This window comes from Oenanthe melanoleuca, chromosome Z (genome assembly GCF_029582105.1).
Source record: "Oenanthe melanoleuca isolate GR-GAL-2019-014 chromosome Z, OMel1.0, whole genome shotgun sequence".
Classification (NCBI taxonomy): domain Eukaryota; kingdom Metazoa; phylum Chordata; class Aves; order Passeriformes; family Muscicapidae; genus Oenanthe; species Oenanthe melanoleuca.
Genome location: NC_079362.1, coordinates 63,541,069 through 63,613,157, shown reverse-complemented (window position 1 = coordinate 63,613,157; position 72,089 = coordinate 63,541,069).

Below are 72,089 nucleotides of genomic sequence, written 5' to 3'. Positions count from 1 at the left end.
TGTAAGTACCACATCTTCCTTCTTAACCCTCTTGAAAGTAGGGACAACATTTGACAGTTTTCAGTCAACTGTGTGCTGTCTATATTCCAAAGGCCATTGCAAGGCAATGCAGGGAGGTGCCACAATGAAGTTGTCCTCACCTTTCAGTACCCTAGGATGAACACCTTCAGAGCCCAAAGATCAGTGTGCTCCAGCTGGAGCAGGTGACAGCATCTGCCTTGCACAGGAGCAGTGACAAATTGTCACTCCTGTCTAACAGCTGTGGCTATTCAGAATTTGCTTCTATTGCAGAGGTGGGACATTCCTGTCACAGTGGCAGCTGAAGACCTCACACAGGCAAATATTGAGGCTGCAGGTAGCAGCAGAGAAGAGCCCAGGGTGAGAAGGATGTATCTCTGCTGGCTCTCCATCAGCTCTGAAGGAGATCACAGATTGTGCACAGAGTGGGTCTCTAAATGTGTAAGCAAAATTAAATGGTTAAGCCTACTTAAACTCCTTTAACAGAAAATGAACTCACTTATTCCCAGTTCTGGCAATTTAACAAAAACTTGAAAGCCTCCATTTCCATTTGAGAAGGATTAGGGAGAGGCATTCATTCTTAGTTCTCTTAGGTTATTGGGACGACACAGTTTTCTTGCATTATTAATTAACAAATATCAATTTTAGAATGTGTCTTTATATCTCCCTTAACCTATTTCTTACTAATTGATGGCAAAAGTTGCTAAGAATACCTTGAATGTTTATGAATAAAGATTTTAAGGTCCATACTGGTGACTGGAATTGTAATTAACTGTAGCTTCAGGGCATATTCTGTTTGGTTTCACTTTGTTTTCTGTGTATTTTAATTTTATTGGATGAGTGTAATAAAAATGCCTCTAGGATACCTCTTCCATTTCACTTACACAGATTTTTCTCTGTTATTGGGACATCTGGGGTAAAATGGATAATTCTTTTTCATTCGTTTACAATAGTCAATCCTTAATAGTCTGTGTGCCAAAAATAGGCATCATTGATTTTATGATTTTTTTCTTCAAAGGTAAGTTTACTGTGAATTAAAGTAAAACGTGTGCCCTTCCTCACAGACATCTGAGCAGCTAGTCCTTTTCTATTAGCCTGTTTTGATTATGAGACACATTTAAAGTGAATTGTTTGGATTGCTTTTCTGATGTTGGTACCAGTTCAGATGCACATGTAGCCAAAATAGTAGTGATATAACTCTGAAAATAATCACTATTATTTCTGCATCATCAGAGCCAAGAACAGTCCCCACCTCATTTTAGCTGATTCCAGTTAATTTTAATTTTCCTGCAAGTATATCTACATGAGGAAAACCTATAATGAACAAACAGCCTTCAAACACAGAAAAGATTAGGCAAATAACTGGATTTATCAAAAGGCGGAGACAATCACAATGTTTTATTTAGTTTTCGTATTGATTTTTTTCCACTTGAATTAACATAGTTGATATTGTCTCATAATCCATAATATGGTTTATTTAATGCAAGTGCTCTCTAAGAGATAGAGTGTCAGGAAGAGACTGCAAATGTAATCTCATAGATTGGGGCTAAGAAGGATCTTAATCTAATTGGGTCCTAAGACTCTTCTCCTGTAGCTAAAGAAAAGGCACCATAATATTGCTTTATTTGATTGCAAGGTCTTTGGAATCTTCCTCTATGTTTGTATGCTGTCTAGTGCCATGGAGACTTCCCCTCAGTTAAGGCCTGTGGGTGCTGTTGCAATATAGAAAAATGAGAAGAAGGGGGGTAAAATTACATAGGAAGGTTCTACAGACATCATATATACAATAATAATGTTCCCTGTTTCTAGCAGAAAATAAGCCAGGTAGGAATATAGACATTTCCTCAGAAAATTTTAGTGCCAAGGAGTAATCATCCTTATGGCTGGTCTTGCTTTAGGAGGGATCTAAAACATAATTAGGTTGAAAAACTAGCTTTTAGCTGAGGAGACTCCAGGAACACGTTTGTGGTGTGAGCTTGCCCTTTAGTCCAAAAAGCAATAAACAAGCACCATGAGAAACGGCAGAGTCAAGAAGGGTGTAAGGGCTGGAATTTATTAGAACAATGTTTCCTCATACCTAGTACTAGATTTTTGTCCTCTGAATGTTCATTTAATTTCCTTGTTGGACACAATGAGAATTGCTCTCAAAAAAAACCACCTGTCTCACCCTCTTGTCCTGCTTGGCAGTCCCCTGCAGAGCCAAACCTCCTTCCTTTGTCTGGAGCAGTGGACACAGGGAAAGATTCATCTGCAAGGGATAAAACAAACAGGAGCACAGTGCATTTATTCAGCTACTTTAAAAAACTGAGTGGGTGAACCAGAGTTCTGTGAACAAGGTTCAGGACTTCGATGTATTTGGAAATATACTTGTCAGCACCACTCTCTTGCTCCTGGGTTTCCTGGGTAGCTCTGGCCTGTGCCCAGCTTTTAGAGTCCCCTGGCCAGAGACCTGAGCTGGGCATGGTGAGACAGGACAGCCAGGCAGCAAGGCTTCCACTTCCAGGGTCCCCTTGACCCCAGCCAGGGCACCTCTCCTAATGGAGATCCCATGGAAAAAGAAACATTTGAATTCTCTTTGCTCTAAGCAGTCTCAAATAATCTTTGCAGGCAAACCACAACACCAAATTTATTGAAACATCCCTTGCATTTCACTCCCTCCAGGAGGCCTGAAGGAGCTCTCTAAAATCCACAGTGGGTGTGTGGCAGACTTTGCTTTAAAATTGGATTTGTTTTCACCCACAGACTTGCACTTCAGCCCACACAGTAGGATCCCCTCCACATTATTTCGTGTTCTCTGTGGGTTGGACTTAAAACAACTGGAAAGAAGTGCCCAAGCCTCTTCTCAGGTTGCAAATCACCTTTTGCCCAAACAAATAAATAGTTCAATCATATTTATCACAGGGCCTTGTACAGAGCAAGAAAGGGATTAGTGATTTTCCTCACACAGAGCCCCTCCAAATGCAAAGGCAATCTCACAGCATAGTCCTCTGGCACCTAGTTTACATTTTCATACCATGGAGTAAACATTTTCCTCCTCCCCATGTGCCTGTTGGGTAGGGAGTTGATGCTTGATTTCCTCTTCACAGCCAAGAAAGCTGGCACAGCCAGTGTGAGACAGCAGGCACAGCTCTCCGTGGTTTTGGGAGAGCAAAAAACTGCAGTTGTAGAAACGCTTTTTGGCAGGGAGCTCTGCAGAACATCTAGTCCAACCTCCTGTTTTAAGTAGGACTGTTTCCAGCCCAGGATCTGCTGCAAAGACTAAATAACCACTGAGATTAGGATAGATTCTTCAAAATGTTACAAGACATCAACAATTTATCATTTTGGACTACTGGGTTTTTTTCCTCTAAATCAGAGATATTTGTTTTAAAAATGCAGTGGAAACAAACAATATTTATTTTGCTACCGTGCCTCAGAGAATTTATCACAGTTGTTATATGGTTTTTCTTCATGAACAAACATAGAAGCCTGTGGAATCAACTTTAGCAATCTCCTATAACCTCAGCACATAATCTCTTCTTACCCCAAACTTCATGCCAGGTTTAGAGACGTGAACAGTGAGAATCACTGTAAACATGTGTCTTATCAGCCTAATGGAACATGACAGCTAATAATTTTCACTATTCACTTTTTTTTCTTCCAATAATGCTTTGGTCAGTTATAAGCAACTTGTGTACTTTCAGACCAAAAGACTCACAGCAGGTTCCACACTGGCTATGAAATATTTATTTTCTTGGGGTATTTCCTGAGCATTTAATGAAAATAAATCATTGAGGAACATAGAGTGGCTGTAAAACAATTATAACCTAGTGCTGGGAATAGGTATCAGGAAAAAGGGTTGATATATTATCTAAGACGGGCTTATTGTCCACAAATACACTTTTTGCTGCCAGTGAGATGTCTGGAATTGTTTGTCAGTCCTCTGCAGCCTTGCTGAGCATGCCCTTTCACCCTTTCCCACCCCAAGAAGATTGAAGCCAACAGACTGTTTTACAAGTCTCCCATTGCTCCTCTGAGAAATCAGGAATAATGATAGTGGAGGAGCAGTCAGAGTCATAGCAGAGCTGGCAGGGTCAAGAAGACTGCTCCCTCTCACTGGACAGCTGACCTTCTGAAACCTATCAGAGAAGGTATTTCCATTAACCACAGGGAAGATGAAGTAGATTTGACTTTTTGGCAGCCATGCAGCAGTGTGTAACTTCAACAGGAGTGAAGGAGGCCAGAAACTGCCTGCATGGATGGATGGATGCAGCACAGACACTTAAGTCTTCAGATATATAAAATGTGCAAAGAGGATTTTTGCTGTTGTTAATTTGCAGTGAAGAGTGGGAGGACACTGACTCAGTTACTCTTGTCTAGCTGTGTCTACATCACACCACCTTCTCCTGCAGAAACTTTATTATCACCTATGAGACAAAATCTCTCTATTCACCTAAGAGGCTTTGTCTCAGTGTTATCTCATGTACCTTTGGAAAGCCAAACATATTCAACTGACAACATGGGCAGAATTAGCTCCATTTAAATCCAAGGCATCCTTTATAATTGCTATATTTTTTTTAAAGATAACCTGTTGCTCTACATGTGGTAATACCTTTAGTTATTGACAAATCCTTATTCAAACCTCTTTTACACTGTTTTTGCACTGTTAACACTGGGTAAGTCAGTGAAGGTTACTCCATTTGGGTGTTTAATTCCACTGTCACTGAATTCAGCGTAGGATGTCCTGCTCTATCAATAATAATTGTAAAATAGTACATTTTTGGTTTCTTGGCTAATTTACATATGGTCATTTTCAACTTCTAGAAAGTGAAAGAGACAACACAAAATAATTTATGAAAGTGCATAGAGGTGAAAACCATGACACATGATAATTTCTGAGTCTGCAGTCTGCTTACCTGCAGCTTTCTGTACAGTCTATCTAATCAAGGGATGTTTCTGCACTTAGAAGGAGATAGAACTTCCTTTCATAAACAAGCATGAGAAAGTGTACAGGAAATAGCACCCAATTAAACTTTATGGCACTTACATAATGCTGAGGCCTGCAGTAAGCTGACTAATAAATTACCAAGCCAAATAATACAGAGCACCATACAAATAAATGACGTCTCTTGCTGGATTCAGAAATGGTAGAATATTAACCATCAATAGTCCCAAAATAATGTTGTGCCAAAAAGAGCCCTCAAATATAAAGAATAAGAACGAGGAAATTCATAGTCTGGTGTCTGGCATGATGTAGCCTAGCTTTTGAGAGATGCTACAAAACAAAAGCTTGCATGAGTTTGACTTCTCTGCACTTTTGAAAATTGGAATTTCTCCCATGGAAAACAGAGGAAAAAAAAAAGAGGAGTGGACATTGCAAGGGGAAACTGTCACACTTGCCGTGATATGATTTTCCTGAGGTGAACACACAAAGACTGCACATCCTATGGGCAGGAACATGCAGTTGAATTTTTCATTACGTAATTAACCATAAATGCATTGATCCACTGAAAATATTCACTCAACAGTTTGTTCCAGATAGACATTTTTAATCTTTCTGCCAATTCTATATGGCTTCCTTTCTCCAACCCTTCTACTTTTTCATTACGTAAGAGGACAAAGAAGAAGGAAAGGGAAAGGAGATACAGCAAATGAGAGGAAAGAAAAGTTTAAAACTGAATGTCAAAACAAAATATGGCATTTTCATTTACAAGTTTCCTGAAAAAAGTGCATCTGTTCTGTCATTCTACCCCACTTCCAAAATTAATTTCCTTTCAAAACCTTTAGAAAGTGCTTTGACACATTCATCATAGTTTTTAGTGCATGTGTTTGGAACAACTTTTGCTTCCATCTGTACCTGCACCAAGGAGTGGAATAACAAAAATAAAATTAAAAGTTAAATCCTATGGGTATGAATCATGAGATATCCTGACCACAGGAAATGATGGGCCTTTGTCACTTAAGTGTGGGATTGAATTATAATACATTTTCAATAGGGAATATGAAGCTGAAGAAAAAGGCAAGAACAGACTTTCAGCATTTATACAGAGCCAAAATTTAATTCTCACTTTCTTCTTTTTCCGGACAAGAAGAAAATCAAAGCACATAGCTGCTATAATCTTCACCATTTTACACAGAGCTTGTGAAAATATCTTTGCATTTTTCTTCTCTCAGCCATTTCTGCAACAATGTTCCACAGAGGGAAAGTTCTTATAATGCTAAGGGAGAAGTGCTTGTTGTAACACAAAGAAGTAAATTATCTTAAAATTACATTTCTATGTCGCTGGAAATAAGGCACTATAGACTAAGTCTCTCCCTGGAATTTGTGGAATGCAAAATGAATGTTGCAATTTGAATTCTTTAAAAATTGAGTAACATACAAACCCAGTTTCCGTCTGAGGGCATTTTCATTGCATTTAGCTGAAATTTTTGATTCACTGATTTTTTATTTTGCCTCTAACTTTAATTATGCTTCAACTAAGAAATGGTAAAAACTGTTGTGGGCATTTCCTTCACAATTGTGAAATGTTCTGATTTGGCTTGGTATCATCCACAGGACATACTAAGGTATTTATAATAATTATTAAAGAGGTCCAGAAAATGACCTGAACACTAGCCTATGTTTCTTGTGCTATTTAATCACCCCCACGACTTTTGAGGTGCCCTTGTCCTGGACCACTTTGTCTCCAAGGAGATCCTGGGTAAAATCCCAGGAGCCAGAGAAGGTGGACACCTCTGTGGAAATGCACTTTGGACATGATGCTATTGTGCAGAGAGTAAAGGCCAGAAAATGATTCTTTGGTAGGAGAAGAAAAAGAAACCTCAGAGGAGAAAGGACTCTATGGGTAAGACTTTCTGGAGACCTTCCTGCACTTTTCTTTATGGTCACCCATGTCTTCTATAGGGGTTGTGTGATTTATGCCTAAAACAAGTGTCATTCCTTCTCCTTCTCCTCTTAGTCAGCAACAAATTTTGGAAAGCTGACCGCTCTGTGATGATGGGTTCTGGGACAGGTCAAACTCAAGGTGCACTTCTGACTATAGCTTCTTTTAATCCTCATTCTTCCTAATTAAACACAGAGGGAAAAGCATGTCGATAATTTCAGACTAATGCCTTCAATTCAAGAACTTCATTACTAGAGTTGTCTTTGAACCGTGGTGTTCAAATGGCTGCTCAAAACTATCAGACTTTCAGTAGTTGAACCCTATTTGTTGACTGATTTGTTGTTCTTGTGGGTGTTTTCCAATTTACACCTAAGCCAGTAAGGTAATATCTTAAGAGCAGAAAGACTTGTAAAAAAAGAGAGGAAAGAAAAAAGTCATGGAGTATGTACTTATGAGGAAAACAGCTTTCAATTCAATTTTAAAGGATAATGTTACAAGGTAAAATAAAACAAGTATTTTCACTGTGACAGAAGGATTTTTGTGCTCCTAAAACATCTGCACAAGTAAACTTTTCAGATTTTGTTGACCTCTTCCCTCTTTCCATCAATATAAGAGATGCTGTCTCTTTGTCAGAACCAGAAATGTGCTGGGTGGAAATGTGAAACTGATTGAAAAAAGTCCAAGTTTCAGTTCAAAAATCAGACAAAAATTCCAAGTCTTTTTTGGTTTCAGATTAACCTGTGTAAAAAAAAAGCTGTGAATTAGTTTATGCATCTTAGAAACACTGTTCCCTTTGAAGCTTTCCAAGAAGTGCTTATTCATTGTAAACAAATAAGAACTGCACATCTGAGAGAGTCTCAACCAAATTTCAGTTTTTATGAAACTTGAGAGAAGGCAAGACTCATTTTTAAAGTGAAAACTTCATGATTTTTTGAATGTGTGATACCTTGAATTCCTTGAATGCACAGCATTTCAGTTCATATTAATATTGCATATGTTAATGTTTATATAAATTGGGAAGTAAATTGATTAAGAAAAATTTCACAAAGATAAAAGATTAGCTGCTACGATGTTTAGAATATGGTACTTGAAGTTTACAGAGTGCTAAAGGGAGACAGCAGGCAATGAAAAATACCAAATCTTAATATTAGAGAAAAGGACAGAGAGACATGAACGGTGCTGGATCTTCAGCTAAGCCAACCATCTACATACACAGAGTGAGTCACCAGAGCTGTCCAGACTCCTGATAGTCTCTTGGGCATGGTAGTCAGCTGTGTTCAGTATTTCATTGACTCAAACATATCAGCTCACTGCTTTACATGCTTTCATATTTTGTCAAGTTTCCCTTTTCCAATATCCTTTTTTTCCCTAAGTGTGGTGTTCACACACTTAGTCATCTCTGTCGTGGCATTCTTATAAGTATGTGAACCTAGTTTCTGGGAATACAATAATCTTGCTTAGCTGTTCAGATACTGTGGAAAGCATACTAACTGGTTAAAATCTGAGTTTATTTGATTTCTTTTTCTAGTTTATTTTTTTTACTTAATCTTTATTTTCACAAGGTAATATATTTGCTCCTACTCGTTCACACAGACAAGTTCAGATGTCAGTGGAATTGTGTCCTGGATTGGGAAGTATTTTATGTAAATCAGCCAAGTGCAGAAAGCTTAGAATTTACTTATTTCTAATATTTAGGATGCAATGTGCACTTTAAAAAACTACTACCACCAATGCCACCACCAAAAAACTAATTTGAGCTAATCACAAGGATGGAGGATGGAGGAGTGGAGAATATCTGTTGTGTCCACAACTGCCCAAACAGTCACACACCAGCCAGAGCCACATGCCAGGAACCATATCCTCCACTGCTAATGACATTTAAGTCCCACAAGCTATTAGATATAGGTATAGAGTTGGGCAGATTGAGAATTTTGTTAATTTCTTAAGTTCTGGTTAGAGAAAGAAATTAATTACATGAAAATGCTCTGGTTGGAACAAGCAAATAGAAGTTGGCTTTGAAGAATGAGGTGGCAACACACTACTATCCCAGAAATTCAGCAGATAGTCCCACTGGTGAGTCTGTCATGCATACATAAATTTGGGTTTTTGCTGGGATCAATGCTGCCTTGGACATCCAGACAAATTCAGTGGCCCAAGAGCAACATGTGTAAGAGGAATAATCCTCATAAGGGAAAGAGTTGTTTGGAAGGAGTACAATAAAATTGTGTTTTATCATCAGAAGGTAGAACAGTCAGCCAAAAAATAAACTGAAAGAAAATTGTTTTCTGTGTTCAAGGGAACTAACTAATTAAAGCAGAACAGCTGGCTGACCTGAGACTGCACAGTGGAGTTTAATAACCTCTTAACATCCCAGAAGGGGAGAGTGTGATTGACAGAGGAGTTGAGTTCCTGAGGCACGCAGAGTAGGAAACTGATGCTCAGTATATTACAAACAAGATCAGTGATCTTAGCCAGGATTAAGAGTCTTGTAGCTTGTTCTGATAGTGACATTTATTTACACAATTCTCTCTTACTCCCTTCTGGACTTGGAATTTCCAGCTTAAAATTCGCAATAGAAGGAGATATTTTGGCATCTCTTCAAACAAAACAGACATTTACAAATGTGTGTGAAGCATTCTGTGACATACGAAGCCAACATCTGTGAACATAACTGCATTGAGCATGGTGGGAATTCAATCTGCTTACTCAGAGGTCAGAAAAGCTCAGAAAAGCTGGGACTCACCCAGAATCGTGGTGAGGAGTCAGTGTCAGAGTTCCCAGCACCTGAGTCATGGACTTAGCTGAGTCATCAGCACTGCTGTCAGTGCACAGCCTCATCCACGATGCATCATGCCCTCTTCCTTTCACTCTCTCTTGGTTTGCTTCTAATTTAAACCCAGCAATTCTAACGTTTATCCTGGTTTCATATTTATGTGCACACCTCTCTCAGCCAAGCTGGTTGTCCTCTTTTTTCTTCTTCTTTCCCACCATTTTGTCCCATCCAAGATTTGTGTCAGTGACTCAGACCCTTCCCCCAGGTTCTATAAGAAGCATGGACTTGGAGCACATCTCCCTTTTATCCATTACCAGCCCTTCCCTCACTCTGCCTAGGAGGTTGAGGACAGCAGGACAAGTTCAGGCCCCTGTCCATGGAGGAAACATGCTTTTCACTGATCAAAACAAATAAAAACTTTCCCAAATCATAAGCATTACATTGTTTTGTGTGGTCAGGACAATAATCACTATGTTTTCAGACAATATTATTTTCATTAGTAAATTAGCACAAGGTATAGCTTAATTGTTGTTCCACCTAGCCCATGTCTCCACACAAAACTCTGTTACTGTCACAGGGTTTACATATAAAAAGAAAAATGTGTCTCTGCAGCTACAGTCAATCTTGCAATGCCATGGGTAAGAAAGAAAAAATTAATGGTAGAAAAATTCTATCTTTCAAAAATAAGCTTGTGATCTGTGAGCCATCTCATGACTTAGGAGATGTGTTGCTGTAACTGTGTTATGGTAAACACAATTCAATGCCAACTCAGCTACTTTAGTTAGGGTCATATTCAGTGGTTCATAGGCAGCCACTTACTCTGTATTTTAGTTCATTGATACCTGACAGCTTCTCTTCTCTCTCTCTTTTTTTTTTTTTTTTTTTTTTTTGGTGTAATTTGAAATTTTTTGAGTGTCATAGCCTGTCTTGGGGTAACATCTGTTCAAAGTTGCCATGACTAACTAACTTTTTTAATAACACACCACCATTGTCTGTTTGGAAAAATGATAAGCATATTTCAAAAACAGTCTTTTACTTATTTTGTTCCAAAGAATTACAAGTGATAATTTAGCAGAGATATAAAGTACTTAATATCCTCCAATTTTAATTTCATTTACCTGCAGTAATTGTTACTCATGGCTTGTACCCATGGTCACAATATTAAAAAACTATCAACAGGTCAGACAATACTGTAATGTAACTGCAGTTACTGGTCCTTCATGAGAAAATTCTCAAGCTTTTACCCGGTTTTTACTGACTAACACTTAAATCAAGGATGTTTGTATCTCTGTGTGGACATGCCCCAAACAAATGGGCATGTCTCTTAATGGGCAAAGAGTAAATACAGCTTTAGAGAAGGAGAAAGAAAAACAAGCAACCTCTCATGATAATCTTTGGGAAAATTACAAGAAAGGATATTTAACATATTGAAGTTCTTGTAAATGAGTCTTTGACACCACTACCTGCTGAATCAGGATTATCCCTGCATATGAAGCAAGCACAAGAATCGTCAAAGCTTCCTCATCTCTGCCTGTGGTACCATTAACCTGTGGCATTTTTTATTTATAATTAAAAGTCCTAACATTCTCACATGAACAGCAATTTACTAGATGGAGCAATTTACATTCTCAGAGGTCATAAAGGCTTTGTCCAGTTAAGCAAAAAAATAAATAGGTGGGGTAGCTTTTAAGTGCCATGACCAGCAGGTCTGTGAGGTGCCCAGCTGCTGCTGCTCACAGGCAAAGCTGGAGGACTTGGAAACATGATCTCTGCAGACTGAGCCAGGCTCTGCCAGGACTGGCACCAGGAGCCACTGAGTGTAGGAGTCTGTCCAGTGTCACTCCTGCCTTAGCCTGAGACACTTGGCAGAGGCTGCATGTTCAGCCACTCAGGGGTTGTGGCCCCAAATCCTCTTGCTCAGGCTTGTACTATTTTTCTTCCACATGGCTTAATGGAATGTGCTATTGTGTTGGTGGATAGTCAGAACTAGCCCTTGCTTCATATCATAGCAGGGTCCTTACAGTTTCTGAAGAGCTGGGAAGTCTGATCCAATTGCATTTCCAGCCCAGGGAGATGTAAGACCAGTTTTATCACCTCTACCTGACCAGGGCGGACATTGCTGTAATCTCTGTTGAATTCAGTAGCCATGGGATATCACAGAAGCCAGCCTTGGAAACAGCAAAACTCATTTTCTCACCTTTTCTTCATGTTAAAACTACCAGCCTAAAGGCCCATGGATTTTGCCCCTCACTCTTCACAAGAGCACACGTTGGGCAATTGCCTTCACACTGTCCTTTGAATCCCCCTTGGGCTTGGGCACCTGCCTGTCCAGTGTGGGAGAGACACTCACAGGCTCAGGAACAGCATTGGTGACACTTTGGGAAGGGTCAAGTTGCAAAAGGAAGCACTGTGTGAACTTGGGTCCTGGTACCATTGGGTATCCACTGAACAGAGGGGCACTGGGTGGAATTTCATAAAATGATTTGGGTCTACCAAAGCCCTATCTTGGATTGGTAAATATTTAGTTTGATCCAGTACTGAATTGCCAGATTTTCCAGCAATAAAAAACATGGCTAAACCGTAGCTGGTATACTGATTTGGCTGTATAAACAACTTTGATAAATCCAGACCCTCTTAACTGACCTTGTTAGCCAATACCATCAAATCAAGTTTCATAATGATATGTAAAGACAATCACATTGAATTAAAACATCCTGTTCATCTATAACACAGAGCTTTCACATCTCCTGTCACACAGACCTCTTCCCTAATATTACAAAACAATAAGAGGAATTGTTTTCATATCTTCCTTGGCAGTATTTTCCAGCTCTGTGCAGCTTTTGTCAGACTGCAGCTTTGTTTTTTTCGGACAAGCCTAGTACTCTTCTCTTTTGCTAAGGGGCAAAATACAATCACACAGCAAAATGGTAAAACATTTTCTAACTCTTTTCATCTTCAGAAGGGACATCAAATTAGAAGAAGGATGAAAGTTGTGAAGTTGCAGAAAGTTAACACTTAGATCTTTGCTATTTTGTTCAGCTGTTAACTTGATCAAACCTTGTAAGCTTTACATATGTAATGCATTTATATTTTGTCATCTGTTTCATACTAGAAAATGGCATATTGTAGATGAGAGGTTCAAATAGATTGAGACCATGAAAATATCGTAAATATAGGATGTACTACTCTTAATGGAAGGCTTAATTTATAAGGGAGAGAAAAAAAATTATCAACGACTACAAATTACCTTCATAAAAAAATAAAAATCATTAGGAAAAAAATCTGTTTTCTTTATGACAAAAGGCAAGAAAGATGCCTAAAGTTGTGTGTCAGGCAGGTCTGGGCATGGTTTCAGTGCTGATTAGGGAAGGACTTGCAGAGCTCCTCTACTTTGTGATGACAGATTATACCGTGCAGTTGTACTAAGGGGGATTTAGTCCTATTAGCCTTCTTCCCTCTGCCTCATAAATCATTTTCTGCTAGAAACAGATTTACTTAGCACATATCTCAGTGATTTAGTAAAGGTAATGAGCCACCAAATGGTTTGATTTGCAGCCAATCTACGCTGCTGATATCTTTAAAGTGTTTCCAGCCCGGCCAGTTGGAAGAGTACTTTTCACAGCAGTTATCAGAACAAAGCTGAGCTTCCTCAGCCTGCTCAGTTCCTATTGCTCACGATATACCTTCAGAAAAGTCTTCAAGCTTTGCTTTGCAGGTTTCAAATTTGCATATTAGTGGATCTGAATAGGTAATTATATTGGTCCTGGCAAGCTTCTTCATCCTTTTTTGATTTTGAACATTAAGTCAAGTAGCAAATGGCTTTATGGGTCATATTTTCAAATGTCCCTTACCTTACATATTTATTTACATCATAGGCAAAATGAATCCATTCTGGTCAGATAATATCTACTAGTCTTATGTAACTCATACCTTCCCCTAGTAAAGCAGCTTGTGCTGTTTTGTCCTATGAATTTTCTCACACAGAAGTCCTGACTCCCATTTAGATTAGCTCAAGACAGAGAAATTAGCTAATTAGAGGGGAAACTTTACCTGAAGTCTTCAAGTGACAGACCAAATTCTAGACATTCAGTTACTACAAAGTTAGCTTTCACTGGATTGAGAGTAAGAGGGTGGTGAACAAGAACAGCCAGCAAGAACTTTCCAAGCAAAAATAGAGCAGTGGACATCAGCTGCAGATCAGGAAGATTTTAACTTGCTTTTCAGTAATATCCTTATAGCAAAACTGGGGACATATGAACCAGATGGGTAGACTACCCAGGTGGGTAGAAAATTATCTCAGCAATGAGACTCAAAGTGCAGTGATCAGTGATTTGATGTCCAGGTGGTGACTCACCACTTGTGAGTGGTCTTGCTTAGGTGTCAATAAGGAGCACAAGGTTTTTGAGGTTTTCAGAACCACTTGGACCCGAGAACAGAACACCACCTAGGCAAGGTGGAGAGGGCACCAAAAAGCATACCATGGTCAGTGCAGGGCAGAACTATCTTTCAGAGGGATCTTGACAGGCTGGAAAAATGGACAAACCAAAAACAAATGCCAATCCTATCCTTATCATGGATCAGCCCTGTGCTGCTGTGCACTCTGGAGTTTACCTGGCTGGAAGGGGGCTTTGAAGAAAAGAATCTGAGCAGCCCTGATGGATAACAGGTTTAGGATGGGACAGCAGTGTGCCACTGGAGGATGGAAGAGCTGCACACAGAGCTGCACACAGAGCTGCATGAGGAACCAGTAGGGAGATCACCTTCATGTAACACTTCTCATTCCACACCTGGAATACCCTGTCCAGCTTTGATTTTCCCAGTAGATACTGATAGGCCAGGACAAAACAGAGAAAGTTCAGCAAAGGGCTACTAAGTTGTTCAGAGGTGGAGATCCTTTGAGGGGCAGGAGGTGGGATAGTCTGGTCTGACTTCAATGACTTTAGAAAGGAGATTGCACCAGAAAACCTCCAGAGGTCCCTTCCAACCTAAAATATTTTATGATTCTAAGACTGCAAGTAAAAGGAAGCTCAGGGTCTTGTCTCACTACAAGTGATGTAAAAATTAAATTAAAGAAAAAAAATCTAAAAGTACACCAACCAATAAACCAAAAAACCCCAAGTTTTCTAAAGAGAAATTCTTCATGAAACGCAGAACTGCTTGCATTGTTACATGACATCCAAGAAAAATTGATGCCTAAGACTTTCATTCAGAACAGGCAATTTCCTCTGAGAATTTTATTCTCAGAGGGCAGTCACCCTGACTGGGCATGTTATGAAAACTTCTGTGATGAAAGATGTTCCTCAGCAGATTTGCCTATGCATATTCACAGCCCAGTGTTGGCATTACTAGTATTTTTTCCCAAAAGTTAATCAGTATTTATTCTGCTGTTTTCCAGTGCAACATTATGAAAAACTCTTACATGCCTTCATTCCCACTGCAATAAGTTGTCCTTATTGTCACATAAGGTAAGTAAGTGGAAAGATAAATAAAGCAGGCAGTGAAACCACACACACTGAATATTATTGAGTAATCTTATTGTAACAGCATTGCAACTTCTATAGGTTTTTTTCATTGTTTCTCCTACCTCACCACTTTTACTGAACATTCTAGTGATAGATAAAATATGGATCTGAAACATCATGGGGTTATCTGGTGCTCTTCAGCTCTATATATTCATCTCTCTGGGAATATGCCCTAACAGCTGTCAATTTCTTCTGGCACACAAGTGAAGGACACTTTCTGGTGATGTTGTACAAACCTGAAAGAAATTATACCCCAGTGTAACCTTTAAGCAGTAAATATGTTTGTGCGTGAAAGAAAGAGGGACTGTCTTGCTAGACCAGCACACAGTCAAGAGCAGAAATCCTGAATTTCAAACAGGGATGTCTTAGAGTGACAGTCTCAGAAATCTTTGTCAGGTTCTCAAACCTGCTGCTGGCCCAATGTCTCCTGGATAAAACTATTTAAGGCCTCAAAGAAGAGAAATGTTCCAATTTGGGATGTTAAGCTTGTACATTAATTAAGTTTCAAGTACTTTGTGCTGTGGACACAACTGCAGTGTTAGAAATTAACAGAGCTATAATTCTAAGCAACTAAACAATATTAAGATCAAAACCAAGATAACTGCAGAGTTAAAAAAAAATTAATTTAGATGACAATTAAATGTGGAATTTCCAGGCCATGATGATATATGTTGGCATATAATTCTGTTTTAGTCCTACTTTGGGAATTTATGTCTATTTTGGCACCATACAATTTAGTGTCCAAATTAATTTTGTCATGGAAAGTGAATGGAAAAAGTATTTTAAAAATGCCATTTACATTTCTTGGAAAAAAGATTTAACATTCATATAAGATGTACTTTAAATTATTTCTTTGGGGATTTAAAGAAGTACATAAATACAAAGAGTTGGGGGGAAGCTTAGCAGCATGCATAGGCAGAAAACCAGGAGTCTTGCTCAATCAAATGCCTTCAAGAGAGCAACATGTTGGCTTTGCTTCCAGATGTGAAGCTGAATCCACAACCTTATTAGGACCAAACCACATTTCAAGTTCCATTTGCAATGATCATGGATTAAGTTGATTACCTAAAGGATTGCAACAACTATAGGCTTAAACAGACATTTATGTGTCTATTAACATTATAATTAGCTCTTTGTTCACAGATTACAAAACAATTCTAAACTAAGCTATGAAAATCATTTACATAGCTACTATCCTTGCCTAGTGCTGTTGTGACATTCCTGAACAGTGAGTGGGTGTAAGAAAGAGCTTATAGAATTTCTTCTTTCCTTCTTTTGGTATAGGCACATTTCCTATATGGTTTATACTCATGTATGAAACATATTTGTAATTTCTATACTCTAGACCTTGTAGTGTTGATAATGTGGTATCTCTTTTACAAGTTATGTAGATCATAGCCTACAACATCAGTAGTCATGTACTGCAATAAGCAGGGCTTAAAACACCACAAATTTTGAATGGCTACATGCAAAAAAAAAAAAAAAAAAAAAAAAGAAAAAAAAGTATTGATTTTAAAACCTGCAAAATAGCATAATATTTAAGCAGCTCCTGACCACATTTAGCTCCCTTTTTCTGGCATATGCTTAAATGTCCTTTTTACCAAAAGGAAATGATAACTCTACTAAGCCATGCCTTAATGGCCATGAATCCATGACAAAATTTTGCCCTCCATGTATGTAGGAGGAGGTTGCTGTTGGTGTTGCTGACAACACCTCTCAGCAAGCCCTGCTCTCTGGAGGGGGCATGACAGCTCATACCCAGGGTAACCCATCGTGTTGGCTCAGCAGATCTGATGGGATCATCTTCTGTCACTGCCAAGAGTTGTGATTCCTCTGCAGCTTCTATGCCAGACCCACCATTTGTCTTGTGATGCAACCCTGGCTTGAACAGCACAGTCACACTGCCCACTGAGTCCTGGTGACTCAGAAGCCACGACCCCTCTGAGACAGGCAGCATGACTGGCACAGCAGCACAGCCACCACCCAGAGAGCTGCTGACCTGTGCCACCCCCTCCTACAACCTGTGTCATCCTCATCACCACTTGCCCTTCAGAACAGCCCTACTTAATAAAAGTATTAAGCAGTTATAAGACAAATGCACAAGGGAATGATTTTCATTATACAGCCACATCTTTGATTTGAAACTTTCTCTTTCCCACCCTGAACTAGAGCCACCATAAACAAAGTCAAACCAAATATCACCTGGAGAAGAAGAATGAACTGAACTCCTACAGAGCTGATACTACTGCATGGGTTGTGGGTTTCTTTACACAGATTAAAATTTCTGATTATGTAAACAATGACTTCACATGATATCAGGGAAAAATATTTAAAGACCAGTTAGTGGAAGCTGAAATAATACTTTTAAATTCAATGTTTAATTCTAATCAACTCATTTTATATGTTAATATTACATTCTTTGTATTCCTGAGGATTCTTTCCCTCTTTTTCCAGGGAAGTCCACTGATTCTCTTTTTTATATGTTTGAGCATGAGGCAGAGTGAGGAACAAGTGCATCTCTTTCCAGGATGAACCACAGCTTTGTGATACTCACCTAGCTTTTCTTCGAGATCAGGCAGACTTCTCTCCTTCATAGACATTTTTCAAGGAGCATCTTGGCATTATCTTTCTTTGAAGCCTGGCCTGTATTAGAACAGCCATTATACTCCTAATTTATTTGCGTTTATGACAGAGTTCATATTGCTTGCCTGTAACAGCTGTAAACAAGAGTCTTCCTTCAGAACTGAGATTCTGGGTTCCGTGGTAATATCCTGAATCTCTTACCTTGGTATTTTCACTGTATGGGAGCTGGTTCTTGGTAACATGTAATCCCTGAGAATGGGGTATATGCTTTTTTGGAAATGCACTATAAAATGCCAGTGGTAACTGCCTTATCATATTTTTATGACTATAAATATCCAGCAAAATCACATACAACACTGTCAGCAATGCCAGCAGCTGACAAAAATGGCTAACTAATGTCAGTCACAACTAAATGCAGAGATTAGTCTAAATCCAGCCTAGTGATGCAATTCCCTAGCATCTGACCTTCACTAGACACCAGTATCTTTCCAAAAGCATAATTTAGTCAGGTAACAACAGATTATCCATCGTACAGTACTGCTCAGTGGCTTACTCCACCAGAAAGTGACTTGCAGCCCACATAGGCAGCAGCAGCTCACAAATATATTTCCATTTGCCAGATGCCACCCAGATACAATTTTTGTCTTGCACCACTTAGCTTACAATGGCCAGTGGCTCATCTCATCTCTTCACTGATTGAAATTATATTTCTTGTTTCACAGGATGGACAGAATCAAATATTTTTTGGGGGTTTATGCAAGCACAACACCCACAACACCTATATTGAAAGAGAGCTGCTGAGTACCTACCTTACTGTTCCAGGGCTGAGCCCTGGGAAGGACTGTGAAATTCACTGAATGTTATCAAAATATTGGATGTGTGATGCAAATGCATTTCAAAGTAACATGGTCTTGAAAACGTGAAGTTTAGTCATTGCTACTAATTACATAAATGCATACAGAGAAGGCTACAAATTATGGAGGGAAACATTAATGCTCAAAGTAGCCCCTAAGAGTGTGTGCTTAGAGAGAACTTCTGAGATTTGATTCTCTTAATGACTTTGAACTAGGGAATAAAAAGGAAATTATCCTGAAGTTCTGTTTCTTGCAAAATGCTCTATGAGGCAGCTGATGAGGCTGTGAGCCACAGTGATCACACTGAGTCTTGTATTGCCCTTCATGGATCTTTGGTAGACAAAGGCCAACAGATTCAACGGGATTGGAAGAGAGAGCAATGATTTGTACCCAAGATCTGAACATCAACATCATTTGAGGAGATTTGTTAAAGAAAAAATAATCCATCAAAAATTTCAAAATCCGTCACCCAGTACACCTGACAGTGTAAGGTCACCTTTCATTGGAAAGGCAAGGATGAAAATTTTGTGGTAGCAGGGAGCCATGTAGTTCTGAAACGCTTGGTAGCTGATGCAAGCAATGACAAATTGCTCAGGTCTCTGTGCAGATTGAATACAGAACCCTGTGCCCTGCTTTGAAGACAGATATGTCCATCAGCAAGGAGCATGAAGGTAGAGTTGCATGGGGTCTGCCAAGGTCTAATTTACCTTTCTGCTGTTTCAGTCAAAGGCCAACAGCTGCTGGATAAGTACAAGAAAGGAAGTATGCAGTCTTTCTGTTGTGGGGTTTGGGGTTTTTTTCAGAGGAGTGAGGGGAATTAAGTCCTAGAAATTACAGAATTAGGCTTAGGCACCCAATTTAGACCCCCAGACTAGGAGGAAGTCTTGCCAGGTTCCTGGATGCCCTATTGAGCCAGGTCTTCTCTGCCCACAGATTACCATGGTGTACTTGAGGACAGCAACATCCCCACTATGAGATGTTCAGCTGGAGTTTCACCACAATGTCATGGAACATCCCATTTACATGCCTCTGGCATGAGACCCCTGAGAGCCATCATGCACATCAAACACCTCAGGAGTGCACCATATCTTGGCTCTGACAACTGAATGCACCAATACAGATACCATGCTTCTCAGGTTATTGTCCAAAAATTATCAGAAACAAGATTAATAAAAAGTTATCAGAAAAAATTACGCATGAAGCCTGACTAAAATTGTATGACTCCATGGAGAGCATATTAGCAGAAAGCTTTCTTTTCTCCAGGAGGGTGTGGAACAATTGTACTTAATGGTGAGCAGGTTTAAGTGACCAACTTCATGTGGTTAACAGCTTCTGGTCTACTAAAAGGATGGCAGTACTAAAAAAAGTCATAAAATAAACATATTCTGATGATGCTGTCATTATATTTGAGTAGTATCTTCTCAACGTGGCAAAAGTTGATAGCAAAACATTCATATTTTGGCCTAATAATTGAATGGAGATTATGGACTATGTTTCTGCTGCCTGGATGGTGGCCACCCTTTTCTTAAAGTAAAAAAGGATTCAAAATTTATTTTTTTTAGTTATTAGTTTAAAATCCTAAGCCAAGATGCTGTAATATGCAATGATTGCTTTGATAAGCACAATCACTGAGCTTCTGCTGGTTACTTTGTCTTAGAAATTACTAGAAAATTTGATATCATATACTTTTACATTTTATTTTTTTGATGACATATAATGTTCTGCCAAAGCCCACCCTTTGCAGAGGTATCAATGGATATCACTACAGTTTTCAACTCAAGGTTCATTTTCACTGAAAAAGAAATAAAGAAAGCAGCCCTTTTCAGTTTAAAACTGAGTGCTTCAACAGAATTTCTTTTCAGAATGCTTGCATGGTTTCTTTTCTATTCTAACCCAGAATAAAAACAAATTTTGAAACATCAGCGTTGTATGTACTGGAACTGCTACCCACTGGCCAGCTCCACTTTTTTATTGAATCCTTGTGTTCCACATAATGAGAAAGCACTTTGTACTGTTTGTTCCCAAGTCAGATGTGACAGAGAATCTGACTACTCTTTCAATTATTTATTTCTTTATAGGCATTTTCTGTGGAGTTCATAGATGAGAGAAATTCCTCTGTGGGTTGGATTACCAAAATGCATTTCAGGATTTTAAAAAGAATCTAACAATTACAAAAAACACCCCCCAGTCACCAAAACCCACCAAAAACCCACAAACAAACAAAAAATAACTGAAAAAAGAAAATAGTTCAGCAAAGATAGTGTTAATTACAATCTGCATCATTTAGTACTCTTTCTATTTGCATAAAGATTTTAGCATGGTAAAAATGTGGTTATAGATCTACTTTAAAATTTTGTAGAGGTGGTACAATTAAACTTACATAAAATCATAACGTGTGGGGTTTTAAAAATGTTTTAGTTCTAGTATGTCTAAGAAGTCCCACTTAAAATCAAAATTTGAGCATAACTTTTATAATATGTGCATGAAACTGCATATACATATTACCAAACTGCATCTCACCACTTGGGGTTTTGGTTTACAGATCCCTAGTTTGTGGACAGTTTAATAAACAAGGATTGGGAAATCCTAATTACGTCTGTATGTCATTTATGAAGTCAGTAGATCTACTTGTATAATGTTCGGCCTAATCATGTGAACTTCATTCTGTCCAAAGTATTACGCTCATTTATATAACCACCCCATTCATTTCCTGTTTCTGTATTCAGTGTAGAAATAATAAAGCTCTTGAGACTACTCAGCTTGGGCTCTTTCTTGTGATTGCCAATGAATGGATTTGGTTATGTAAATTTTCCTCATGCATATTTGCAGATAATTATAGCTCAACACTAGCTATACTCATTTTATGGAGATAATTTCTTGTAGATAAGTGACACATTTAGTTACCTGTAACATCATTTTTTATCGTCCTATTTAAGTAAGAATAATAGCAGCAAGAAAATTTTAAATTCCTTTCATTTTTAACTTTACTAAGGAATTGGGAAAACATGTATTTTGTAGAATCAAGGATTATAAACAATAGGAACTTTAGACTAACAGGAATTAAACAGAAATAAAATGCATTTTGTAAGCATTTGGTACTAGGGTCAGATAAAAATATAATTGCACAATATAATTAATAACAGTATCATAAACTAAAACCATGAAGATGACATTTAACTGAAAAGATCAGGTTTAAGAAAATTTTTTAAATTCACTAGAATATATTCCATTAAGATATTAACCAAAAGCTCTCTGAAGTGAAACTACATTATTCTCATGCATTGTTTATTTTATGAGAAAATATGTAATTTAGCTAACTGTTAAAAATTAAATACAAGGAAATGTTTGCTTTCATTTTATATTCCATTTGTTTCATTGTCTGTGTGTTGTTTAACATGTTTACAGGTAAAAAAGAAAGCATGTACTCTAGTGAATCACAGTCAAAATTGAAATTGCAGGTGTTTTCCAGAATGTGGAATTTCTGTAAGCAGAATAATGTAGCCCCACTAAATGCCAATCTTTTTTTCATGTTTGGTTGGACAATACTTTCCCACATTTCCAAAATAAATTAACATACCTTTTGAAATCATATTTCCATAACATTTTGTCATCCAGGAAACAGAAGGGCTGGGCTTATTTGAATAAATACAGGTCTCTCATTTCCCTAATTACTAGCTAATGTTGTCCTCCCTCCATCATTAAAAGTTCATTTCTGAAATCATAATTAAATGACTAACAAATACAATATTTTGTACTTAGTAAAGGAAATAACTAGATGATTTCCTACATTTTATGCCATTTTGCTCATCATATGATCCTAATCTCCCCGTGCTGGAATCAAAGCCTTCTTCCCAGCTATACGCATTAACAAAGGTAGAACTTTTGTGCATGTGATGTTTTATTGGCTAAACTTACAGCAAAAAATTGTCCAAGATGCTTCTCGTAATGACTTTTTTCTGAAAAAGAAGGAACACAAAGGAGTCAGGGAAGACCATGGCAATAAAGGACTTCTGCAACTGAACACCAAATATTTGACAAACTACCAACAAGATGAATTGTTACTGAAAAAGAAAAAATTATAGTAAGTTGGCTACCAGCAGGGAGTGTGATTATACCTTTTCTTCTTCTTTATATGAAGTGTTATAGAAATTCATACATGCAAAGAAGGTCATGATGTGTAAGCACTACTCTGGTATTAGTAAACAGCTGCTGCAGAAAGTTTCTGTTCTTATGACAGAAGAGGAATGCAATGGTGTGCATAATCTGAAATGCTGCTTCTCACTAGTGGTAGAAGGTGAAGTTTGAAGAGATAAGTGCTAATAGTAGGCACTTTTATTTCCCTTCTGTGGTGTGCAGAACAAGAAATGCTGAGTTTAGTACTGGGAATCAGGGTCTGAACTCTTGTTCAAGTCGTATTAAAGATATTAAAGATTAAGAACAAATGAAAGTTTTTAAGATGTATTAATCATTCTTTCTTAAAATAGGGAATAATATGATGATGTTTCAGGGGACTATCTTTAATGTTGGCATTAAATGATTTGAACCTTCAGGAAGTGATTATGTATATTCAGTTTCTGCAGAAAGTAATCTAAGTACCTGTATTGATAACTCAGGTCTTAGATGCTCTTCTTCAGAAAATATCTGATCTACACAGGAATATATTAATTTATATGATTATGTACACATGCACATGCGACATTTGAAGTTTTCCTTCTGAAAACTGACACTGAGGTAACAAGAGAATAAAAATATATTCAGTATAGTAAGACAAAAAAATAAGCAATAATACCATCCAAAAAGGAAAAGAATTTATAGCTTATATCTTATGGACCACTCTTCAGAAGAGAAACATCTGAAAGAGTTAATGCACATCCCACTCACCTGTCCCTGCAGGCAGCAGGGGAGGTCTGGTGGGGCAAGGTTTATCCTGTCACACTGCAGCCAGGCTTATTAAGCTCTCTTTCTCCAGGAAAGCAGCAAAAGCTGGAGAGATGCAGCAGTTCTCTCAGGTTAAAGCCACTCACTACCTGGATGTGCCTGGAAAGAAGAACACACTTGCTGGGACCTGGCACATGGTCAGACTGTGGTGCTGAGCAGAATGGAGAGCATGTAGCTGAAGGTAATGGGACAGCTGAAGTCTTTTCTCTAATGGCCATCCCAGTGAACAGGTCCAGCAAGAGACTAAAAGGATTCCTAATGCAACTAAATACCAAGTTCTGAGATTTCATTTTCCCACAATACTAGCATAGGTGAAAAATTAAGTGCATAAGTTGACCAATATTTAAAAATTCCAAATCTGTGGAAGCATGCATATGATAAGACACTACATTTTGTTCACCAGTGCCTTCTGGAGTGATTGCCAGCAGGTCCTTCACACGTTATTTATGAAGAAATTAACTACTGCAACAATAAAAGAGACCAAAAGAAAGTAATCTACTTAGAAATGAAAAGTAAAATAATGCACTTATGTCAAGAAAGTTCAGAATGGTCCTCTGCTTCTTGCAAAAAGAGCTAATATCTGTGAAAAGCCTGAAATCTACTGCCAACAAACTCCTAAGCCCAGTTTGAAGGATAGTAAAAAACACCTGACCAGAAAAGGTGGCTCAGGAAAATCAAACCTGGTTTGATATGTTTCTCTAACTTACCTACAGAGAACAAACATTTAACAAAGGGAGTGAGAGGATATTTAGGTTAATGACTTACATGTGAATTCTTTGAAAAGATTTCTCAAGCTTCTTCCAACCTGTGCTGGTAAATTTTCCGTGAGTGATACCAAATCCCAGTTTATGTACACCTGCAACAAAGTCAATTGGTGCAGTTCTGTGCCCAACCAAATAAATTCAGGGGCAGTGGAATATTCAGAGGAGATTATCTACCCTTTAAACAACAGAAACACAATAGTATCTATACTATTTCAAATAAAATATGGTTTCCATGGAGACAGATTAAATTTTCCTACACTTCTAGTAGAGATGTACCCAGAGGGAGTGAGAGTAGGTGGGTTTCATTTGCCAGCATCCCTGGATTGGAGAGGCAGCAGCCTTCTGTAGAAAAATGAATAAAACAGATGCTTCTACCCAAAAATCCAGTTGTCCTATTTCAGATTACTTTTTTTAGGATTAATTGGGGGTTTTTTTCCCAAATTAAAGTTCCTAGTTTCCTGCCAAGCACAGTCTAAACAGCTTTAGAGGTACACAGCTTTGCTGGAAATTACCAACATATTCCTTCTTTATCTTCTCAGAGTTTGTTGAGATCTAACAAAGATTTTTGGAGAAGGCAACAGACATGGGTCTCAAAGAGACATGTTATGACCAACAAAAGTTTCAAGGGTTATTCTGACCACGGAAGAGAAAGGGCTTACTTTATTTCAGTTATCAGTGTCTCAGCAAACGTAGAGCCTTTTGGACTCAGCAGAAAGAAAACTCTCATTAAAAGAATGGGAAACAGAGTGTGCCAGAAAGCTGTGGCAGAAAGCAGATGCAGGTTACTGGAAGATGTTGTTGTAGGACCCCATGAACAAAAAAATAATTGAGGTTGTCTTATTGCTTCACACCCAAACTTATGCAAGCATTTCATTGCTCTGTATTTTTGCCTAGTTGCCAGGTCCTTTTTCATGACTCCTCTGGACACCAGCACACAGCACTGTGGTCTCTCAGCAGGGTCTCCTGGCTCCAGCTGTGCAGACACAGCTGTGGTGGCCAGCCCATGGCAAGCGGAGCCACGCCGTGCTTCCATGGAGCCATTGGACACACAGCTGTGGTCTCTGCTGGATGGAAGAGTCATGGCACCACACAGCTTTCCTGCAGGCTTTTTGTGGCCTCTTTTGAGAAATCTGCTGTGATTTTGAGTTGCAATGCAGTGTAAAACCAAGTCAGTTTCATACAGTTTCAGGTTTCACTGCTAACATTCTAGGCAACTCCCTGAGTAAGGCAAGCCTTTCATGACCTTAATTTCTCATATGGTTGACTCATTATTCTACCTCCTGAGGTCAGCTCTTGATTTCTTAATATATTTTCCTTTCATCTCCTGCTCATGTCTGTCATGTTGGTCAGAAGATATTCCTGCTATTAACATTCAAAATAGTAGCCTTCCCTTCCTCAAGACAATGAGAAATTTTGGGTAATGATCAACATTATCATAGGAATGTAAGATATTTAGTATGTTTCTGGACATATACAAAAAGAAGTAAATGTCTTTCAACCCTCTTGTTATAGACCCCACTATAAAAGTCCCAGAAGTCTGCTTGTATGTAAGTGACTACATGTTCCTCCTAGCATACATATTCAGCACAGCTACAGATTTGCTCTGGCCCTGTGCCTTCCATTTTGATCCTTTCATCTGAGGCATGTGGAACCACAGACCCAGCTCCATAATGACACCAGCTTCTTTCCAGTGCCCTAGTCACAGAGAACCGGTCAGAAGATAGGGTTGTCCTTCTTGTTTATGTCCTATCCCCATTGTGGCACCACTCACATCACCTAATTCCTCATCTCTCCTACCAAAAAGCTTTACCTTTTCTTACAGCTTAAGTGACTCAGTGTAACGACAGCACTCAGCCACAGCCTCCCACACAGCAGGCACTGCTCTAAGCAGAAGAAAACAATGACCACCCATCCAGAAAGGTTTACGGTGACAATAGGTCTGGCTTGGCGGCTTCTCTCAGAAAGAAAATAGAATTAAAATGGCCAGCTGTCTCTTCTGCTAACAGATCATGAGCCTGAAATATGTGAATAGTGCCCATTTTTTTTGGTAGGCTTTAATTGTCCTGTTTGGGAAGAAGAATATCAGAATCACTGAGGTAGCCGATGGTGGATTACTAGATCAGATACCAATATTCTCAGCTTAGTAGCTCTGATTAAAGAAGAGAAGGGTCTTGAAATTCCTCCCTCTGCTTATCCCTAAGTGACTGATCATACAAGATCTTTAGTCCCCTGAAAGCAGACTCATATTTCAGTACTTTTTCATAATGGTAGATGTGGTATTGCAGAAAAGTAGCTAAGAAATCTTATCATTAATGATTTTACTGTACAGGAGTAAATGGGTCATTTGGCAAAAGGGAACACATGTTTTTATACTAATTGTCCACAGCCATTACTGCAGTGATTTTTTTACTTTGAAAAGCCTGCATTGGTTTCAGTTTTGATTAAGTTCAACACTGCAACCAGTTGTGATTAAGGTGTCTAGAGAAGGACTTTGGCACCAAATATCTCAATTTGCATTTCAAACTCTTTATTATTTCTTTAAAACTAGTGAAAAGTTTATTTCATGCATTACAGGAGTTATCAGCAATCAAACTAAACAGGCAACAAAGCAATTTCAACAATGCAGTGTCTGAAACATATATGTTCCTCAAACACAACAAACATGAGTGGAAACAGGTTTTTCTCAAGGAAGAAAAAGCCTCAGAAAGCCTTGAGAAAGGCCTGGAACATAGCAGTAAGTATACAGCAGGGAGATTTTTTCAGACACAGTACTAATTCTAAAAAGGGATGAGAAGATTCATGAGACAGTATACCAGTGATGAAGTAGAAGTTGAACAGAACAGGTCATAAACTTTCATGCAAAGTGCTGAAACAAGCAGTGTTTTCTGGGATAAAAGACTTCTGCTACTGAAAAAAGTAACATTCTTTTTGAAGAATAAGAATGACCAGTGTTTTACTCAGTTATAAAACTTCCTGAGTCAGAATAAAATTGCTTAGTATTATATACACTTTTTTAGCCCTAAGTATGTGTAGGTGAGATTTTGAAGTATGATGCAATATACAGTCCATAACCCAAAACATTAGGTAAGAAGGATTAATTTTTTTCTTGTGAGGCAGTCCCTAAATTCCTCTATCATTTATTCACTTTCTAACTGCACTGTAAACTCAAGAACTCTGATAGCTTAGTGGTGAATCATTATTCTTTGATTATGTCTTTGTAGTTATAGTGAATGCCTTAAGCTCATTGTGATGCAGACTCAGAAATTATTCAGTGATGTTTTATCTCTTTAACTTATTATTTTTATAGATACACAGATCTATTTTATAACTATATTAAAGCACTCTGAAGCTTGCATTACCAAGCCATTATAACACTTTCAAGTGTCTGAAAATACTTTGCTCCTCACTTTCTATCTTACAAAAAGAGAATATTTTGTGAAGATCACAGAGTGTATTCTTCGGTTTCTCTCTCTGTGGAAGTGCCACATATTTTGCAACATGCCTTTTAAAGTGAAAAATCTGCAAAGCTGCAAATTTCATTCAATTTAAATATGGACTTTTTTCCCCAGAGTTTCGTCTAGGAAGCAAATTGAAGATATATACTTCTTAGCAAACAGAATTTAATAAAAAAATCCAAGCACATTCCAGTCATGAATATGAGGCCATTTGTACTATGTGTTTTAAGGTGTTTTGTATACCAGTGACAGAGGAAGAGCTGCACTAGTTTTCCTGACTTGGCTAAACTAAGGGAAACCAGTGTCTTAAATTTAAAGACGAACTTGGAAAAAAGGGAGAAGGAAAAAGCAATCTAATGAAAAACTACATTTAATGTCATGTATTGTAGTAAGCTTGGCCAACATGTTTGATGTTTGAGGTAGCAGTACAATAAATGGAAGAAATTTCTTGTTACCATAAAAAATCAGGATGAGTATTCCTACATTTAGTTTCATCTCATGCTGGAAAACACCTGGATTTATGTTGATTTGAATTTTGAGATATGAAAATTATCTGCATGCCTTCCGGTGTATTTATCTTTCTGTAGACTTTCTGATTTTGCTTCCAATTTTTCAACATTTTCAGTTCCACCCATTTCTAATATTGGAAAGATTAATGATAATACAAGTGCAATAAACTATGGAAAATCAACAGATAAAACAAATCCTATGCAAATCTCAAATTAAGGTATTGATTCAACATCAACAAACCCAATATTCATCCTGTCCATATGTTGTTAACCCCAGCCATTGTGGCAAAAAATAAAGAAAATGTGGTTTTCCTTCCAGAGCAAGGATGCATAGCCTTTCATCTAGTAGATGTAAGGAAAAAGCACCACCAGATGTGTGTAAAATGAACTCTTTTTAAGACAAGTAATTCACCACAATAGTGTGCATGTTTGGGTTAGGTCATGTGTGGGTGATAGGAAACATTATGAGCTTTCAAGTCCAATATCGACTTCCCTGAACCTAAATTAAGACTGGTATTTAATATATGCATAATGAATGAACTTGCTGGAAGAAATCACTCTCACCTGTGATTGTTTCTCTCACCAGGCAGTAGCTGGATAAGAGCAGGCCAGCAACAAGCAAGAAAAATCCCAGGTTTACACAACAAGTCCCTTTGATTTCTTTTTTTTTTCCTGTCTGCAGCAGAAGTGCTATGTGTTCAGCTGCTGCCTTCACTAAGATGCTGTGCCCCTGGGTACCTGTCCCATGACCTGAAAGCCTCTCAAATGCATATGTGTGACAGTGGCAGTTTTGCTCATCTGGAAATTGTATGTTTTGTTCTGGGAGCATGAGGTTAACATTTCCCAGTGCTGTGATTTTCTGACAGTGCTGATGGTGCTGTGCCCAGTGATGGTGCAGAGTCCTGAGGAGTGGGACACTCCCAGCAGCATGGAGCCTCCACGTGCTTGGAATGCTAATGCTGCAGGTGCCACTCTGGCAGCAGGGACCTGGGGAGCTCACAGCACTCCAACAGCAAGGCCAGGGAACAAGACAGCTATAAGGACTTGCTGAGGATTACAAGGCACATCCCACCCTGCTCAACCCATCTCTACACAGAAACATTGTAGGGGAGATCAGAAATATCTTGATACTAACTCATTTGTATTTTCACCTGTCTCCAGTAGCTGTGCCTTAACTACTGTCATATGCTAATCGAGCTCAAATGAGCTCTGTCAGATAAGTGCTGTTTAACATAAAAGTGGCTTGAGTTTGGGGGTTTTTTGGTTTACAAATAAAATCCTACACAAAAAAAAAAAAAAAAAAAAGGAATTATTTTATATAAAGACACCGCCCAGGTCAAAGCCACTATAACCTGGTTATAAGGTATTTTACAGTTCAGGTCTCATCAGGCTGCTGTGCCAGATGTTCTCTTTCTAATGGTCGATTCAGAAGTAAACTCTCATTGAGGAATGACTTTGATTCAGTTGCTCTGCATAGAAAAACAGCCATCAGGAGTTGGATTTCACTGCCACTCATCAGGAACTTGCTGTTTGCTGGCTGAGTTGGGGTAACTGTTCATGTGGATGCTCCCTGCCCCAGGCTTAGGTGAAGTAATTCCAGTTAGCTCAGCCTTAGTGAAAGAATGCCAAGTTCATATAAATTCCTATGCATTGCCACAGACAAGTAGCATGCATGTGGACATTGCCTTGACACAGCCGATGTGCAAGAATGTGTTTGAGTCCTTCCTCTTTAGAATCAAATTGCTATTATAATAGGTTTTAAAGATGTTTAATTTTTTCTATAAAGGAAAATGCTTTAACCACATCAATCTGATCCAGTTCCTCTTCCTGCCTATAAGCATCAGGAGCTTTATAGGAATAGCATCAGGACTGAATGTCATTTAACTTGATTGTCATTTAACTTGACAGCCATTTAACCTGACTGTAAGCTAAGCACTTAACAATTTTTATCAAGGTCAGTTAAAGCTGAGTATTTTGTTCTCAGGACCATAAAGATCGAGCTCTCTATTTCTGAGGGACTGATATGTTATTGTTTTGTTCACAGCATCTGGGATTAGTAACATGAGGCAAAAATGGTTTTTATTTAAAAACTATACTCTAGTTAAGCATGGGTGGGAAAGGTCAAATGATCATACAACACAAATATGAACAGTTTGTCAACTGCATGCTTTTTTGTGAGCAAACTGGAAACAAATATTTTTTCAGACCAAATACACTTGGAATGGATTGCCTTGGGAATACATTAATACTTGTAACAGTTCTACTGCTGGATCTAACTTTGTAATATGGGGATAAAAGTGAGAAATATAAAACATCTGCATTTTAATAGCATTAAAAATAAAGGAATTTTATTTATTCTCTCAAAGCATCTCATCATTGTCAATAAAGGAGGTTAGGAAGTTCACCAGAATTTTGCACAAAGCTCTTTCTACAGGCAATTGAACAAGAAATGTAAGATAGAGATGGCAATCTACATAAGCATGAAAATGCATGAACAAAAAGAAATCCCTGCCCACAAAATAAAAAATAAATTAATATTTCTATCAAATACAGTCAATACACAAAGATAGTGATCGACCAATAATTAGTCTTTGGAATTCCTCACTCTCCATTTTCTCACTAATTTAAGAGTTGTTGGAAAACTGAGTTTCCCTCTTGGGTCACTGCCCTGTGTGTACAGAGAAGGTTAACATCACTTTACAAACACTTGTGACTCATTCTGATTAGTGGGAAGAAGATTGTAAATCAGAATAACACATGTCTCACTAAGATGGCATGGTTGTATGTAGAAATAGAAGTCCACAGAAAGACCTTTGCCATTAATTCATTCCCCTGTAACGTCCAGGAATTCCTTTTTGATGCTTTTTACATATAGTGAGGAAATTAGGAAGGAGGTGGGACAGAGTGGGAGGAAGAATGCATGCCAAGCTCCATACAGACCAAGGAACAGAATAAAATTTTGGAAAATATATGTCATTCTTCTTTAAGGAGTATCATCTTTAATATCTTCCTCTCAACTTCTGGAACTTCTGACACTTTACAGTTATTTGATGATTACAGGAATGTGTACTTGTAGGCTCTTAAATGGCCTTGCCTTTTCCATTTTATCTTCTTCATCTTCAGTAGTTTCACAGATCATGTGGGCTCTGCCAGAAGCCAAAGAATGAGCATGGCTTTAGGCCAAACCCACCACTGAAATTCCTGAGCCACCCAAAGGGTTGCTGTTGGCAGCTCTAAGCTGTCCCTCTCCCAGGCAGAAGCAACCCGACACTGCCTTCTCTCCAGAGACAAAGATCTCACTTTCTAAAAGAAGAGTGTGTGTCTCCTGAATGCAGCATCATTTTTGCATTGGCTCCAAATGCACTAACATTTTCTAGTTCAAAAGCAAGCACAATTTCCCTTTAATAGTATTGTGCAAAAAGCAGGACCATCCAAACTTAACTGAGAAAACATGGATTCCCAAAGAATCTGGACTGGTTCCTAAGTTTCTGGTAATATTGTTTCACATACGACATCTGCTTCTATTTGTACATTTCCTCAGCTCCTAAGGACAAAATTTGAATAGAGAGATTTTGGTGTTAAATCATAAGCACAGATGTGCTAAAACTGCCGCAGATCTTTTACTGGTAATGCTTCAGAGAGAGAAGTTGGGAGCAACTGGAAAGGATCAACTTCCCACTGTGAGCATAATGTTAAGGTTTTGAACTTCCAATATATCAGAAGACAGTGCCAACTACTGAAATATGCTGTTAAGTTTCTTAGCAGAGTTTCTTATTTTGTCACAGTAATTCTTTTCAAGGTGTTTTCCAAATGTGCTATTTTGGAAATCTGTGTCTATGAGCGCATTTCTGGGAAGATTTTTCACAAATTCCAAACACAAACAGTAAAAACTGTAAAATGTGCTAAGTTGTACTAGCTCCCCTCATTTGTACAAAAACCAGCAGGTTGGATCCCAAATTATTGTACCATATGGTTCACCTTTCCAGATATTCCCTTGCTCATAGCTAATATATGATCCTAAAAAGTTGCACATAATGATGCCTCTTGAAGTCATGTGCCTCAGCTTATCATTTTAATAGAATATACCAGTTCAAAGTTTCAACAGATATAAGGAATTTTCCTCAGCCTTCAAATGTTCTCTGAAATTCTGCTTTACTTAATCATTTAAAGTAAACCCCTCAGAGAAAAGTTTTGAAAGATGTGGATTGTAACCCAAGAACATTTATTGCTTGGTCTTGCAATGTACAGATTAGCATGAGGTTTTAAAATGAGTCAATGGGAACTTAACTCTCTAGCATGGAAGGAGAGTTCAATAAATCTGACCTTCTGCTTGTGCATAGGAGGCTGGACATGACCTGGCAATGTGCTCCCACAGCCCAGGGAGCTGTCTGCATCCTGAGCTGCATCCAGAGCAGTGTGGGCAGCAGGATTCTATCCCCCTTCTCTGCCCCCATGAGGCCCCATCTATAGCACTGCATCCAGCTTGGTGGACCTCAGCACAGGACATGGACTGTTGGGGTAAGGGCAGAGGAAGACCAAGAAGAAGAGGGTGGAGCACTTCTACAAGGACAGGCTGAGAAAGTTGGGGTTGTTCAGCCTGGAGAAGACTCAAGGGTGACCTTAGAGCAACCTTCCTGTACCTAAAAGGTACATAAAGGCTTACAGAAAAGCCAAAGAGGGACTTTTTACAGGGGCATGTAGTAATAGGACAAGGAGGGGTGACTTTGAACTGAAAGACGGATTTGGGTTGGATATTAAGTGGAAAATCATTAGTAAGAGGGTGAGGAGGCAGTGGAACAGATTGCCTAGATAGGCTATGGATGTCTCATCCCTGGAAGTATTCAGTGACAAGTTAGATGGGGCATTGAGCACCCTGGTCTTGCAGAAGTGTCCCTGCCTGTGGTGGGGGAATAGGAACTAGATGATCTTTAAAGTTCCTTCCAACCCAAAACACTCTACATTTTATGAACAGTCCTACTCAAGGTCATGTAAGCATGACTGAATTGCCATTTGAAAATTTCCAGATTCCAGAAATCAAAATAACTTCGATCTTCTTAAAACATTCAAAGACTAAAGCATAGGAAATTGTAAATTCCCAGACCACATCTACAAGGCCATTGAAATGCTAATTTGTTTTTCTGGGATCACTAGGTTCTGGGACAATCCAGTTAATGATAAGAGAACTTATTGGTGCTTAGTAGCACAACAATCATGCCAACATTTCCAAAAGACAGGAAGAAATATGTCCAGTTCAGATGTTTAAATAAGCAGAAAGCCTGCCTGCTTTCTACTGGAGTTCCGTAGGAGTCTGAATACATTCCCACAAAATGATTCCATTTTCACCAATAAATGTTAATGTAATTGGAAAGAAAAGTGTTATGGTAAAAATCACCCGATTTTCATGTTTTCAAGAACATTTTTTGCTTCATTTTTCAAAAAAAGAAATCTCCTTATTATGAAACACCACAAAACAGCAAGTGGTAAACCAGCAAGTAGTGATTGCCCTCAAAAACTATCCCAGTTCAATGAAGAAACAAATTCACATCTTAACCACTCACTTATCTCCTCTATATAAACAGAAAAAACCTGTGGGGAAGATGATTCTTATACTTAATATGCTTTTTAATAAATAAGTCTTACTAGAGTTTTCTCCTGTATTTCAAACAGGGCATGAACTGGTGACCTTGGTATTATGTTGGACACAATACTGAAGGTTTAGGAAGAAAGAGATGAAGTGGAAATCCAGGAGATGTGAACATATGTTAACGTGACCCTGACTGAGAAAACAATCTGCATCTCTTGAAGAAAAGGCAAGATTCACAGGCCATATTACAGTTTGTAGAATAGCACATACTAAATATAGTCAAGCTATTTAAAGTGGAGCAATGAGATTCTTTGGCATTTTTTCAGGAGTTGCACAGAAGAAAGGCCAGCTACCTTCAATTCAGAGCAATATGAGTCATTTATCACTGGAAGACCCTCTTAATACTAACATGATCTTGGAGAAGCCTAGAAAAAGTGGGAATGTTACTGAAAGCACCAAAACATCTGTCCTCTGTGAGGGAAAAGACTTCTCAAGTACAAATGTACTTTTCAAGTACATTTTTAAGGCAGAATCTCTTCTTAAGAGGCAAGGGTATAAACACTTACCTGCATGTGTGGGGAAATACAGGGTTTGGCACTGGTTTGCCAGTGAAATAGGACACCCAAGATCAATAAGTGAGCTGGGCTTTACGTACATCAGTGACTCTGTAACAAGGAGATTTTTCACACTCAGAATACATTACCAAGGAACCCACCTCTACCCTCTCACAAGTCAATCCAGCATCTTCTTGCTGTCTTGCTCCAAAATACTACAGGTAAATATACCATAACTGGACCCTCTCTCGTGTCCTCTGCACAACTGTGGAATAGCATCAATCTTTCTTCCAAATGAATCCTGACTGTGGAATTCCTCCATAACATCTGGGTGAAATAATCAGGGTGTTCCTGGATCTGCACAAAGGGAGCATTCCAGGACAAGAATATTATTCTAATTTTTAAGAATTGGAAAAGAGAAAGACAAGGTAAAAAAAGAAAAATGAAAAGGGGAAAGAGTGGAGAAAAAATAAAACAAACAAACAAACAAACAAACAAACAAACATACCAACCTGAAAAATCAGAAAGAAGATGAAAAGGAAAAGAGAAGGAAAAGAGAAAAAGCAAAAGAAATAGAAAAAGGAAAAAGGAAAAGGAAAAAGGAAAAGGAAAAAGAAAAATAGATAAATTTGTTTATAATTATTGAAAACAAACAAGAACAATCATATAAAACTATTTACATTTTACTTTTTTTTTGTTAGACCAAGGAATGGAATAGCTGATTTCATTCTTAGGCAAATATTGTTTTTCATCTGAGTGTGCTGGAAACAAAACTACCAGCCTTAGTGAGGGGCTTTAACCCCCCTGAAAGTAACATAAGTCAGACAAGACATGTATGGGCAGTGCAGGAGAGGCATTAGCACTGACTTTTCCTTTGGCTGGACTTATTTTTGGTAAGCAATCAAAACAGGCAAGCTAGGCTTTCAAAAAGGGAACTGACGTGAGAAGAAATTTAAGGAGCAGCACTTTTAATGATGTGGCCTTTGCGTGTGGAACAGAGTGATGATCTGGTACCAGTCCCAGCATCCCAACAAAATTGGTTCATAAGGTCATGCCTGCACAAGTGGAGATGTCTCAGATTATTCCTCTCCTGTGGTGGCCAAATGGGGTGTTTTCTTTAAAAGAGCTGCAATGCATACCAAAAGCAGCTGTTTTGGAGGCAGGCCTGTTTCTGTGGACTCCTGCCCCAGAGGCAGCCCAACAGGGTGTGAGTGATGTTGGTGGGTATTACAAGAATGATGGGAGCAAGGAGGGAGTTTCTAGGAAGCCTGGCATATTTTTAGATAGACATTTTTGCTGCATAATAGGAGAAGTTATGACTGACACTTTCTCCCTACTACATTTCTCCTTCTGGGACTCCAGACACACACCAATGTGCACAAAAAACAAGCCCCTGATGTCACAGGGAGCTGGTCTTATGGCAGCTGTCCCCAAGAGCACTGTGAGTGGGATGTTGTTTCTCTTGTTTACAGCATCTCTATTTTGGGTCCCTCCTTGTTTGTGTGAAGCGCCCACATGAGTTTGTGAACTGCATGTTGCACAGATAAGGGAATGTGGGGTGCTGGCCAGTCCTGTTTTCCATTACTCTTTTGTTTTCGTTTCCTGCTTCTCTTTTATGTTAACTTTTTTTTTTTTCTTCTTTTTACAGTTTGCTCTTTGACACATGCCAGTCAGGCCCTGCACACTTTGGCCCCCTTTCTCAAGAAAGAAAAAGAGAAGACACAGAGCAAGAACTATTCTGCATCTAAAAGCAGCTCATATTAAGCTACACAGATTTGGTGTATTATGCTCAAGGAATAATGTAATGTGGATCCTAACCTGGCATTGGCTAAGCTGTGCATTTTCAGGGTAACTACTCCTTGAATACTAAAGCAATCATTTCAGATGAGTTACAAAAAGAAGCATAAGCTGCTTCTGGCAGTGCTTTCAGCAATGCTGTTGAAACAGGAGCAACATTGTAAATGTGGGTTACAGGGTGCTGTTGATCCCCAATCTCCAAATAACTCTTTGCAACTGAAAAATATTATGATTATGCATTTTCAGCTTTGTTTTAGATCTGCAGTGTAAAAATTCAGCAGGCTGGGACACCTGCCGTTTGGCTACCATGTTCTGCTGTGCTGACACCAGTGGGGGATGTTGTAGAGAGCTGAAATGCTCACCAGGCCATCAGCCATCCTACTCCAGCCTGTAAGATGTCTAGAGTCTCTCATGTAAAAATCACCTACACGTCTGAAGGAAATGCAGGGGTTCAAGAAGTGTTATTCATAGTTACAGTGTAGTTCTCTCTGTCTCTAGGCCAGGACAGATGAAATGCTTGCACTTTGCTGGGAGCAAGTGTAGAAGGTATTGCTCTGGTGTCACCTGGGAATTTTTTAAAATCCATAAACCATTCTGTTCGAGGTGTCCACTATGCTCACCAAAGTCATTATGAACCTCAGGACTCAAAGAGATTTTACATGAGATCTGTACTAACTCTTCAGCTTCTTTTGTGATTAAGTTGAACAATGTAAATAAATTTTTTCTGTCTTAATACCATGATGCATTTGATTTTTTTTCTTGTATGGATAAGTATTTTTGCCCAAATGCAAATTCCATTTTCAAACAACACTTTGGTTTCAATTTTGTGGCAAAAATATTTGTGTAAATATGTAGATCTGTTTACAAACTAACTAACTAACTAACTAACTAACTAACTAACTAACAATACTGATCAAAACTACAGAAACAATTTGGGTTGTAAAAACACTGCTGATGGAGAAAAAGTAAATATGCTTTCAGGATGGTGTGTGTTTGTTTGTTTGTTTGCTTTAAAGCTTTTTTTTTTTTTTTTTCAAGTTGACCTGATAGACAGGATAACTTATACTACTGTGAAAGAGCATCCTTCAGAAACACATCATGTTAGGTTTCAGAGTAAAGACCTCTCCACTGGAGAAATCAGTACTATTTGCTGCAGTAATTCCCTCTGGGATTTCCTTGGTTTGCAACACTTTTTGATGTTGTTGTGTGGTTTGGTTTATAGCAAAAACAGATTTAAAGTTGTTTTCTTAAATCAGCCTAGATAATTTATAAGCCTGTGCTAGATGCAGAGTTATCTTGGATTTTGGTAAGTATAGCAGGTTCAAAAGCAGTGTTTTCAGTGGGAAAATAGCTAGATTGGTTAATGCAAATGTGCTTGGATTTGGATAAATGCTACAAAACACAGCTTAAATGTCAGACATCTGAAGTCAATCTACTCAGCAAGAAAAAAAGATGAAGCTCTTTGGGGCTGATGGTACCTTCTAATCACTGAGCTCTAACATGGGGTCAGTCCTGACTTGGCTATTTCATGAAGAACAGTATCAGCTTTCTGCTTCCACACCTCCACTGAAACTATCCTCAGATAATCGTCCGGGAAAAAGGTTTAAGTCTGTAAGCACTCCACTGTGGCTGCAGGGAACAGAAGGTTACTGTGGTGCCATTCTGGTTAAAGAAACAGTAATACGTGACTCAGCATTAAGGTTAGTATAGTTGGAAGGATGCCAAGAAAATTGCTTTAGCTGGTTCTGTTTTTCTCTGTGATGCTGTCCACCACAGCAAATGGAAGTTCAAAGGAAGCATCAGAGACTTGTTTGCTGGAGTTCCCCATCTGATGCCATTTGCTGTGCACTAGGTTTCAGAAGGTGCATTTCAGCTCTTGCAAACAGGGTGCCTATGTCTGGTGCCCAAGCAAAGGAATCACTCTGAGTTGTGTTCTTTCCCTCCTTCCTTTCTTGCTTACTTCCTACCTTAGAGAATGCAAATTGCCACGGCACCCTAAGTGGCTGCTCTCATATTTATTGACTGTGTAGGGATTTGAAAGCTGGGCTGATTTCATGTAATGGACAGAGCTGAGACCTGGCCAGGATGGACTTTGTCTGAGGTCACACCAGGTCCGAGCTGGACCTCAGAAACGTGGGATAGGAGAGAACTAGGAAACCATGTGTGTAATATCGCTACTATTCTCTGTAACACCTAATTATTGGAGCAGGGCTAGCAGTCCCTGCAAGCTTGGCTTATCTGGCTAACCCCTGGAGAGCTACTTTTGGCTGCTTGAAATTTTCCTGGTTTTATCCCTAGGATATTGACTGGCTCCTGGCAGATGCAGGATGAAGCAATCTGTCTTCTCTCTTCCCTGGCTCAGACATGGCTCACTGAGAAGTGAGAGAGAAGTCCCTTTGGAAAAATCTCCATAATTAGAAATGCAGCTTCCAGCACTTTTGGCTGCCTTCTGCTTTGAATACAAGAACTTGCAAGAAATTTTCCCTAGGCAGACCTGAAAAGATCTTGGGACTCTTGTCATTTGCCAAAGAACTCCATTTGCATGTCTTCACACCAACCTGTACAATTCCCGAGGTATTTTTCAAAACCAGAAAAAAGAAGCTCCCAGTTTTTTTCTTGTTTGAAGCCTCTAATCCAGCCCTATCACACCTTGCAGTCAAAAGCCCTCCTGTTGTTTCTATTTTATTTGCCAAATTTTTCCTGACAGAGAGGTTCTTTGTATAAATTAAATCTAGTAATTGCATAAGTATGAATTACATTGCCATGGTCCCTTAAAACACCTTTAATTAAAAAGAGAAACAACATGTCCATCAGCCTCCTCAGGCTGAGGCCTCCAGCCCTGCTGTCTTGACTGATGAAGAGAAGCAGGGGCTGTTTCCCGGCACTGACAGTGTCTGAGGCGCTCAGCGCTGCCAATAACCCGGAGTTTTCGTCAGCCTGGTTAAGTGACGCCTCTATCCTGAAGCTTTGTTCCAGAGGTAGCTTGAGTCACCCAAATGACAGGACAGGGACACAGGAAGAAATACCTGAACTGGCTTCGACTGACTGTGCTCAGATGCAGCAGCTGGAGAGTTATGTTCACACGAAGGTTTATTACACTGCCCCAGACTTCTCTTACTTGTCCTGCTTTGTTTCTCTGAAACCTTTGGACAGATCCCTAAGCTCATGCCAGCTTGTCTGAGATCTGTTACTCAAGTGAGAGCGGGGCTTTAGCTGCACTGCCTGAATTACCCATCACTGGCTGCAACCCCACAGCCAGCACCCTCTGTCTGTGTCTGTAACAAAACACAAGACAATGTGTTCCTCCACAGAAATAATGCCTAGAGCAATTTAAAGTACTCAACAGAGTTCAAAATTATCATTTAACATGAATAAAATAATTATACCCTGGTGTAATATTTGGGTTTTATTAAAAAAAAATTCAATGCTTGGCTTTAGACCTAGAAGCAACAAAGAAAGGGCACAAGAAATTTAATTTTTGAGTATCAGAACTCTGTAGTCCTGTCAAAGATATTAGCAGTGCCTTGGTATATTTGACTGAAGCTTAATAATAGTTTCAAAACCAGTCAAAATAGATTTTTTTCTTTATTCAATGAACAGATGTATCTAGAATCAATTTCCAATGAGGACCAAAGATTAATAAAGCAAATTAACTCTGCCTCCATTGCCTCACACTCCCTCAGGGCTGCCAACAACCATGACCAAGAGGCCATCTTTCGTTTTGAGTATTTGCTTTTCTTGACTCAGCTTATAACTTCTTGTTAATTAGGTTTTTCCTTTTGCCCCTGTTTCCACAGGATGGTGGCAGGAGCAGGGGTGGCTGCCTAGTCTGTGACAGGCAGCAAAACCCCATCACCCACTGCACTGCATCCAAACACACCACACTCCTGGTGGTGCTAAGGAAAGACATAAAGGTGGTGTCCTGTGCACTTTCAACAAATGCTGACCTTCTGAAAGGCTGTATTTTCACAAAAATGTACTTTCTGCCAAAAAATGTAGTTTTCAATCAAATTTCAGAGCCAGACAAAAATCCACGATTCTCCCAAATAGATCTTAATGTAATAATTTACTCCAGGAGTGTGAAAGATATCATAATTTCAGGTTACACAGCACAAATATAAATTGCTTCAGCTTGATTTGGTGCAGCATGGGATTGAGGTAAGTGTTAGCAATTCCATAAATTAGATTCCTTTTTCTTTTTTTTTTTACTTGAAGTTAAGTTCCTCTGAACAAGGTACATTAGTGCTTTTTTAAGGCATGAGCAGCTTTGATCACACTGAAAACCACAAGTTTCATTTCCCAAACAGAAATTATAGCTAAACAACAATTAATGCTATCCAGTGGAGTTTTTTCTTATTAATTTTTTTTTAATATTTATTTCAGAATGATTATTCTTATCTGTGGATATCACAGCTCAGGTCTTTTGGAAACTTTGCCAGCTGAATTACTGCCTTATCTGTGTGTTTTTTACAGCTCCAACATCAAGATTTCTAGACTGAAATGAAATACTAATAAAGGTATAAACCACAATACTTTCTCTTCCTAAATAGATATTCCTTAAGTAGATATTCCTCAAGTAATAATGACTTGTTTTAATTACACTAAATGCATTCTGGATTTTGAAGTCACACTCTCCAGGGTGACACAAAGCATGACAGCATGTCAAGGAAAGAAGAATAGGGCAACAGTATTCAGGGTAGTGGAATAATTTGCCATATTGCATGAAAAAGTTAGTCCTTCCTGAAAGCTGCCCTTAGCTGCGCATTTTACTGCACACAGCTTTATTATTTCTCTCCCAGTGGTCTTTCTAGTTTGGAGAGCCCGAAACTTGAAGTGGATGTCGAAGGAATGTTGCTGAAACCACACTGCCTATTCACCCAGGAAATTAGAAATCTTTGCATCAGCTCTGAGTCACATGTTCTTTAGAAGCTTGTATTTACAGCTTCATAGGTTTCTTATTTTGCCACTGGGATGTGATGACTGAGCCTGCTGTCTCAGTGGTCTGGAGACAATCCTTGGATTCATATTTTTCTCACAGAAGCACTAGTGAAGACATTCATCCTGATTCTGAGAGCCTGACCTCCGTCTCTTTTGACTGCTTTTGCTGAGGTGCTAACACTGCAGAGTTTCACAAAACTTTGTTTTGGCCCAGATTGTTTTATTAAAAAGATGATAATGATAATGAGCTGTGAAAATAAAGTGATCTAACTTTCAAAACCACAGAATTAGTGATTTATTGCCATTCTCTTAAAACCTATGTCAAAGATTTACCTTGAGTATTGTATTTGTCCTCAGTGTCACTATGCTCCTTTTCTGAAGTCATAAAGATAAAGCAAAGATAAGCCATCAGCAATCTCTGGACAGCTAACCCATCCCCTGACTCATAACATATACAGATAAAATCAATTTACTAAGACCACAATGGAGTATTCATCCTGGTCCTTCATAATGTAAATAGTATTAAGATCAAACACCAGAAAACTACAGGAAAGGCTACTATGAAGATCAGATTGTTAAAATATTTGTTTCTAGCAAAAACTATTAATGTGGTTTCAATGCTGAACTTAACTGAAAGAATACATTTTTAATCCCATTTCATAGCAGCAGTGAATTTGAAGATATGCTGGAAATGTCACGTGTGCAGGCAAGAAACATGCCTGTGTGGTGGTGTTGAAGCTGTTTGCTCCTAAACTCTCCCTCCTAGATCTCAAAACCAGTAGCACAACATCACAACACCTTGGCCCTGTCCTGCTGCTTGGGGAGGAGTTTGCTAAATGGCCTTTGCACTACCCTGGTGACAGAGGGTAATTTGCTTCAAGAGCTGCTAGACTGAGTCACACATCCCAGGTGACATACTCCTAGCCCACAGCACCTTCTGAAACCCTGTTTCAAAGCTACAAAAGAGGGATTTCAGGTTGGCAGGAAATAGAAATGTATGACATGATTTCTGCCTAAAGGGCCATACTAAAGCAGGATATAAGTGTGGGAAGAAGGAACATTAACTTAAAATAGAAGAAACCTCTTTCAGAGCAGCAACAAGTGAGTTTAACTTTTCAGACAATGGAAAAGGACCTGCCTGAAATGAGCAAAAGGGACAGGAGCAGATCTCTGAGTAAGGAAGTGGACTTCCACTTTTCAGTGGAAAAGATGAAAAACACCAGTCTGCTGATGGGGAAAGGATATGATAGCTGTTCATGGATAGGCAACTCATCTAATGGGTGATATCACAATTTGCCACTTTTCAAACTGTCAACATGATGAGAAATGGGTGATGGATATGCTGAATGTCGTTCAAAAACAAATTTCAGGTTTTTCAGGTGTGGGTAATAGTGCTGGTTGATGCAGATGACAGGATCATCAAATGTAGGGCAGGAGAGAACTTCCACCACACACAGTCAACTACAATGAAGCCATTTGAGAATGTGAAATAACTGTGAGGGTGGAAAGAACTTCTGGTTAGAGGAAAGGCAGGAAAACAATGATTTGTGGTGGAAGAAGGGAAAAACAAGGATTTGTGGTAAAGGAACCAAAGTGAGACAAAAGAGTGCTGCTAGATAGGAAGTTGATTTGACAGCAGAAGGGAATATTGTGGAGGAAAAGAGAAAGGAGTTAGAGGCTGTACTTTTTTAGAGACATAGAGGACTGGAAATATTAAAGAAGAAATAACAAAGGGTACAGCTCAAAGAGAAGATACTTGTCTGAATGCTAGTAGAGGTTTTCATGCTTAGCCACATAACAGAAGTTATTAAATATTTGCATTAACAAACTGAACTCAAAACGTGGGATCATGCACAAGAACAAACTACGTATTTTACTAGAGTAACAGATGGGTGGAAATTAACTATTTCTGGGACATACAACATCAGGGAACACAATACATGAAAGAAGAGAAGCTTGTCATCAGCTAGGAACATCTCGAGAGAAGAAAATGCTCAGATAAGAGTTGACCATAGAATAGCAGTGAAATGTCAAAATAATGCACTTATAAAAAAAGGCAAGATAATAATCAGAATCCACCTAGATTTTGTTTTTTAAATTATGAAATATTTTGGCGATAATTTGCTTACTTTTTGCTCCTGGCACCCATGCTCAATAAAATTTCAAACAGGGAAAACTGAGAGGCTGACGGTTAAGGTGGTCAGAGGTATTCAAATCTCAGTTGAAGGCACTTGAAAGACTTCACTACTCTAGGAAATGAAGGCTGAATAAACATGGAGGCTGAATGAATATGGTTGAATGAACTATGCTTGCTGTCTATACCTTTCTGATAGGTAAATTAGGAGAGAAAAGGGCTACTTACGTTACAGGACAATACTGACACAAGAGCCAAGTGTTTGAATTGGCCACCTTGACATTTTTGCTGAAAACTGTGAATGCAAAAAAGTGATGGCATATTTTAAAAAGGTCATTCCTGGAGCAGTGCACCAAAACTTTTTAGTTTTGCTAAAATATAACAGTATCCTTTCATAGGGTGCTCTTAGGTGCTTTAGATCAACACATGTTGCAATTTTACTGTGTCTCTGTGGAATTTTCCCTTTTGGCCGTATCATGTATTCAAATCTCCATACAAAACTCACCATCAGCCTATGATCATAGTTTTTAGGTGTTTTCTTCTGTGAGACACATTCCTTAGTTTTCATACTTTTATAATTTTAGCCAGAAAAATAGCCCAGCTTCAGTAGCCAGGGTTTTTTTTATTTTATTTGCATCTTCTTTCCTTTGGCCATCTTCTACTGTCACAGCAGCTACTAGTTTTATTTGCCTAGTTCCTATGCCTAAAGACAAAAATACTGAGAACTCCCAAATTCTCATAATTCCGGTCTCTGCAGCTGGCCTCTGAGACTTTGGTCTGCATCAGCTCTGCCTCTTTGTTCAGGCTTGGCAGCCACTGCCGATCTGCAGTGATCAAAGGCAGGAAGCATCCAGCACACCCTCATCCCCAGACCTCGTTGCAACACAGTCCCTGAGCAGGCCCTGAAATATGGCTCTTTGGGCTGTGATCTATTGCACACCCACACAGAGCTCACTGACTTCACTGTGTCTCTGCCCATGCATGATATATGGCTTTCATTCCACATCAGGGCACTTCATATGGGAAAAACTTTATGCCATTTGGAATTCCCCAGTGGTAGAAAAAAAGCAGGAATTGGACCTAGGCAGCCTTTTGTGTCTTTGTAGCAGATAAAGCTGTTCTAAAACATGTTTGGTTTGTTTTTGTTTTTTTCCTTTTTTTTCCCAAACAAACACAAGTATTCTTTTTACTTGGCTCGGGATTTTTTTGCAATATAAATTCAGTTTCTGTCTTTCTTCCAAAATTGTGTGATGACAGGGGAACTGCTGAATGATGATGTCATGACAGACTAAAGAGAATACAATTGAGCAATTTGACAGGAAACCTGACTTTTTGTTGGACTGTGCACAGTCCTTTGTTTTTGACTGTTTAACCACTCCAATGCAATACGTGATATTTTTGCCATTTCAATGAAGGCATAACAGGTCACAGTAAAATTCCTAAAAACTCCTTAGCATTTCTCCCATTTCTCCAGGGTAAAGAAGAACAATAAATTTGAGTGTCCAAGTGGTTTGTTCATTCAATTCTGTATATAACAGTGATATAACTGGACAGGAGTTCATTTAGGTAAAATAATAAACTAATATCAGGTAGGAAAACATTTCACAACCCTAGCATTTCCAAAGAAAAGCATCAATAAATTCATAATTCATAAAATGGCAAAAAAAAGACACTTTCAAAGTCCCTTTCAAGTCCACTTTGAAGCAGCAGATCCTGCCACCCAAACTGTGTTTTTATACACAACAAAGAAACAGCATCTAATATTCTGGAAGACAGTATGGGTGGTTGCTTGGCATTTCTGAAAACTATGAGTTTTTTTGAAACTGAAAAAGGTCCTTGGATTTAATAATTATTTTACTAAAGGAGATAATAAATTTCAATACTCTTTCTATTAAGAACTACCATAACTACAGTTTCTGGTGTGATCACACATTGTTTGTTAGCAAGATATTGTCTGAAAATCTAGAAATATATATGATCATAGATTTCCAATGTGAAGTCAGCCAGCATTCAAAAGAGATCCATAGGTGTTAAAAACTTTAAACTGAATTATAAAAATATCAAAATTTTTAATTTCCCAAAGGATGCTAAGGTCCAAAAATTTTAGTTTTTAAAAACTTTGAAGTCTCTGCATACTTTTCATGTTATTGGTTTATGAAATATTTACCTGGAAGGACTGAATGGGTCTTGCATCTAAAAGCACTTCTGGAATGTTTACTTTTAAAATACTCGATGTGCTTAACCTTTCAACTTGCATCTTGCTTGGAACTGAAAAGCAGAAGAAAGATGAGACCTTGTAACTCTCATACAGTCACCACTGTGCATATTTCACAAAACAAGGGATGGAGGAAACTGATCAGATAGTTAGAGACTGGGCATGTGAAGAGAAAAGGAGCTGTCACCTCACACCTCCATATCTAACTCCTGCTTTGGAGGAAAGAGGACAAGGCATTTCTCTGTTGGTTGGGCTGGTGCTGAGGATGGTGGCTGCAGCAGCTGCAGAGATACAGACAGTGCAGGATGAATCCATGGGGCTGCAAGATGCCGTGGCACTGGGGCAGTGCAGACCCACTGGTGTCACACTGAACCTGGGGGGTCATTCCCACCTCTGACATATGCTGGAAAAAGAGGACTTGTCCATAGGTCTAGGGAATAATGCAGAGCCACTTCCCACAGGCGAGGGAGAAGGGACACAAGTAGCTGAAACTCAGCTAGACACACCTAATGCACATTGTCCTTATCAGGAAAACACAGGCTGGGCTGTGTGAAGGACCATATGGAAACACAGCCCACCTAACCCTGAAATCTGATCAATTGAAACTGAACTATAATACACTATTCAGTTAACCTCTTTACAAATAATTCAGTTAATTTAATAACATAAGCATTTTTTCCTTATTGAACCACATTATTTTGGTATAAAATATGATTCAAATTATTAATTTCCTCCCATTAAGCAGTATCAACATTATCCACTTCCCAGGATCAAGTTTCTATTAGGTGTATTAACTCAAACTCTTAGCTTAATTGTCTTTGCTGGTCTCATCCTCGCTGATAATTTGGCCCTCTATATTCATTTGATATGGCCAGGGAAAAAAAAAGGCTTCTTTCCTTTTTTTTTCCACTGCTACCTAAGTAAGACTAAACTTAGTAGATGAAAATGAGCTTGACCGTGGAGAAAAAAAGCAAAGTACTTGAGAATGTACCTCAAATCCAATGCAGTAATATATGGAGAGAGGCTTGGCCACTGTCTGCATGGATGTGCTGCAGTATTCTTGAGCATGCTGTCCTTTCCCAAGCACACAAAAAGTGCAGCAATGGAGGTGCTGCCTGTCTAGCCAGCTCATTTTTGCATTTATCTGTCCCACTGAGGATAATACTAAACCCAGATAACAGCAACCAGTGCTGCTCAAAGAACTACAAGAACTAACAGAATATTTCTGAGGACATTTTGACTGAATTTATATAAAATCCTCCCTCCAGTCTCAGTAATATAGGCTAGCTAAAATTTATATTTCTTGTTTAGAAATCATTGGCAACAAATATCAGCCAGAGAGCACCACATGGGCATCTGCAGGCAGCCACTCTGGAATCTGCAGAGACAGAAAGGTCCCAGTCTCCCTGGTGACCCTCTGTGCATTTACATGCCAGTGTAATGCAACTGAAAGAGCTACTGTGCATTGTCAGAGAGCTGAGGCAGAAAGCTCCATAGTCAATACCTCTGAGTTCTAAGGTCTTTGAGTAAGTAGATCAGAAGTTGTCCAAAGGTTTAATGCCGGGGTTGGATGAACTGAGGAATCAGCAGAATCAGCAAAATATGTGGCACAAAAATCAGATATATTCATTATATCTGATATTGGATGGCAGATCAACAGAGCACAGGCTGACTTCTTTGACTGGATTATCACATGATGAGGAGGGATATAGAGCTGTTCTTGCTCATGAGATGAGTCCTGGGAAGTTTCTGTGTCCAGCAGAGTGGGAAGGTGATGAACGGAAATCTGTATCCTGCACTTTCAGCAACACCAAATCTCAGGCTGTAAGTTTGAAGTGAGCTGAAGGTTTTGATATCTATTAGCAAAAAGTAAATCACAATTTAATGGTCCTCTTGATGTTAAGAATTTATACTCTTCACACTCTTGGTGTTCAGCTATTAATAGCCACATAAGTTTTAGAAGCAAAACAAAAAAAACAAAAAACAAAACAAAACAAAACAAAACAAAACAAAACAAAACAAAAAAAAAACAAAAAAACAAAAAACAAAAAACAAAAAAAAAAAAAAAAAAAAAAAAAAAAAAAAATCCACCATAATTTTAAAATAAATCTTTCACCTCCCTCTAGGAAAGACAGTGGCCAACTATCCAGGCAAACTCCCTGGTCAGTCTTATTCTGATTGTAAATTATAGTGATGTAACTCCTACATGAGAGAAAGTTAGAATAAAGATATGATCTGTAACTTTTTCTACCATTATATCCTCTGATATTTCCAGGAGATGTTATGCTACAGGTGAAAATACATAAAATAAATTCATCCTTTCTGGAAAACTCTAAGCACCCGATTGAGCTTTCCCATTTCTATTTCCATGTTTTACTGGAAACGTCTGTTTATCAAAATCAATTTAAATGATCTATCAGATGAATCATTGCATTTTAAATGCTAGCAGGAGGCACATTATGAAAGGCACCAGTTTGCTTCAGGTCCCTTCTGTATGTAGTCTGCAAAAACAAAATGTGTACAATTTCACAGAGACAGCTGAAGTACAAATGATGGAGTAAAGAAGACACACACAATAATTCAGCTGTCATTATCTAGTCCTTTCCACAACCAAAATAACTCATATCCATAAAGGACAAGGATACATACTTTATTGTTTACACTCCTTTCACCATTTAAAAATCTACTAGACTTAATGTGCTTGAACTTTAGAGTCGACAGTCCTGAATGAACTGTGATGCTGACCATCCCCCTGAACTGGCCACACCACTGGTTATGGTAGTCTGGTGCACACCAAGTTGATCAGTTACTGCCTGACTCTGAATACCATGGCCACACATTCACTAAACACCAGCTGGCATGGGTGAGGCCTTACTTAATGAGCTGTGTGGGAAGCTCTGTCAGGTTCCTGAATTGCTTGTGGTAGCATGGGTAGCAGTTTTTTCTCCAATAAGGCTCAATCTCAAGAAGGAACAACAGTCTAGTTTGTAACAGAGACAGAATTGAAAACCATGGCGGAATCAGGCCAGCATGCAAGTAAGCACAGGAAAGATCCTAGAGAGTCAGACACCTGGAATTATCTTCCTAATATTATTGATTATTGGCAGATACAATCTATACCTATCATAAATAAGGGCTTTCAATGAGCCACAGCATTAAATGCATTTTGGTGTTGCACAAGTAGTGTTGTTAAGTTACGTGTTCTTCATGATGAATTACGCATGAAATGCCATGAAAAGTTTATTAATTTTCACTGGCCACAAAGAAAAGGTGATGGATTATAAAGGTGGATAAATTATTAGTTGTTTAATTAAGCACAAGGGTGGTTAAGAAACCCAGCATAAGTACGTCAAACCTGTCTCCAAAGTAAGATAAGGTTTACGTTTTCACTTGAGAGAAAAAAGGTTGGAAGAGCAAAGGATGTGAGTTTGAATGAATCCTTGATTAACCCAAGAAGATGCTGGGTATAAAATGTGGTTTTGCTCTTGAAACTACAATATTGTGTTTAAGATTTAAAGACTACAATGTGCGCCAGAGGTTTGGAGACTGACTAAACAGCTTACTAGACAGCAGCCAGACTCCAAGGAAAGCCCCAGAAAAGAAAATACATGCATGGTTTACATTTATTTCTAGTAATCCTTGTTACTTCTGTAACTGTGTTGGCTGTGCTTGGATTTTGTAAATAAAATGCTTTTACTTGCTTTTACCCTAACCTGACCAGGAGTGAGGATGATTTCAAAGCATCTGGCAAACATCAAAGCACACCATCCAGACAACACACAGACCTTCTCATCTGCTGCTGGCTCACTCCTGTAGAGTGAAGTGCTCCAATCCATTTCTCCAGGATAGCTAAAATGAAAGCACAAATTATTTCCATTAAGGTGTAGAATGGGTTTTGCAATTCAGATAAACAGAGGTAAGTTCTGGTGCTGGTGGTGTTTCCAAAGACTGCCTGGAATATGAGAGCTAGAAGGTCTCTAATTACAGACCTTATTTGTCTGTGATTTATGGGCTCACAATTAAAATGTTAATACGTTTAATATTTTTTTTTCATCAGCTTTAGAATAGCCTACTGTGCATCTGATAACATTTATTGCAGTGAAATTCCCATTCAGAAATCTCAAACTTTCAGTCATTCAGATAAAAGGAGTAAACAGTACCAGCTTGCATCCAGGAAAAAATCACCCAGCTCAAGGAACAAAAGACAAGCAGTCAAGCAGAGCAAGCCACAAACAATTTCATAATAGTGGAGGTGCAAATGGCACAAGAACTATTTAAAATCTCTAGCTGCATCTGAAACTAAAATCTCTAGCTGTGTCTCTAGCTGTGTAACTAAGTGAGTCAATGATTGTATAATAAGACTGCAACTAGTTACTAACAATGAGTGATAATCACATTGTTTAGTGATTCAGACTGTGTGATCAACCCAGCTCTCTGGTGAGCCAAAGTGGAAATTACATGAGATACTTGAACCTGCATTTTCAGTGTTTCATGCTTTGGCTAAGTCAGAAATATATGAAAATGTCTTTCTGACACCATTTTGCCTTTTTGATAGGAAATGAAGATGTCAACAGATGTGCAGTTTACAGAGTAACCTACATACAGACACCTTTAGTAAAGTAATCTATACAGAAAATAATAGACAGACAATAACCTCTTGCCACAATTATCTGTGGTGGCTGAGAGGTAGCAATTCAATAAAAAATTGTTAGTATCTTTCAGTTTTCGTGGGTGAAAGACTCATGTTTAACGTAAACAGTGAAACCTGCAGTTTCAGTGTGGTTTGATTTTTAGATATTTTCTGTATGAATGCATCTATACTAAAACCAGCATTTGTTTCAACTCATGAAAATTCAAACCACCTGAATATTCCCCATCAAAGGTAAGCAAATAAGGATAGAAATGAAATTGTAAAGCTTAACCTACTTTATAACACCAAATAGTGTTAGATTTTGCTTAGAACTTATTTAGTTCCAAATAGAAATTCATATGCAGACCATACTAGTGAGCACACAAGTGGTCAATAGGTAGACACAACATTCCCATCACCTCACCTTCGCAGCCTGTGCATGTCATTTGTGCCCCAAGTGCACAAGAAACAAAGAGAAGCTCCAGTGGGCCAAGTGAGCTGCACTGCAGTGAGGACGGGCCAGGCCAGCAGAGACCAGCGGGGCTGAGCTTGCTTCTCCCAAGGAGGAGCCTCACTGTGTGACAGTTTCTTCTCTCAGCAGGCAAAGGGCAATAAATGCACCTTGTACAAATGAAAACTAAAACCATTTTAACAGAGAAGATGGTTGGGCCTGGGCAGGTTGTCCAGGACACTGTGCAGTCTCCATCCTTGACAGTATTCATCTGGACGAGGCACAGAAACAACTTCAGCTCACTTTGAAATGGTCTTGCTTGGAGTGGACAGACTGATTAGGGACCTCTGGGAGCTGGAGCTGCTTCATGACCACATCATTTCATTAGAAATTAGGATTGTAAAACACAGTATTATTTCAAGGCCTCAGCAGACCTGAAGAAAAAAAGGCAAGAACTTGAAATGAGGACTTTTTTTTGCTGATCTTTCCTTTCATCATAAGAGATGCCTCATCAAAGCATTCTAAACTCATTAAAATAATTTCATCTTCCCTTAAAAAAAAATAAATAAGGAAATGAAGAGAAAAGGTTGTTTATTATTTGTCTTCTGGGATTTTATGATGTTTGAGGCTTTTTTTTTTCTTTCTTTTTTCTTTTTCTTTTGCATTACATAGCATGATCAAGTTCCTAAAGTTCTTACTTATAATCTTTTTAATGTTGTTTCCAGGGACTTTTGCAGGAAAATACCAAATATTGCAAAACAACATAATGAAAAAAAGCAACACTCAACAAAGATTTTTCTCACGTCCCTATCTTAAATTGAAGTTACAGTTCTTAGATTATGAGAACAGTAAATGTGGGTAAAAATCACTAAAAACTGTGGTGGCCTCAGCTATAGTAATGCAAGTTTTTTTAGCAGCTACATATGAACATTGTGTTACTAATTCCTATGAGATATTTCTGAACATCCCCTTTAAATTAACTTATTTTTCCTTCATATGTACTTCTCTTAAAAATGTTGCATTTCTCCACTGGCTATGGAAAACTGCTGGACATTGCCATCAGGTTCCATTTGAGCAGATGACTGTGCATAAATATTTAAATGTATATGAGAAGATAACAGGAAATACTTTTCCAGTGGCTTATATGTACTTTCTGTAATTTAATTGAAAAGCAATGTCAGATAGCCATTTTTTCATGCTTCACCTGGTAAAAAAAACAACCTCTTAAGTATATATTTAAGCAATCCAGGTGAAATCATCTGTAAAAACCAACATATCCCTGCTATAATGAAGTGAGAAGAATTAAATAAATACAAATATAGGCTGTTAAACTGAGAATGTAGCTAGAAACATTTGCTAAAAGTGTGTCAAGCTGTTCTGAAATCAGGACATAAAAATACTTTTCTGAGTATATATCTCTTCTTACCCAAATGAGCTAGAATAATTAGAATAGTGGAAATTTTGCAAAGTAGCTCTTGAATATGAGATTAGACTTTTCAGAATATTCCTCCCTCTTATGTACTTTGAAATTGTTCCATACATAATTTATTTAAAGTTAAAAGTCTCAAATATTTGGCCAACTTGGGGGATGGATGAAAAAAGTTTACCCAAATTTGCACTTCACAGGAACTGCTTCACAAAATCTTGTGGTTGTATTGCTCAACAGTTTCAGATTAGATGTGATCAAGATCAAAGAGTATATTTTGATGAATCTAAAATATTTTTTAAATAATAATATAATTTTTAAAGTATTTTTCAAGTATTATTTCCTAGTCCTATACTTCTCTCCAATTTATATCTCCTTTTTCATAATATTAAATGTTAATAAAATTAACAATTCCTCTTCGTGACTAGGTTTCATGGAGCTTAAAACCTTAAAAGCAAGTGAAGTGCCATGTGAAGAAGTCTGAGACCTGTGGTGATGTCTTAACACAATTAACTGTAAGACTAGAAACCAGCAGCTGTCACACATCACTAACTGGGTTAACATGTCAGTCAACAAATGAAACAAATGCATGACCTACTAAAGAGGCATTGCAAAACTACTTTCTTTTCTAATTTTAGCCATCTGATACACTAGGACTTAATAGCAGGCATGTGACACCAGACAAATTCATGATTCAATTCTTTGCTCAGAACTTCCCCATAACTACTCAGTGTACTTATACAGTGTCACTACCTAGTGTCCTTCTTTCTATGCCCTGTATTTCAGGGGTTCAGGAACTTTATCCTGGAAAGTGCTGACCATGAAAAGCAGTGTATATCAATCTATTCCACCTCAGCTCAGTCTCTGTCTCATTTTGGAATTTTTATTACTCTGCCCGGTCTTATTCTGCAATATTTGCTTAAAGAGTCTTAATACTTCCAGCTGATTTTGCCTTAATTGCATTGTTCATAAGAAATTTACTCACATTTCCACTGTATATCATGGCTGCCAAATGTAACAGATGTTCCCTCTTGTACTACTGCCATGTCATACAGGTAATAAATGTAACATGAGACATCTGAAAAGAATGTTTGTCAGAAAAATACAGTAAAATAAGAAATATCCAAAGAGTACTTGGAACACATGTGAGCATTTTGTCATAGATGGCAAAAACAGTGTCCTAATTTGTTTTCTAACAGAGGAGTAGAAGAAAACTAGGGCAAGACTAAGTGAAAAATAATCAAACAATAATTCTTTTGGAAAAGAAAAAGAAACAGGAATAGAAAAGGAAAGAAAATACCAAAAAGTATTGGCCTCCAAGAACTAAGTTTAAAAAGTCCAGGCACAAGAGCTGAGAAACAATTACAAGCGAATAAAGAAGTTATGATGAACTACTAGTCTTCTGGATAAGTGGGAGAGTGTCAAACTCCCCTTTACACAGGAAGGTTGCAGGAGCAGAGGGGCCTTTCCCTAAGGTCAAACACAAAAAGCAAATACGTAGCTAGGACAGGTTGCTGAGGACTTGTATAAAAAATTATTTATGGTAGAAATCAGAAGGGGCAAGTCACTAATAGAGATACATCTAACAAGAGACCTGAAGAAATTGTTCTGGAAGATGAAAGAAGACCAGTATGAGCAGCGGTCATATATTCAGCAGGAGGGAAGGCTATTGCCAAATGAGATGGAGAAAGCCAAGCTTTCATTGCCTTCTTTATATCAATATTCACTAAGAAGATTCAGTAGAATCATCTGTCTAATACCAATGGCAAAAGGGTGATATTTCAAACTAGAAACATTAGGAGAAAATTAAAAAGCATGTCCTTCTAGAGATTTATTTTTTTAAACCACATAAATCTGGCAAACAGGATTTTAAAAAAAACAAAAGGAAAAAAAGAAAAACCAAACCAAGAAAATAACAAAAAACACACACAAACAAATCCAAACAGAGAAACAATAGCAACACAAAAACCCAAAAGCCTGACCAAAACAACCTCAGAACTGGTGAGTAGTTAACTCAGAAAAATTCAGAGTTCTTGAACTAAAACACTGAAAAGGCCACTAATGGGCTTTTTCATAGAACTTAGAATGAAGGCATTCCGACTACCTGATTTAATGTCAGTTACTGGATTGTAATAGATAGATAGATAGAAAGATAGATAGATAGATAGATAGATAGATAGATAGATAGATAGACAGACAGGTACATACATACATACATACATACATACATACATACATACATATATACATATACATATATACAGGAGGTTTATTGCACAAATAGAGAGTTGTCATGTTGGAGCAGACAAGGAGAAATCAAAACACCTCAGACAAACCAGAAAACTGCAGAGTACTATATGCAGAAAGGTGTCAACTGTATGGGAGCAAGAGCAGCAACCTGAAGAAAAGCATCTCAAGATCATTATGAAGTAGAGGCAGAACAAGAGGCAGAACAAGAGGCAAAACAAGAGGCCGAACATGATACTGAAAAGAAAACTCAAATTTCCAGTTGGAGGAATATATCCCACCAGATGAGAAGAAATCCTTCTGTTCTACTCAGTAGTGGCAGGGCCCGAGCACTTTGTCCTGTTTGGGAAGCTTCACTGGCTTGGTGCAAGTGAGAAGAGTCCAAAGCAGACACCCAGAGAACCAAAAAACAGGAGCTGTGGGAATACACTAAAGGAAATGACGTGGAATGGGCTATTGAAGAGAAGCCTGAGATCTGGCACATGCATCACTTCAGGCCAGAAAAGACACAGAAAAGGAAGAGCTAAGAGTACTCCCTCTCTCCAGCAAATAGGATAAGTAGATATGCCACTTTCACTGCCAGAGAAAACACAAGAAACACTTCTAATCCTAAAGTCTTACAAAGTCTTCATGCACTGATCACCATCACATTAGGATGAGAATAGACAACATCCGTGCATGTTTGCATAGCTAGAGTCAGAGTATTAGGACTCTGAAGTCCATTTTTTTCTTACCTTCCATGGCTATTTCCATGACTGACTTGATAAGTGCAAAAAGAAGGCTGTGTGATTTTAGTATCTCTCTTGCCTACCACCATCAGTCCTTTGTCTGTTGAAAATAACTGGGTTTTGAGTGATGTCTGATGAAAACTTATTTTCCTAGAACATTCACTATAAAGTCAGAGTCAGAAAAATTGGAGAAGTAATTCTATTCAGAAGACAAATGAATAGTTCACAGAGAAATCTGGCAGAAGAGAACATCCTGTCTCAGGGAAGGAGCCACTTCCAGACTTCTGACTCCAGCATGACTCACACCTCAGCTGTGTCAGAGAGCCACTGTGGCCAGTTGACAATGTTTTTTTCCTAGGAAATCAGCTAAAATCCACCTGCTGACATGCACTAAATGAGCAAATAACACCATCCAGCAGTGGTGCATCCTGCTGCAAGTGAAGAGATGGACACAAGGATCCAGGTGTAAAATCTCAGAGCCAAACTATGAAATATAGATTGTACCTTCTGTCATCTTGCATCATGAACCACATCAAATTGTCTTCCAGGTGCAAGTGGCCCTTCCTGGTGCCAGTCTCAGGACAGGGGCCCCCAGGTCCCATCAATACAATGAGCTTAAGAAAAAAAGATAATTCCCTTGCATCATTATAAGATTTAAATAACATTTTGGTTTTTTACTAGTATATTACAATTACTATATTACAATTATAATTTTCCTATTCTATTTCCTGACATGTAGGAGCTACAGCATCTCATGCCTACTTTGAAAAACTTTTTTTCATCACTTATCATACTGTCTAGCACAACATTTCATCAACTTTCTTATCTTCTTATCTGCCTCCAGTGAAATTTTTTTGTGAAAACTGTAGCCAACATGACTCAACCATTTCCGAGCATAAGACAAAGAAAAAACACACTGTTAAAAGTCCTGACAGGGATGTTTCTGTATCATAGCTTTGCTTGTGTAAGATAGAAATTTTAATTGTGACAGTCACTGACAGTGATGGCAGCAAAAGTCAGAAGTGACTTGATTGCATTTTCCCATTGCTCCAAATCTTGCTGCTTTTACAGAAGGCACTGCAGAGAAATTTCCCTGAGTATCTCAGGAAAACAAAAATAGTAATGTGATTTTAGGTCAGGTAAGAGTCCTTCCATGATGTCACACTCTTTCATATGGCCTTAGGGGTAAGGTGCATATACAGAAATAAATTAAGCTCTTCCTCACCCTACCCCCTTCCTGGCCCCTCTGAAAGACAGAGCTGTGCCTGAAGTACCTCACAAATCACACCACACTCCAACACGATCAATGATAGGGCCATTTATTGATCTTTTTCCAAATTAGAGATCATAGCTGCTAGCACTGGTATAGACCAGAAGTAAAAGGAGTTGATTTGTTCCTTAGGGTATGTGGGATAAATCACTTATGTTTATTGTTGCCAACCCGGTTGTGGGTTGGTGAGCAGAAGCCTGAAGAGGTTGAGCACCAGTATTGCAGGCTAGAATTTTTCCTTTTTTATTCTTTCTCTTAGAGAATTTTCTCCCATTTTGTAGATAAGAAACAATAATAATCGTTACTTGAGAGAAACGAAAGAAGTAACCACAGAGAGGGGGAGGAGTGGCTTTACTGTGGTGCTGAGGGATGTTCTCCTGGAAAAGGCAGAGATCCGGCGAGGTTTGTGTGGGGCAGGGCTTGGGTGCAGCTCCCAGCTGCTGCTCTCAGCCCTCGGGCACACACAGGCTGAGGGGCTGTGGGAAGGATTCGGCCCCTCTGCGGCTCCATCTCCCGCTGCCTTTCTCCTCCGTGAGCGGAGCTCTGCTCACAGGAGCGGCCGCTGCTCTGGGACCTTAACACGGGCCTCACCGAACAGGGGAGCCTTCACCGTCTGCTGGGGTGCCTCAGGGGAAACCTGGCATCCCCAGCCCCCTCCTCCTCCTCTGATGCCTTAAGTTTTAACTTCTGTATTTTGTACTGCATTAGTGTGTAACTTTGAATTCTATGTAGAATGCTAGTTAGCTTTCTTCGCATTTTGGTCAGACTAAACAATCCTTCTGGGCCTGGGAACTAAGGTCACACCATCTGCCTCAGGCCATGAAAAGTATAAAGAAGAGTGAATCAGAGTGGTGGAAGCAAACCGGGAAAATGTGACTTCATTACCTGAACCTATAATTGGACAACTAACCTATGATAGGCAAATAAACCAAAATTTTATCTGTTTGAGAAAACTTGTGATGGTCATCCTTCTTGGGTGTAGCCTCTGCAAGCTTTTGCACTGCCCAGCATGTACCTTTTGAAGGCCTTTCAATAAATACCTACTTTATTCTCTGTCTAGCCTGTGCTCTAGGCAGCCTCTCTGGCATCACCTCCAAGAGAGCCTGTCCCTCCCTGTCGGGGAGCTGGGCTGAGCCTCTGCCACTGCTCAGAAGGTGTTTTCTTTGCCACACTGCATCCTCAGAGCCCCTGCCTGCTGGGATGCCCTGTGGCCCCTGCTGCAGCTGCAGAGCTTCTGATACATTTCATCTACCACCCTGGGATTTTGCCTGTCCTTGCAGTTCCAGCTTGCTGCTTCCAAGGTCCCTGCTACAGCTCCTTTTGCCATCCAGAGGGGCACCAGGATCGGCTGCCCCAGGGGTTGTGAAGTGAAGCCTCTCTCCCATCCCTGCCCGTCTGGGCACCGGGATCGGCTGTCCCAGGGGTTTTAGAACCAAACCTTTCCCATCCCAGCCCGTCTGGGCACCGGGATCAGCTGTCCCAGGGGTTTTAGAACCAAACCTTTCCCATCCCAGCCTGTCTGGGCACCGGGATCGGCTGTCCCAGGGGTTTTAGAACCAAACCTTTCCCATCCCTGCCCGTCTGGGCACCGGGATTGGCTGTCCCAGGGGTTTTAGAACCAAACCTTTCCCATCCCAGCCCGTCTGGGCACCGGGATCGGCTGTCCCAGGGGTTTTAGAACCAAACCTTTCCCATCCCAGCCCGTCTGGGCCCCGGGATCGGCTGTCCCAGGGGTTTTAGAACCAAACCTTTCCCATCCCAGCCCGTCTGGGCACCGGGATTGGCTGTCCCAGGGGTTTTAGAACCAAACCTTTCCCATCCCAGCCCGTCTGGGCACCGGGATCGGCTGTCCCAGGGGTTTTAGAACCAAACCTTTCCCATCCCAGCCCGTCTGGGCCCCGGGATCGGCTGTCCCAGGGGTTTTAGAACCAAACCTTTCCCATCCCAGCCCGTCTGGGCACCGGGATCGGCTGTCCCAGGGGTTTTAGAACCAAACCTTTCCCATCCCAGCCCGTCTGGGCCCCGCCGCCGCTCCCGCTGCTCCCCGCCCACAGCGCCCCCTGCCGGCCCGGAGCCCGCAGCGCCCCTGCTGGCCGTGCCCGGAACTGCACCCGGGGCAGTCCCGGCCAGAGGGGCCCTGGGCTCCTGCTCTGGTTGGTGCCAGTGCTGCGGTTGTTGTTGTTGTTGTTGTTTGCTTTGTCAGACACACCAGTAAGGAGCTGGTACTCCTATTCTCATATCTTTGCCTGAGAGCCCCTTAATTTCAAAGCTATAATTCGGAGGGATGAGTTTTATATTTTCCATTCCAAGGGAGGTTCCCGTCTCCCTTAGCAGACACCTGTCTTTCAAACCAAGATAACCAGGAGCTCAGCAGGCTCTTGCCTGTACCTCAGGAATTCTGGTCCTTGAGGTGTTACCAGCAGCCAGGGTCTAGGAAGTCTTCTCCTGCCCTGTGTCATGTACAGAACTCATCAACTTTTGAAGAGTTTCTCTGGAAATGCTTCTCAGAATAGGACCCTGATTAGCACACCCCATCAGATTTTTGAGATTTGTATCAGATTTTGTATCTGATAAATCATAAGTAGTAATGTATCGTTTCTTGGGGAGAAATAAAAAATAAGAAAGAAGTTTAAATTGAAGTGAGTCTGCCAATTTCCCACTTTAGAGGAATCTCTCAGTCTTACAGGAACTGAAATAAGGTGGAGAGCATCTATAGAAAGCAGCAATTCAATTGCAACTATCAGATTTCTCCTGGAAAAGCCTATTCACTGATGTTCTGCTAAACAATCACACTTTTCTTTGAGATTTTCTGGGCTGGATGTCATATCAGGATGCCATTATACAGTATTCCATTTACAAAGCTGTCTTGGATTATTTTGTGACTCACTGTCACACTGTCCAAAAAAGTAAAACAGAAAAATAAAGTTTTCTTTTCTGAAGAAGATAACTGAAAATAACTGTTTTCCACATAAACTTAATTTACTCAGTTGCACCTTTGAGAAGAAAATGGAAGAATGTTTTAGTAGACAGTATTTTATTCTTAATATTCAGGCAGTAGATATAGCCAAGACAAACACCTGGAGCTAGCATGTGTCTCTTTTCTTTGTTCCCTCTTCATACTGACTACATCCCATCTTTATTTTTGGCCATTTGGAAAATACAATGCAGGTCATGTAGCTGCAATTCCATTATTCCACAAGGTATGACAGGGAGAACTTCTCTCAGCATTTCCACTTCACTTTGTAGCCTGGGGCATGAAGCACGTGTTTTATTTCACAAACCCATGGGATTTATTTCCACAGCATACTGTCTTTAAATGACATATGTACACCAGATATTTTTTAATGGCAATTAACTTAAGATTTTATCTTTTATCAAGATACATATCATAAGAAATTTCAGCTACAATTTCTTTGATGCCTGCAAGTTCACTTTTCTTTGGGTCACTGCATTCTGAAACATGGTAAAGTGATAATAAAGTATTTGTCTGTTCTGATGAGACAAGAACAGCCAGAAATACATTACTTATCATCCAGAACACAAAAGCAGGAACAAACTCTTCTCTGATCACAAAATATTTTCTGGTTCTTCAAAGTTTTAGCCTGTTACTGAAATCATCCTCTCTTATTTAGAATAGCTGCAGTTCCCAGATAAAAGTAGTGCTGCACTCTTACCATCCCAAAGAAACAATCCTTAAGTGTAATACTAGAAATAAAATGTGGAACTGAAGGCCAGGGAGATACCTTGCTGTTATCTGGTTAAATGCAAAGTAAATTCCTGATTCTCATTAATTTCTCCTGATGTTTTCAGACATTTTCCATCCTGGTTTATTGGCTTCATCACAATGTTTTTCCATGTGACAATTAGGTGAACATTTTACAATGTATGATTGAATTTTAGCAGATAGTTTGTGAGCTGGCTGCATCAGCTTTATTTTTGTCCCCTGATGAGAGTGTGTTTTGCAAATGTCTTGAACTTAGACACAAACTGAGAAAAAAAAAATTATTTCTAACTCTCTGCTGTGTATTACTCTATTATGATTTGCACAAATTAATTAACTCATACACTACAGGTAATATTGAAAATGTAAATTTTAATGATTAGGATGGAAGGAAACTAGGTATATCTTCTGAAAAATACTTTCTTTTTTTAATTTTTCAGAAGAGCCCTGTGATGTTACCAGAATTTCCCTCTAAGCAGAGCAGTGGTTTTAATTCTTATTTTTAGATCATATTGGAAAGTCACTTTACTGCACTCTTTTCCCTGCCCTCACTAAATTGTTTTCTAAAATGCTCATGAATTGTATTCCTGTTCGTTTGATCTCACTTTTCCCAGGGTTCTCCAACACTTTTGGAGAATTTTAGTAGACTTATTGAAATATTTTTGTGTAAATCAAGTGGATTTTGCTTAGCAACCTCCATCAGCTTGCACAATTAATGAGTTAATAAATTACAAATATAAATATTAAATACAGAGCCAAAGTTTTCATCTGTCAAAAATGCAGTCTCTCAAACCTGGATTACTGGGTTGGGTAGTGAGGCTGCTGCAGTCCTCTCCTCTCCTCTCCTCTCCTCTCCTCTCCTCTCCTCTCCTCTCCTCTCCTCTCCTCTCCTCTCCTCTCCTCTCCTCTCCTCTCCTCTCCTCTCCTCTCCTCTCCTCTCCTCTCCTCTCCTCTCCTCTCCTCTCCTCTCCTCTCCTCTCCTCTCCTCTCCTCTCCTCTCCTCTCCTCTCCTCTCCTCTCCTCTCCTCTCCTCTCCTCTCCTCTCCTCTCCTCTCCTCTTTCCATGCATGAATCACACAATGCACTGTTCCAAGAGTAGTGTTGCTTCAAGATAAACACCATTTACAATTATTTTGTATTACTGAGGGCCTTTAAAATCACTAGCACAAGCTGGATTTGAGTAATGTGTCCTCCTTCTCACAAATTAACAAGCTCTGGGTTCAATCTGATTGGAAATAGGCCTTAAGGAGTGTTATTTTTGAGCTAAATCTTTAATTTGCAAAAGTCTAGGCAGTATCAAAATCACTTTTTCCAAGTAGTTCTCAGTTTGTTTAGTTTATTTTTCAGCAACCACTGTTGCTGCAGCTGCTAGTAACTGGTACACATTCTGTCACAGGAACTGCTGTGTCAAAACACATATGTCTTTAATGGGGCTTTTGGCAAGCCCAGCACAGATGTTATTATGAAGGTTGATACAAATAAAACTAATAGTTTATTTCATGCTTTACAAATAGAAATCAAAGACTTAAAAATACAGTAAAAATATTTATAGGCATAAATCAGATAATAGGTGCAAAATATTAGTTATATCTTTGTTGGTAAATCATGAACAAAGTGGACAGTGGCTGACAGCTACACATAACTCTAAGAAAGGATACCTTTTAAAAGGTAAGTTAAATAAATTTGTTGCTGTCTGATTTCAACAGGTGGAATTTCTAAATCTTGTGACATTACAGCTTTAGAATAAAATTGCAGACTTGCTACATCTTTCAAATTAAAAACACTTGGTTAAATTCTGACCGCTGTTTGGCACCTAGTACAAGCTTTTTTCTTTCAACTGCAACCCAGAAGACACATCATAAAAGCACTTTTAAATTTTAGATATTCCTGATTTAAATGATTAATTTTAATGTCTTTTCTCCAGCGGAAGATGAAATATTTTGTTAGATAAAGACATGCCTGGGAATTAGCAAACTGCAGGGTGCACAGCCAAACTCCTACAAATGCAAACCATTTCAACACACTGAGCTGATCCAAAGTTAGTGCTTGTAATAGTAGGTTGTGAATGTCCTCAAGTGAATTATTTTAACACAGCCCTTTTTCCATTCAGATATTGTCTATTTGCTCAGAGCTCTACTTCAGAGGAACTGATTGCATGCAAAGTTCTTAGAATAAATTAAAGGACAGGGCAAAAGGATATGACATTAATGCACTTATGACATTAATAGTTTATGCTCTTGCCTTCCCTCTGCTTTCAGACTCTACTGAGACTGCAGCAGGATAAGGGCTGGAGGAGCTCAGAACACACACAGCAGTTGTGGGGCCCCCTGCACACCCTCTTACTCCATGGTGTCCCTGCAACCTCTGATCTCCAGCAAAGATGACCAAACACCCATTGTGCTGCATCAAGACATGGCACTGATTAAACAGAGTCCATGGAGAAACAGAAGAAGCCTGGTGAGTTCAAATAAGTATGTTTCTAAAGGGAGCACTGAGTTTTTGTAGTTGTAGTCTGAGGTTCACTCATACAATTGTACATTGGCTAAAGACCTAAATTAATTCTCTACAAGTTGATCGAAGTTTGTTCTCCACAATAAATAAAAATATCCAAATATAAATAAATAAAAATATCCAAAAATATCTAATAAAAATATCCATATCTTATTTTTAGGATTGTACATCTCTACTTCCCTCCATCTGAATTGAAGTTGATTCCATAACAGGGAGGCAATCCAGGACAGTCAGCATGACTTCACCTAGTCCTGACTAACCAACCTAGTGACTTTCTGTGATGAAATGACCACATTAGTGGACAAAGGAAGGGCTAAAGACATAATTTTTCTGGACTTCTGTAAAGCCTTTTACATTGGCACCTACAACATCCTTCTCTCTAAATTGGAGAGAATGGGTTTGATGGGTGGACTCTTAGGATAGGAAAGGGGTTGCACAGTCACATCCAGAGGAGAGCAGTGAATGGCTTGGAGTCCTGATGAACACCAGAGACAAGTGGTGTCCCTCAGGGGTCTGTATTGGGACTATGTTATTTAATATCTTCATTAATGATGCAGGTAAATGTATGCTCAAAAAATTAGCAGATGACACCAAGCTGGGTGGTGCTGTTGACAGCTCTGAAGGATGGGATGCCATCCAGAGGGACCTGGGCAAGCTGGAGAAGTGTGTCCTGGGAATCTGATGAGGTTTAACAAGGCCAAGTGTGGTGCTGCCCCTGCGTCAGATCAACCCCTGATATCAGCACAGGCTGGGCATGAACAGCCCCAGCCCAGCCCTGCCCAGAAGGACTTGGGGGTGCTGTGGGTGAGAGGCTGGACATGCCCCAGCCATGGCACTCACAGCCCAGAGAGCCAAACGTGTCCTGGGCTGCATCCAGAGCCCCGTGGGCAGCAGGGCAGGGAGGGGATTCTGTCCCTCTGCTCTGCTCTGTGAGACCCACCTGGAGCACTGCAGCCGGAGGGACAGGGACCTGTTGGAGGTCCCAAAGAGGGTCACCAAATTGATTGGAGGTTGGATACAGCTCTGAGCAATCTTATCTAGCACAATTTGTCCCTCTCCTCATCAGAGGCTGTAGCCAGTTGATCTTTAAAGTCCCTTCCAACCCAAACCATCCTATAATTCCGTAATCCTGAGACTACTGAGACTCTGAGATAACTGAATAACTCAGTTTTGTTTGTTACATTCACTTTTGGGGCTGATTGAATTCACTCGTGATAGTCATGGTTTAATTCCCGTAAAGTGGAAAGAAACAGGATATAAGTAGCCCGTTTTTAAAGGCCCCAAAGTTCACTGTGATGAAATAGGGAGATGGGGATACTCACATACTGTGTGTGTTTTACGTCAAAGCATGATGAACCTAGTTCTGCAAGATTCTCTTGCAAATCAGTTGTTACTGTTTTAACTTCTTTGTGTTGCAAAAACAGCTTCAGTCCTAACACCAGCCATGCCAGTAACTGCACAATAGCTGAGAAAGCAAATCTGGTTCACTTTCCAAGGACTTTCTCAGGGTAAGATGAGTAGCTTGAAACAGTTGCACTGCTTAGGTTAGGAAAGCAGAAAGAAGAAATTCGTTCAATTGTCTTTTATGCCCACTAGGTAGGAAAAATGTTCAATTTAATTTGTTCTGTAAAAATATGCTGTTTTCAAGAACGTTTATTACCATAATAAAGACCATCTACCAGTTGGGAAAAAAGCCAGCTATGGTTGTTAGGGAATGTCCTTCACTGCAGGATTTTAAGACAGATATTTTTATAGTTGGTCTACATCTAGCCAATCATCTTCCAAGCAATACAATTTCTACAGTGGTTTTCTTAAGATCTCTCCCAGCTATGCATATCCAAGACACTTGGGAAACAATGTGTAGTTAAACTGGGCAGCTTCAGAGAAAGGATGTATGTCGAAAGCATTTGTGCAGTGACTCACTATTGTGTGAGGTAAGCATTTGAATGGTTATTTACTTTTGTTCTGTTTGTCCTCCAGATTACTTTCTTAGGGCAGAGCTGGTAAAAACTCGTTGATTTCAGCTGCCTCACATTTTCTATTGGACAAGATTTTTTTTTGTCTCTGAAGAACAACTTCATTATTTGCAAAATGATTCAGTAGCCTACAGTCCAAAAACTAGAAAAATACCTGTTTTTTCTCATGGAGTTTTTTTCAGAGTACACCAGGTGATATGCTGCAAAAAAGTGGGCTGTATACCATTAAAAAGATTATGCCCACCCACATAAATGTCTTTTCCAAGGAGTAGCAGCAACATAAAATACCCTCAAGAGTTAGGTCCACACTACACCATGAGATTACAGAAGAAAACCAAGAATATTAAATCTATTTTTTTCTGTGTTTGATTGTCTATACAGGGTTAGCAGGTGAGTATGCACTGCCAGTTAAATTGCATCTAAATTTCCTTCTATTTCAGACCCACCCAACATTAATTTTTACAAGGGCTCTCTGGTTTATTTAACTGAGCAACAAAAAGCTAGCAGATTTTGGGAAGCAAATTCAATAGTTTTCTAGTAAACCGGCATATCAGATTAAAAATTATATTCTTCATATAGACTTACAAAGAAAAAAATAAAAAAGGAGATCATGTAAAATTAACATTGCAGGCTTACAAAATCATATGACACTATATCACGAACACAGATTATTTTCTCATAATATTTTTGTCCAACTCTTTCCTTCCTTCTAGAAGTGTTCTTTCTCCTCTGGTTTCTGCTGTATTGTGATACTTGATTCCTGGTCTGGAATGGAGTTGCTACCGCTTTTATTTTTTTGTCAATGTTGTTATCTAAGCCCCCTCTATGTCCACATCCTTACAACAGCAAAATCTGGAAAAGGAGAATTTCTTAAATAAATTCAGCACCAGAAATGTGGAACTGTTAAGAATCTATTCAGCAAACACAAAATCTTGTGCTATCTTTTCCACTGTGTTCTATTTAAAACTATTTATGAGGCTTTACGGCAATTTTACTTGTGCAGAAAATATTTGTATACATAGGTATACAGTCACTAAGGGTAAAATTGGTACAACATCTTCATGAGGAGTCTGGCCATAGAATTTTGCAAGCTTAATTCTCAAATAATGGTATAAATCTTATCAGTGACAGCAACAGAGGAGAACATTGACAGCTGTGCAATGAGAAGCAATAATATGAAATAATCATATTTGCTCCTACTGAAGACTTGTATTTTAAAACTAAATACTAAACATGCTGCAGCTTAAGGTAACTTTCTGTGCCTGAGGTATATGATTGAAGGAGAAGGTGCTCTCCAAGTTCATCTGCAATAATATAAAATTAATTAAAATATAATATTAAAATATTTAATAATTAATATAAAGTAAATGTAGAATTATGGACCTAATCCTACACTATCTCAAAGCTGATATAAAGTCTTTTGAATTCTTTTATCTTGAACTGAATGAATTTGGGCTAGATAGAAGAACTGAGTAGAGTTTTGTTCTGAGAGCCATCCCACTGGATATGATTTACAGCTTTGGTTCATTATGACCTGATTTTGAACTAATAATCAGAGCAGAAGAATAGTTTCCTTTAAAAAAAACCAACGTATTTTTGGAAAAAAATTCAAAATTAGCTCACAGTATGTTTCAAAGGAATTTAAATAGCTGTAGCTGAGAGGAAATGTCCCTGTGTATGCCTTGAAGATATAGATGGGAAACTAGAATATAAAAAGCAGCTCAGAGACCACTTAAAAAAAAAAAAAAAAAAAAAAAAGGAAAAGGAAAAAAAGCACTATAAATGTTCTAAGCATTGTTCCAGTTGCAACATCACTTGAGGGGGTGGAGGAATAGTCCCTGCAGGATGCAAATCGTTCACATAAGAATGTGGGATTTGGTCAGAGCAAATAAAAACCAGATCATCTGATTATAAGGGGACAGCATTCAGGCTTCTACTCTTCTGAAAACAAATGCTACATGTTGCTCCATTTCTGACAGTATATACAATAGAATTCAAATCAAGGCCCAAGTGTGAGCTTAGTGAGATGCTCAGATCACTCCAACCTCTAATAATGCAGATAAAAATTAAATGGAGGTGTGTTTCTGCATGTTTTACTCATCCAGAAACATTCATCCACATCCCATGCTTACTTCTTAACAGAGATGTAAAAGGTAGGGATATGACACTATCCCAGCTGATCAGTCAGAAATACTGAAACAGGGGCTAATGACACCTGAATAGCCTCTCTGTCATCTTAGTCAGTTGTTTGCATTTCCACACCACAACCAGAAATCACCCTTACCCAGCACTAGAGAGGGCTGTGAGCAGCAGGCTTCTCTGCCCTCCTCTGCTTTCTCACCCTCATGGGCACATTTACACTTCAGCAATTAGCCTTAAAAAAATCAGTCCTTTTCTAAACATCCCTTTGACCATTCAAATAGGTGAAGAATAATGAGTTGGAGAGTTTATAGATATAAGGAAGCAGACAAGCTGAGGAGTACCACAGATGCTACATGGACTATCTGCTTTTCTTCCTCCACAAAAGGAGCACAGAGGCAGGAAGGGCAGTGACAGCCTCAGGACCACACTGTGCATAGACAAGGACTGTCTGTGACCCAGGTGAAGCTGACACTCTTTCCTGCAGGAGCTCTCTGGCACCAACCTCAGTAATCTGGGCTTGGCCAGGATGGGAAGGAGAATTAGTCCCATTTGTTTGGCTCCAGACTATGTTAGAATAAATAGCTGCTTAGCCTTAGAGCTGGAGTGCAGACATGCATCAGCCAGTTTGTTATACAAATCTGTTTCTCTTTTCTCATTTTGAATACAAACCAAAACCTCTGGAAAGAAAAGACTACCCTAAAAAGAAGAAAAAAAAATCAAAAAAAGAAAAAAAAAACCCTATCTGCAACCTTCATGGCACATGGATTGCTCTCTGAAAAATAAACAGCTCTATGAGCAACAACAGCAGACATGAAACTTGATTCCCTCCAGTTTTGTGTCCCTGCGTTGCTTGGTAATGCCCTGACTCCAGTTCTTCTCCACAGCCTTTATTTATATTCATTTTGCTTCCTGGTGCAAGATGCAGGCTGTGACATGAAGAGGCTGGAGCCAAGCAGGACATGAAGCCTGCACAGCCAGGACTGCTCTGTAGGCTGCACCAGGCTACCAGGGCTTTTTAATCCCAATGGCTAAATAGTGGAAACAGCAGCAGCACCAGCACAAATGAACTGAATTCCCCTAGAAAGTGGAATATACTCTCATGAGCTGCTACTTCCTCTGAAGCACATGTCTTGTTATGCTAACAGCAAGTAACAGTCTTTTAATTGCCCTTAACGATTTTAATGAAGGAACTTTATGAATTCCCACAGCTGTGTCACAGAGTTTTGCACAGCAGTTTCCTATTGGGAAACACACTTGCCATTGACATACATGGATATAGAAGACTTACATTTACTGATCATTGGCAATGAAATAATTATTTTCTACAAAACCATTCATGATGCAAAATACTGCAAACACTTTCATATTGTTTCATTTATGAAGAATTATCTAATACACACAAATTAGACATGAACACAGCAATTAAATAATTCAGGTAAAGAGGGTATGTTTAGACATTAGATAGAAACTTTCTGCTCAGAGGGTGGCGAAGCACTAGACCAGGTGGCTTAGAGAGTATGTGGAGTGGATGTCCCATCCCTCGAGGGGATGGAGCTCAAAGCCAGGCTGGATGTGGCTGTGAGCAACCTGGTGTAGTGGAAGGTGTCCCTGCTCTAGTGGCAGGCAGGCTGGAATTCCATGATCAGTCTTTAAGGTCCCTTTCCATCCAGGCCACTCTATGATTCTATGATTCTTTGATTCCATGTGATTCCATGATTGATTCCATGACTTTAGATTCTGTGAAACACGAGTCAGATTGCTAGGTACAGCATTGTCAATAATGAAAATGAACCAAAAAAATGCCCAAGTTCATTGACAAGAAGAGCTCCTATGTTTGAGAAAAAGCTGTATGTAAAAAAAATATTTTCAAACAGGCTAGAGTACTTGTTCTAAAATCTTTGTTGAAAAAGGGAGCTACATAAAGCATGGTTGCTCAGTTCATAATCTGGCACTGTTTTCTAAATCAACATAGAGTTCTTACACTTTGGCATTTGCAGCTTGGCTGAGTGAAAAATCACTATCTCCATGTACTGTAAAAGAGAAATCTATACCAGACTTCTGAGGAAACTGGCTAGTGGGTTTAGTAGTAGATTGGACAACAGAGACACATGATTGCTTCTGCTGACTGATTTCAAATTACTCACATAAATCTATTTTAGAATCATTTGGATTTGGAGGAATTTAGTATTAAATACCTATCATGCAGCTATTCTGACAACAATTTTAAAAGTACTGGAAATATAGATTTGTTGTGGATGTTTAACTGGTTTGAAAGTTAGAAGGGCTGTCTACTGAACACAGAGATTCTAACACTCCATAGAGTAAGTTGCTTCCCATTTTTTTATGTAAGGGAATTAACTGCAAATCACAGGAGCATCTAAGTTTTTGTACTTTGAAAATGCTGGTCTTAACTTCTCTGATATTTCTCATCCTCAAAATAAAAATAATGGACAAGATCTGATAATATCGCCACCTACTCCCATAGTTACCAAATGTGACTATATAAACATAAGGTCAAAGTGGGAGTTTTTTCTTTAAAAATGTGTTCTTCAAATAATTTAACTTGAGAGTACAGAGGTAGCAGTTGTAAAAAAGGAAAGGAAACCAGAGAGACTTTTCTGTTAAATGTGATTAATAATTTGTATATAGGATCCTGCTGCAGTTTCACAGGACCTGCATGACTCTCCTAAACATGACAGGTTCTTATTGTGAAGAACAGAAACTAGATATCAGCATTTTGCATTTAGCTATTAGTCTATGCTGCCTAGCAGGAATTTTTTTCCACCTTTCCAAGGTTATACTGGCACATTCTCTTTGCCCTTCAGTACAGGTTCATGCCATGTACATGCTCTGATTTTTCCTAATGTTCCACTTTTTTTCCACATGATTATGACAGAATTTACTCCATAGGCAAAACAGTAAGAAACATCACAAAGGAGAATATACATCAAAGTGGAAAGACACACCAGACCACTATAATTAGCATATTAATTGCATCTCAGCTTCTCTGTGACCAGCCAACAGCTGTGTGGCACTCAGTCTGGAGTCAACAGGACATCCACAAAAAACACATGTGTTGCAGAAAGCCTTCTGTTTTTGAAATATCCCAGAAACAATGTCTTCTGTCTGAAAGGGCTAGTGTTTAATTTTTCCCTTTCCTCTTCTGCAGTTATCTTGATTAATGCATTTCACCATTGGAATTGTATACTAACTTTAAAACCTCATTGCTTTATGCACACATGAACACACAGAGATATCTCTCCCTGTTTCACCTCAGTATTTTGTTGTTGTTCAGCCTGTGGAAGAGGTAGCCACTCTTGTTGGATTCTGGTCATTCAAAATGAGCTGCACCTTTGCTGGTGCAGGCTCAGCATCTCTGGAGAGATCCATCAAATCATCAGGGCAGCTGCGGAAGCTCCCCCTAAGTCAAAGGACAGAGGAGACCTCCTGTGTGCAATTTAGAGCATCCTTGAACTATAACACCCTATAAAGTTTTTGTAGCAAATCATTCCCCTGCAGACATCTCCTCTGAATTCATTGCAATAGAACCTTTAAGCACTGAGCAAAAAAGTAAGATGAACACTGCATAGGTAGACATGGAATTAACCTCATGACTAGGGTTTCCAGTGCTATGGCAATTCAAAGCATATAGGACTTAATTTATTATTTCAAACAGATAAATCAGCTTAAGAGTATTAACAGTTTATATGTAACATCTTCACCTGTGAACACATATTTATGTGTTCTTCCTACTCACCAAATATATGAGAATATCTGAAAAATTTCATTGCAAGAAGATATGGGCTATAAACAAATTATATTTTTTATTATTTTGGTGAAAAATAGCTGCTGCCACTTCGAAGTGAGGGGCATATATCAGATCTTTGTTCAAAGTGCAGGTTTATTTCCACCTACTTCCTCCAAAAAAAGTCACAAGGCAGTAATTCTGCCCTGATTATGTGCTCACATTGGGTGGAAGCAACTGACGCACGAACTTGAGTGGGAAATAAAGAGGGGTCTGCTTAAAAAGAACATTTTTTGTGAGGAGGAGAGACAAGGAAAACTGACTGCCCCATTAAGTTAATTTTTGCAAAGGTTCCATCCATCAAAACACATTTTGAAAAATTAGATTTATAGAAATAATTCTGGTTGTTGAATTTGGAGAATATGTTGAAAGGAAAGCTTCTAGCTCAAGGGACCTGCTAATATGTGGCTGTTCTGATGAATACTAATCAACAAGTTTACTTTTCACTTTGCTTCTCTAATCTACAAACTATACCTTGACAATGTTGTATAAGGTAAGAGACACAGGGTAAGATGTGCTGATATAAAGATGTTTCTCCCAAGCACCCATGACTAAATTCTGACCATTTACACCAGATATATGCTGCAGTTAAAATTGATTTAGGCAGGTGTTTGTTTTTCCACTTTTTTTATGTGATCAGAAATTTTTCCTGTATATCAGTTTCCAGATACCTGTGGAAATTAAAGGTGTTCAGAGTATGGTGTTAGGAAAACAGTAAGGTATTAGGATAAGACTTTTTTCTTACTTGTAAATATGAAATCAAGGTAGCTTATAGATATACTATATTATGGTTCAGTATACTTTCAGAATGTTATTCTTCATACTGAACAGCATATACCTTTTTCACATGGTACTTTATGACCTGTGTTCTCATCCTTTGGATTTTTGTCCTTCTACCCTCCTGTGGATTTATTTATAGAAAACAGACCTGTAAGGACAAAACAAAGCAAAAACTTCTACTATCTTTGGTTTACTAGTACCTAAAAATAGGATTTGAGTTAGTAACACTGCTATTTAGGGACTTTAATTAGGGCTTGTGAACATTGTGAAAGTCAAACTTTTCCTTTGACATTTGGTTCAAGATTAGATTACATTATGCATTCTCTATTACATCTTAATTATACATCCTTATTTAAAAGAAAAATAGAACAGCTTCAACCTGATTCATTTACTTTTAGCCAGATTAGCACATAAGGGAATGTGTTGTATGGTGGATATAAGACCACTGGAAGATCATGCTTGTCTCACACAGGTTTAGCACTATATGCCAAAGAATTCCTTAACATTCTACAATGATAATATTTTCTGAAAAATAAATCCATTATTTACTTATTTTAAAACCTCTTACTATAAAAATCTAACTGGAAAAGTGGGTTGGGGGGCATTTGTCTGTGTACAAGCAACTTCCAGTAGCTGAGTCCTTCAGGATGAGCACCTTTAAACTCAGAGGGAGGCAGAGGACAACTCTCTCCTGGCAGCTGCTGAAGCAACAACCTGCTCCTATTCATACACCCACACACAGGCAGACCTGGCACAAGGCCTGGACAGCTATTCCAGAAGCATGTTGTCAATGGATAGATAAAAGGATCCTGGCAGTAGTTCCTCTAGGATGGATGTATCCCTGGCAATAGCTTCGTTTATGACCTCTTAAAATGAGTTAAAGAGACAAATTAGCTTGGCA